This window comes from Leucoraja erinacea, unplaced genomic scaffold (genome assembly GCF_028641065.1).
Source record: "Leucoraja erinacea ecotype New England unplaced genomic scaffold, Leri_hhj_1 Leri_484S, whole genome shotgun sequence".
Taxonomy (NCBI): Eukaryota; Metazoa; Chordata; class Chondrichthyes; order Rajiformes; family Rajidae; genus Leucoraja; species Leucoraja erinaceus.
Window position 1 is genome coordinate 19,774 of NW_026576385.1, and position 72,089 is coordinate 91,862.

At 42.7% G+C, this 72,089-nt stretch overlaps 1 protein-coding gene across 1 annotated transcript; it reads right to left on the bottom strand.

Annotated features, from left to right (window-relative positions):
- Positions 1 to 21,757: 21,757 nt before the first annotated feature.
- Positions 21,758 to 55,506, bottom strand: LOC129693928 (bactericidal permeability-increasing protein-like). The gene is made up of 15 exons (XM_055630662.1): positions 55,170 to 55,506; positions 51,115 to 51,229; positions 49,145 to 49,273; positions 44,791 to 44,946; positions 40,278 to 40,341; positions 40,079 to 40,139; positions 36,740 to 36,831; positions 35,952 to 36,128; positions 33,915 to 33,974; positions 33,491 to 33,658; positions 33,324 to 33,391; positions 31,349 to 31,391; positions 26,732 to 26,795; positions 24,220 to 24,296; positions 21,758 to 22,264 (listed from the first exon to the last, which is right to left on the bottom strand). Exons 1-15 carry the CDS (start codon positions 55,279 to 55,281, stop codon positions 22,223 to 22,225), a joined length of 1,428 nt encoding a protein of 475 aa, XP_055486637.1. The 5' UTR covers positions 55,282 to 55,506; the 3' UTR covers positions 21,758 to 22,222.
- Positions 55,507 to 72,089: the final 16,583 nt, after the last annotated feature.

The window sequence follows — 72,089 nt, forward strand, 5'->3', positions numbered from 1 at the left end:
AATGGGGGGTTAGGTTAAATTAGTTAACCAAAATTGGAGAATTCAATGTTCATACTGTTAGGTTGGAAGCTTCCCTAGTAGAATATGAGATGCTGTTTCTCCAGTTTGTGTGTGAATACAGAAAGGTCATTATGGGAATGAGAGGTATGATGGTGAGCAGCAGGGAGATCAGCAGGCCTTTGGTTCTGAGGTGACGGGTGTGAAATGGTTTTTGCTCTTCTCCAGATTTGCCCAGAGCCTCACTATGCTCACAAAAGCATGGGGTTGAGACTCTCAGTATCTCAAGCACCTCATGCATTTGAAAATTCCCACATTTATTTTGACTAAAATTATTCTGTGTGTCTCTGTTGCTGGAGCTTCTGGTCTTCGCAGTTTGTTCAGGGTCACAGATACTTATTGTTTCGTAATGGAATTTTCAGATTCTCCATTTAGTTTCTTGCACAAGTGTTGGTTCTGTTGAGACTAACGTTCTCCCGGAGAGAACTGGGTCACGCAACTGCGACTAAAGGTGAGGTGAAGCAACACAAAGGGGAAATACACATGCCATGTGCAGGCTCCGAAATGATAGGTGAGTTCCTCTTTTCTGTGGGGCAACAATGGTATGTTCCTCATTTCTAATCCCAGTTACAGAGATCCAACTACTACTTCAGACCAGATGCTGTATCTTACACAATGTTGAACAGAATCCATGGTTGAGAATTGAGAACTGCTTTGGGTCAACTGAACTGTTCACAAAATGGAACCTGTTAAAACAGGCAGGATTATCTGTTTCAATGATAGTACAGAGTCCGTTAGATCTATTGGAAAACAAATTGATTCCATTGACTTAATAAAATCCTTCTGCTGTTTTATTTTGTTCTGTCTGACAACCCCGCCAAATTGATTCCAAAAATATAATGGGGAAGACCATTTGGCCTCAAATGTGTTCTGTCCTTCTGATCGTGACTGTTCTACATATATATCTACCCACCCCGGACCAGTGACGATTCCAGGCCTTAGGCCCAACCTTGTGAAGCCCCCAACACCCCTGCCGAGCCCAGATACTCACCTCCAGGACCGTTCAGTGCCACCACCGGCCTCTGGAGGCCAGCCAGACCTAGGGGCCGACTTTCACCAATGCCCGACGTTGACTCCCGCCATTAGGTGCCGGCTTGGATGGAGCCCTGACCCACCGTAGCACCCGACGCCCCCATTGAATGGAGAGACTCACCTCCTTGGACTGGATGCCCCACCTAGCGCTGACACCCCCCCTCCCAGGGCCCCACCCACCCAGCAAAGCACCATACACCCAGGCACCCCCCTCCCACGGCCCCACCCACCCACCGCAGGCACCCACCACCTCGGTGCTCCACCGCTGACACCATCCCAGGTTGAAGTGCTGCCACTTCAAGATTCAAGATTCAATTTTATTGTCACATGCACCAATTAAAGTACAGTGAAATTTGAGTTACCATATAGCCATACACACAGCACATGAAATAAAGTTTACCATAAACATTCACCACGGTGGAATCAACATTCCCCACTGTGATGGAAGGCAATGAAGTTCAGTCATTTTCCTCCTTTGTTCACCCGTGGTCGGGGCCGTTGAACGGGGCCGTTGCCGACGGTCCGCTGTTCAAGCCCGCTGGTCTGGATGATCGAAACTCTGGCGTCGGGACGGATTGGAACACTCCGCGAGCTCCCGAGTTGGCCGCTTCTTACCGGAGACCGCTGCTTCATGGAGTTAAAATCCACAGGACCACAGGAGCTCCAACACTGGCGATCCTCGGCAAAAGAACGATGGTAAGTTCGCACCGCATCTGCGGATTGAAGCTCCGGGCCGGTCTCCAGGAAAGGCCGCACCACTCCACGTTATAGGCCCCAGAAGGGGACGGAGATGCCACATGGAGAAAATCACATCTCCGTCGAGGTAAGTGACTAGAAAAAGGTTTCCCCCAATCCCCCCCAAATAAAACATACCAAGAGATATTAAAACAAACATTCAAGACACACTTAAAATAATAAAAATAGAGAAGGGACAAGACAGACTGCTGGCGAGGCGGCCATTACGGGCGCCACCTGGTTATTCCCCACATATTGAGGAAACCGGGTAATCGCAGGGTAAACGATTACTATCACAGTACTACCAGCATGCCTCTTGTCCCAGCAGGGGCCAGGGTACCCTCGACCACTGCTACACATCAATAAGAAACGCCTACCGCTCTGTCCCTCGGCCCCATTTGGGGAAATTTGATTATCTAGCTGTGCTTCTACTCCCTGCCTTCAAACAAAAACTGAAGCAGGAGGATCCAATACAGAGTGCTGTTAAATGTTTGTCAGAGGACATGGATGACACTCTGCGTGACTGCTTTGAGTCAGTGGACTGGTCTATATAGTTCAAAACGACTATCCTTGATCGGAGGTACACAAAATTGCTGGAGAAACTCAGCGGGTGCAGCAGCATCTATGGAGCGAAGGAAATAGGCGACATTTCTGGCCGAAACCCTATCCTTGATCGGACTTTACTGGACTTCATCTTGCACTAAACGTTATTCACATTATTCCCTTTATCATGTATCTGTACACCATGGATGGCTCGATTGTAATCATGTTTTGTCTTTCCACTGACTAGTTAACACGCAACAAAAGCTTTTCACTGTACCTTGGTACACCTGACAATAAACTAAACTCAAACTGGTACTGAATGTCCTGGTGCAATGTACACTTTTGCACACAGACTCCATCAGACTAGTGGTCATGAATTGGCTGCTTCCACTCCAGTTTAGTGGGGTCTGAGATGGTTAAAGTGATAACAACAGACACTCCTACAAATGGGAGGAAGTGGTGGTTGGCTACTTTTCTCCCTCCATCACTTGCTCCCAAAGTGAACCTTGGTGCTCAGTATCGCCCTGAATGCTCCTCCGTCACTTTGAGCGGCCGTGGGCGAGAGGCTGCCAGGAGTTTGTGAGAATGTTCCGTTTCTTCAGGAACTATAATGTTGTGGAAGGGAGGTGATGAGATTGGTAACAGTCTGGAAATAGTGACCCGCTGTTCATCTGCAGGGTAATGGGCAGGGAGTAGGCATGAGAGGGTGTTGATGCCTGGACTCAGCAAGCCAGAGGTCAGCCTACTGGACCACAAAAGCACCTCTTTTGTCAGCAGCTTCTGTGCACCCAATTCTCCCACTCTTTGGACCCTCTTTCTCGCCTACCCCACCACAGTCCCCTTCCACCTATCTCCTTCCCTATGACTTTACATCTCACTCCATTCCACATTTGACACTCTATTGTCTCCATTTCATCTCTCGCCTTTGTCACTTGCTCCACCCATCTCCTAATCAAACCTCCTCACCTGTATCCTCCTATCAATTGGGTAGAGTGTTGGAGTAGTTCAACAGGGTAGTCAACATCGCTGGAGGACATGGATAGATGATGTTTCTGATCAGGTCTCTTCTTTATCTGATCTGATCATGTCCCCAGACTATTATCTGATCAGGCCCCTAGACTATTATCTGAATGGTGGCCGATTAGGAAAAGGGGAGATGCAACGAGACCTGGGTGTCATGGTACACCAGTCATTGAAAGTAGGCATGCAGCTGCAGCAGGCAGTGAAAAACGCGAATGGTATGTTAGCATTCATAGCAAAAGGATTTGAGTATAAGAGCAAGGAGGTTCTACTGCAGTTGTACAAGGCCTTGGTGAGACCACACCTGGAGCATTGCATACAGTTTAGTCTCCTAATCTGAGGAAAGACATTCTTGCCATAGAGGGAGTACAGAGAAGGTTCACCGGACTGATTCCTGGGATGGCAGGACTTTCATATGATGAAAGACTGGATAGACTCGGCTTGTACTCGCTAGAATTTAGAAGATTGAGGAAGGATCTTATAGAAACTTACAAAATTCTAAAGGGGTTGGACAGGCTGGATGCAGGAAGATTGTTCCCGATGTTGGGGAAGTCCAGAACAAGGGGTCACAGTTTAAGGATAAGGGGGAAGTCTTTTAGGACTGAGATGAGAAAAACATTTTTCACACAGAGAGTGGTGAATCTGTGGAATTCTCTGCCATCTACCTCCAGACTCAGAAACAGCTTCATTCCCAGAGCTATAGTGGCTCTGAACCGGCCCTGCTGAGTGCCCCCCCCCCCCCCCCCCCCCCCCCCCCCCCCCCCCCCCCCCCACCCCCCTGTCTCTCCCTCAGATGGTCACGTCGCACAGTTTATTTATTTATTTTATTTTTTACATCGGTTGGAAGCTGCATACTAAATCTCGTTGCACTGATGTGCAATGACAATAAAATATATTATTATTATTATTATCATAGAAGGTAGTTGAGGCCAGTTCATTGGCTATATTTAAGAGGGAGTTAGATGTGGCCCTTGTGGCTAAAGTTATCAGGGGGTATGGAGAGAGGCAGGTACAGGATACTGATCAGCCATGAACATATTGAATGGCGGTGCAAGCGCGAAGGGCCGAATGGCATACTCCTGCATCTATTTTCTATGTTTTTATGTTTCTTTAGATTCTACACAGTTCCCCCTATTACTTGCCAAGCTTTGTCCCAACCCCAGCTCTCTTCTCCCCTGTCTACAATCAGCCTGAAGAAGGGTTCAATTCAAAACATTGCCTATCCATGTCCTCAGATGCTGCATGATCTGCTGAGTTACTCGAGCACATCCAGTTTTGTTCATGAACCATGTTCCTTGCATCTCCTTTGAACCTTTTCCTCTGCTTTGTAAGCACCCCTCACCAAAACTCCAAACAGAATGTCTATGGATGGTACAGTGGTGCAGAGGTAGAGTTGCTGCCTGACAGTGCCAGAGACCTGGGTTCAATCCTGACATGGGTGCTGTCTGTATGTAGTGTGTACATTCTCCCTGTGGCCACATGGGTTTTCTCAGTTTCCTCCCACACTCCAAAAATGTGCAGGTTTGTAGGTTAATTGTAAATTGTCCATAATGTGTAAGATGTCACAAACCAAATTCAGAACATCCTCGAGAGGGAAGGTGAACAGCCGGCAGTAGTTGTGCACGTGGGCACAAACGACATCGGGAAGAAGAGGTTCTGCAACGTGAGTTCAGACAGTTAGGAAGACGACTGAAAAGCAGGACTTCTAGAGTGGTTATCTCTGGATTGCTTCCAGTACCTCATGCTAGTGAGGCCAGGAGCAGGGAGATAGTGGATCTGAATGTGTGGCTGGGGGGCTGGTGCAGGCAGCAAGGATTTAGATTTATAGCCCATTGGGATCTCTTCTGGGGAAGGGGCTACCTGTACAAAAGGGGTACCGATGTTCTGGCAAGCAGGTTTGCTAGGTCTACACGTGCGGGTTTAGACTATATAGTGGGGGGGAGGGATTGACAAATTGGGAGTATAAAGATGTAGTTGAAGGGGAAGTGACTACAGGAAAATTTACAAAAGCCTCCCGAATTAATGGGAAGGAAAGTTCGAGAAAGGATAAGAGAGTAAGGTCAGGGCCAATTGCGAGCGGTGCGAGAGGGGAGGTGAATACTGAGGTCAAAGTGTTGTATATGAATACGCGAAGTATAAGAAATAAAATGGACAAGCTTGAGGTCAGTTAGAAATTGGCACATATGATGTTGTGGGAATTACAAAGACATGGCTGCAAGAGGGCCAGGGCTGGGGACTGAATATTCAAGGGTATACGTCCTATCGAAAAAACAGATGAGTGGGCAGAGGAGGTGAGGTAGCTCTGTTGGTGAGGAATTAAATTCAGTCCCTTGCAATGGGTAACATTGAAATATGAGATGTGGAGTCAGTATGGATAGAACTAAGAAATTGTAAGGGTAAGAGGACTCTAATGGGACTAATCTACAGGCCCCCAAACAATAGCCTGGATATAGGGTGCAAGTTGAATCAAGAATTAAAATTGTCATGTAGTAAAGGCAATGCCACGGTTATTGTGGGAGATTTCAGCATGCAGGTGGACTGGGAAAACCAGGTTGGTACTGGACCCCAAGAAAGGGAGTTTGTGGAGTGCCTTCATGATGGATTCTTCAGCTTGTATTGGAGCCAACCAGGGAGAAGGCAATTCTGGATTTAGTGTTGTGTAATGAACCGGATTTGATAAAGGAACTTGAGGTTAAGGTGTCATTAGGAGGTAGTGACCATAATATGGTCAAGTTTAATCTACAATTGGAGAGGGAGAAGGGTGAATTGGAAGTGTCAGTGATTACAGTTGAATAAAGGGGACTATGGAGCCATGAGGGAGAAGCTGGCCAAAGTTGGCTGGAAAGATACCCTAGCAGGGATGACAGTGGAACAAAAATGGCAGGTATTTCTGGGAACAATACAGAAGGTGCAGGATTGGTTCATTCCAAAGGGGAAGAAAGATTCCAAGGGGAGTAAGGGGTGACCGTGGCTGACAAGGGAAGTCAGGGACAGTATAAAATAAAAGAGAAGAAGTACAACACAGCAAAGATGAGCGGGAGCAAGAGGATTGGGTAATGTTTAAAGAGTAACAGAAGATAACTAAAAAGGCAATACGGGGAGAAAAGATAAAGTACGAAGGTAAGTTAGCCAAGAATATAAAGGAGGATAGTAAAAATGTCTTTAGGTATGTGAAGTGGAAAAAAATAGTTAAGACCAAAGTTGGACCCTTGAAGACTGAAAAAGATGAATTTATTATGGGGAACAAGGAAATGGCAGATAAGTTGAACAGATACTTTGGATCCCTTCACTAAGGAGGACACAAACAATCTTCCTGATATACTAGTGGCCAGAGGATCTGGGGTGACGGAGGAACTGAAGAAAATCCACATTAGGCAGGAAATGGTGTTGGGTAAACTGATGGAACTGAAGGCTGATAAGTCCCCAGGACCTGATGATCTGCGTCCCAGATTACTTAAGCAAGTGGCTCTAGAAGTTGTGGACACATTGATGATAATTTTCCAATATTCTATAGATTCAGGATCAGTTCCTGTGGATTGGAGGGCAGCTAATGTTATCCCACTTTGTAGGAAAGGCGAAAGAGAGCAAACAGGGAATTATAGACCAGTGAGCATGACATCGGTGGTGGGGAAGATTATAAAAGATGAAATAGCGGCACATTTGGATAGCAGTAACAGGATCGGCCCGAGTCAGCATGGATTTACGAAGGGGAAATCGTGCTTGACTAATCTTCTGGAATTTCAGAAAGCATTTGATAAGGTCCCACATAGGAGATTAGTGGGCAAAACTAGGGCACATGGTATTCGGGGTAGAGTGCTGACATGGATAAAAAATTGGTTGGCAGACAGGAAACAAACAGTAGGGATTAACAGGTCCCTTTCAGAATGGCAGGCAGTGACTAGTGGTGTACCGCCAGGCTCGGTGCTGGGACCGCAGCTATTTACAATATACATCAATAATTTAGATGATGGGATTCAAAGTAATATAAGCAAATTTGCAGATGACACAAAGCTGGGTGGCAGTGTGAACTGTGAGGAGGATTCTATGAGAATGCAGGGTGACTTGGACAGGTTGGGTGAGTGGGCAGATGCATGGCAGATGCAGTTTAATGTGGATAAATGTGAGGTTATCCAGTTTGATAGCAAAAACAGGAAGGCAGATTATTATCTAAATGGTGTCAAGTTTGGAAAAGGGGACGTACAACGTGATCTGGGGATCCTTGATCATCAATCAATTTGATCATGCAGCTACAGCAAGCAGTGAAGAAAGCGAATGGCATGTTGGCCTTCATAACAAGAGGAGTTGAGTATAGGACCAAATAGGTCCTTCTGCAGTTGTACAGGGCCCTAGTGAGCCCAAACCTGGAGTATTGTGTGCAGTTTTGGTCCCCTAATTTGAGTAAGTACATTATTGCTATTGAGGGAGTGCAGCGTAGGTTTACAAGGTTAATTCCAGGGATGGCAGGACTGTCATATGCTGAGAGAATGGAGCGGCTGGGCTTGATTACTCTGGAATTTAGAAGGATGAGAGGTTACCTTATTGAAACATATAAGATTATTCAGGGTTTGGACACACTAGAGGCAGGAAACATGTTCCCAATGTTGGGGGAGACCAGAACCAGAGTCCACAGTTTAAGAATAAGGGGTAAGTGATTTAGAACGGAGACGAGGAAACACTTTTTCACACAGAGAGTTGTGAGTCCGTGGAATTCTCTAACTCAGAGGGTGGTGGAGGCCAGTTCTCTGGATACTTTCAAGGGAGAGCTAGTTAGGGCTCTTAAAGATAGCGGAGTCAGTGGATATGGGGAGAAAGCAGGAATGGGGTACTGATTGGGGATGATCAGCCATGATCACATTGAATGATGGTGCTGGCTCGAAGGGCCAAGTGGTCTACTCTTGCACCTATTGTCTATTGTCTATTGCTAGTGCTAGTGTCCTAGTGTGAGAAGGATAGTGCCCTTTGGAGTCGACCAGTGGGCCGACGTGCCTGTTTCTGAGCTGAATATCTTTAAAAAAAATCAGGGTGTTTGTCTCGAGCATGAGAATGCTGTGACCTGACTATGGCATTGGGACCAGGGCCTAGTGCTGCCAATGTTGGCCTGGCGGTGGACATTGACACAACTTCATTCAGTCTTCCAAGTGGTTTGGGGGACTTTGTGTAGACACAGCTGACAATATTTTCCAAGACCTTGGACGACGCTGGTCTGGGTGCGCGAGTAATCAGATGTGCACATTTTTTTAGTTTTGAGATACCGCGCGGAAACAGGCCCTTTGGCCCATCGATTCCACACCGACCAGCGATCCCCGCACACTAACACAATCCTACACACACTAGGGACAAGTTACACATACACCAAGCCAATTAACCGACATACCTCTACATCTTTGAAAAGTGGGAGGAAACCCAAGATCTCAGAGAAACCCCACGCGGTCACGGGGAGAACATACAAACTCTGTACAGACGGCATCCGTAGTCAGGATGGAACCGGGGTCTCCGGCACTGCAAGCGCTGTCAGGCAGCAACTATACCACTTCACCACCGTGCTGCCCTATATCGGGCTGAACCTGTATGCGAGGTCAATGATGTGTTAGCATTAACACCCATGGACAGGTAACACCCACTCTGTAATGTGAAGTTCAGGACCTGGGATGTTGGGATCCTGGTTATTCCCAACACCATTTAACCTGAATGTTGCTCCAATATTCCATCTAGGTAATTCAAGCATTCTGTCAGTGAAAGTAAGGCACAACAGGAAGGTAACGTAAGCCAGTGGGTGCCGGCTGAAGATCAATCTAGAGGTGGAACGTAGTCCTCACGGACCCAAACTACCCACCAGGAATGAGCTGATGTGACAAACCGGTGGCTGCCCCGGTGAAACTAGTCAGAAGATCATCCAACTAACTCTAACATAGAACCAGCACCCTTGTCATCAGTGTACACATTCCACTCTTGAAGTTTCAGATGAGCTCAAACAGGAATACCATTCTAAGCTTGAAAATAAAACAAATCCATATTCCAAACTCTGCTCAGAATAGTTTGACACACTGAGAACACCATGCACATAATAATCCCAGTATTTATTTTGACTGAAAGCATTCTTAATTTCTCTGAACCTGGAGCTTATTATCTTTGTAGTTTGCTCAGCTGCACTCATATTTGTTGATTCCTAATCCAGAAGTATTGCTTCAGATGTCGGGAGTCCAAAACTCCCCTGAGGACGATTGGGTCACTTGTAGCAGAGGAACATGTTGTGTGATATGATAGCTGGGTTCCTATTTTCTGTGGGGCAACAATTATATGTTTCCCTTTTCTAACCTAATTATTGTTACAAACTTCCCACTATTATTTCAAGTGTGATTCAGTGTTTTGCACAATCTAGAACACAAACCATTGTGGAGAATTGGGCAACCTCAGTACAATTTAACTGTTCACAAAATGGACCCCGACAATAGAGCAACTGTTATCTGTTTCAGTGAAATATTGCGGTATGTGTTAGGTTTCTTGGAGACTGGTTGGATTCTACTTGAGTGCAGTTCAAGTGGCTAGGTGAGGAGTCTATCTACTGATGTAGTTACTTGTTTTGTCTAACTATCCCACTGAGTTGTGCCCTAAAACAACTCCTAATCTGAGGAAAGATGAGGTCTCCTAATCTGTGGAAAGACATTCTTGCCATAGAGGGAGTACAGAGAAGGTTCACCAGATTGATTCTTGGGATGTCATGACTTTCAAATGAAGAAAGGCTGGATAGACTCGGCTTGTACTCGCTAGAATTTAGAAGATTGAGGGGGAATCTTATAGAAACTTACAAAGTTCTTAAGGGGTTGGACAGGCTAGATGCAGGAAGATTGTTCCCGATGTTGGGGAAGTCCAGAACAAGGGGTCACAGTTTAAGGATAAGGGGGAAATCTTTTAGGACCGAGATGAGAAGAACATTTTTCACACAGAGAGTGGTGAATCTGTGGAATTCTCTGCCACAGAGGTAGTTGAGGCCAGTTCATTGGCTATATTTAAGAGGGAGTTAGATGTGGCCCTTGTGGCTAGAGGTATCAGGGGGTATGGGGAGAAGGCAGGTACAGGATACTGAGTTGGATGATCAGCCATGATCATATTGAATGGTGGTGCAGGCTCGAAGGGCCGAATGGCCTACTCCTGCACCTAATTTCTATGTTTCTATGTTTCTAACAAAGGAGTAGCGAAGACCGTTCTGTCCTTCAACTCGATCCTGATTGCTCTGTAGATTTTATCTACCCATCTTGGTTCTGAATGTCCTGGAACAATGTACACACACATATTGTGGGGCAGGTTGGTTGAAGACCTTTGTCCTTTGGACGAAAGGCCCATCCCCTCCATGCTTCAGTGAAAAGCATTACTGATGGCTTGGAGCTTGGTGTCAGAATGTATGCTAATGTCAACCACAGAGGATGGGATAATCCTAGTTGCGGAACACCATTGGCATAGATTAAATAGCAGATCCTTATTTCTGGAAATTAGCTCCAACCCATTGGAAATTTGTTGGAAATGATTTAAAGTGCAGTGGTGAGGAAGGTTGAGCAAAAGTATTGGGGTATTGATGCAGATCCCTTTGACAGCAATCTTCACTGAGACCGATTCTGCCTCAGGAACGTGACATTCATTATCAAGAATTCCTACTTTCTGAGTCATGGCCTCTTTTCCCATCCACCATCGGGCAGGAAATATATGTAGGAAGGAACTGCAGATGCTGGTTTACACTGAAGATAGACACAAAATGCTGGAGTAACTCAGCAGGACAGGCAGCATCTCTGGATAGAAGGAATGGGTGGCGTTTCGGGTCGAGACCCTTCTTCAGACTGCAGACTTCTTCACAAATATAGAAGCCTAAGTTCCCACACCACCAGGTTCACGAACAGCTTTTTTCCTGCAACAGCAGATTCTTGAACTAACTTACACGTCTCTTAATACTACATCAGCAACGAGCACTATAGTCCCCCTCTTACTCTACCACAGACATGTTTTCTAATTATATTTTGCATGAATGTTTTGTGTATTTGCATTCTTTTTTCTTTTTGCAATTTTGTACAATTTATATGTTATTTATTTATATGTATTGTCTGTGCCTATCTGCCTGTGATGCTGCCACAATCAAGATTTTCATTGTAGTTCTACCTCATACCGGCGAGCCGCAGCCCATCCCAACGGCAGGCTTCTCTCGGCTGCCAGGGAGCCCAGGATGATCCGTGCAGCCAAACGTGCAAGTGGGCAGACAGCCGAGAGTGAGGATGGACCCGCGAGCAACCGTCGAGAAAGAGGAAGGACCCTCAAGCAACCATCACGGAGTGGAAATAGTAAAGATTTAAGTTGGGCGATGCATATTAGTCAAGTTTCCAACAAAGCAAAATAGAACTCTCGGTCTTCTTAAAATACATTTTCACACATGTAGTACATCTGTCAATGAGAATGCCAACAAGTCCTTGGTCAGGCCCAAATTGGAGCATTGTGGAGCCGTATGGGATCCTTTGAACAACAACCACAAGATCACCCTGGAGAAAGTACAACGCCGAGCAGCCCGCTTTGTATGTAATGACTAATCAAGCATGAATCAAGCATGAATAATATGCTGACTTCTCTCGGATGGGATACCTAGATTGCCGCAGAATCTGGCTAAGACTTATTGCAATTTACAAGGAGATTCACAAAATCACGCCATCAAATCTCCCGTCATCCCAGAGCACCAACTGCCATGAAACAAGACAAAATAATGGTCCCTACATCTTCAACTGGCTAAATTTTAATAAACCTTGCTACCAATATTCCCTTTACCCATGGACGATAAGGGAATGGAATGTTACCACCCAACACACGTGCTGCTCCCGATGTTAAGTCATTTAAAAAGGGGATTGAGCAACTAGATCTCCTCAACTTGGTCAAAAAGGCCCACTTCAAAATGTAATCACTACTCTATGCATGATAACCACTTATGAGGTGTTTGCGCAGTAATCAATCAGAACCAGAAACAGAATGAGAGAGGAGGGGCCTGCACCGTCACGAGCGAGGAGGGACCCACAAGCAACTGCCAAGAGCGCAAACTTTTTTCTTCTTACAATTTAGGGGGACCTGATCTGCCGAGAGTCGGGAGGGGGGCTAAGGAAAGCAAAGTGGACTGCTGTGAGAGTCAGGTGACACACGCAGCCGAGAACGAGGAGGGCTGCCAAGAGCAACCAGGTGCGGGGCCGCCGAGAACAACGGGGGGCCCAGCATGAGGCAGCCTGCGGCCACATGCAGCCGCAGGCCTGCTTCACCGCTGCGATCAGAAGATAAGACTGTTCGATTAACTTTCTGTAACTTTGTTGGTGCCAGAATCGTGGTGACAAAGAATTTACCGCCTCGGTGAGGTCTGCTGTATGATTTTACCAGGTTGTACGCAAAAACAAAGCATTTCTCTGTGTCTAGGTACATGTGACAATCTATATCTATCTATATTACTAAAAGTAAGATCTTGACTACTTCCTGTTTTTCTGTTTCAGGATTTTTGAAAAATACTGCCGCTTACAGCTGTGATTTTTGGCCATCTTACTCAGAGTCCCTTCCGCTGCGCGGGGCAAGATAATTTTTCCCATCGATGAAAAATAAAAGAGTTATTAATGTTTTAAAAATGTTGATATTCTCTCTGCTGGTGGGGGGCGGGGGGGGGGGGGGGGGGGGGGGGGGGGGGGGAGGGACTATAAAACCGGAAGAGTTGTGCCTCACTTAGTCGCTGCAAGATGGAGGAAGCAAGAGGGGCACGTCTCTCTGAGCTGTGAATAACACTGAACACATGTCTACTCAATTGTGAGTGCACTTAATGTGGTTTGAAAATGAAAATGTGGTTGCTTTGAAATGCTGCACTGCAAATGGTTGTTGGTGGTGGTAACTGCTTTGAAATGCTGCACTGCACATGGCTGTTGTTGGTGGTGGTAACTGCTTTGAAATGCTGCATTGGACATGGCTGTTGTTGGCGGTGGTAACTGCTTTGAAATGCTGCACTGCACACGGCTGCTGTTGGCGGTGGTCAAGAGCGGAACTCACTATCAAAACATGGAGGGGACGGGGGGCACAATTATATGGCGGCCGCGCATGCATGCACACACCCATGCACGCGCGCGAGGCTTCAGAGGCTCAATCCAGTGCTAAATGCAGCTCAACTGCCTGTCTCACTGGGTTAACTACAGCCCTGTCTGGACTGACGGGATACCAGCGCTGCTTCTCCACGCTGGCCATATTTCCCGCAAGCCCAGGCAGGTTAACCTGGCGGGGATGTCGCCCACCTCACAAAACATGGGGGGGACGTGCCCCCTCTGGCCCCCCCGGGTTTTCCGCCCCTGGCGATGGTAACTGCTTTGAAATGCTGCACTGCAAACAGCTCCTGGTGGGGATGGTAACTGCTTTGAGATGCTGCACTGCACGTGGCCACTAGTTGCGGTGGTAACTGCTTTGAGATGCTGCACTGCACATGGCCGCTGGTGGCGGTAGTGGTGGTAAATGCTTTGAAATACTGCACTCCAGATGGCCGTTGGTGGTGGTGGTAACTGCTTTGAAATCCTGCACTGCAAATGGTTGTTGGTGGTGGTAACTTGACAACTTCTTGTTTGCACTCTATATTGAGTTTAGATAAAATGCTACAACTTACGGCTGTGATTTTTGGCCATCTTACTCAGTCCCCCTCCGCTCATCAAGTGCAGAGGATTCTTCCCATCAATGAATAATAAAAGTGTTATTAGTGTATAAAAATTGTTGAGAATCTCTCTCCTGTCAACAACGCCCTTTCTGGTGGGAGGGGGGATTATAAAACCCAGGAGTGTGGGTGTGGCTCAGTCTCTGCAAGGTGGTAGAGGGAGAGGTCCCGACTCTGTCTGAGCTGTGAATCAACTGAACACACTGAATATCTACGGAACTGTGAGTGTGGTGGTTATGTGTTTATGTGGTGTTTTGTGTTGTTTTATGGTGGTTCTATGGTTGTTTCACCCTGCATGAAATGGTATGAAACTGCACTTGAAATTGGTGGCCTTGCACCCTGCTTGAAATGGTATGAAACTGCACATCAATTAGGTTGTCTTGCACCCTGCTTGAAGTGGTATGAAAATGCACTTGAATTTGGTGGCCTTGCACGCTGCTTGAAATGGCATTAAACTAGCATTTGGTGACCTTGCGCCCTGCTTGAAGTGGCACAAAACTGCACTTGTGTTTGGTAGCCCTTCACCCTGCTTGAAATGGCATTAAACAGCACTAACATTTGCTGGCCTTGCACCCTGCTTGAAGTGATATGAAACTGCACTTGAATTTGGTGGCCTTGCACCCTGCTTGAACTGGTTGGATACTGCACTTGAATTTTGTGGCCTTGCACCCTTCCTGAAGTGTTAGGAAACTGCACTTGAATTTGGTGGCCTTGCATCCTTCTTGAAGTAGTTGATTCTGGACTGTGGATGGTATGGACAGAGAGAAACTGCTCCCGTTAGTTAAGATTTTTAAGAAGTAAATGTAAAATTCTTGAGATTTTTTTTTCTGTTGCTACTAGTTCTGATCTGGAATTCATAGTAACTGTGTTAGTGGAATTGGATATGTACTCAAAGTTGACTGCCAGTCAATGGACAATGAGCTGGAGACTGAAATTTATTGATGACTATTGAGAACAGACACAAAAAGCTGGAGTAACACAGCAGGTCAGGCAGCGTCTCTGGAGAAAAGGAATAGGTGACGTTTCTGGTAGAGACCCTTCTTCAGACTGAGAGTCAGGGGATAGAGAAACGAGAGATATAGACGGTGATATAGAACAAATTAAAGATATGCAAAAAGCTACAATGATCAAGGAAAGGTGGAGTACACAATGGTCCATTGTTGGCTGTGGACTAGGTGATAATGAGTTATACAGACAGTGAATCTCGACAGGACAACAGTGAAACTAGTAAGATTACTTGGGGGGGGGGGGATTAGAGAGAGAGGGGATGCAAGGGTTAGATAAATCAATATTAATACTGCTGGGTGTTACCTGAGGCCTTCTTGTCTCCTCCTAATGTGTCTGATTTGCACAATTTAGCTAATCTTGTTGGGTTGCTGTCATTTGGTTTATTGAACCAAAAACTTGCCTCAAACCAGATCTGGGACAGAGGAGAAACAAATTTAAAAGCAGCTTTAGGAATTAACCAGGCTTTCATTAGGTGTGATAAGACTGAGGACCGCTTAACAATAGATCACGTCTGGGATGATAGATGCAACTACTACATTTAACCATATAACAATTACAGCACGGAAACAGGCCATCTCGGCCCTACAAGTCCGTGCCGACACAACTTTTTTTCCCTTAGTCCCACCTGCCTGCACTCATGCCATAACCCTCCATTCCCTTCTCATCCATATGCCTATCCAATTTATTTTTAAATGATACCAACGAACATTGTGTACATGAATGGGAGCTTTACCTGTGTTTCCACCTTCAGAAAGCTATGAACTTTCACCATAAGATCTCGCTGTACAAAAAAGCCAGAGTCTTACCATTTGCTATATACTTTCCTCTTCGATCTCCCAAAATGCATAGCTCAAATTTCACTGTACCTTAATTGGTTAAGTGACAATAAAGGCTAACTTGAACTTTATATCAACATAGGATACAGTGATATAGGATTAAGTAAAGTTTATCAAGCAAAGTTTGTTGACAAATAAGATGCCAGGGTTCATAACAACTATTGTTATGATTATTGAATACAAATTGGAGAAATGGAGTCTTGAAAGGATGGGGGAAATTGTTAATTGCAGAATAGCGTTCAGTCATGTTATGCGTAATTCTTGCCATTTAGTGATCTCTGGAGTGTTGCAATTTCCCCATGGAAGATCTACATTTGTGCCATGAGTTGGGAGTACAAAAGAAAGTCACAGTGCATTCATGGAGTACTCTGGTGGTTTCATTGAAGGCCATATTCATAAGTTATGTCGTGAAGAATCACTAGGCTAATTCCTGGAATGAGGATGATCTTTGTGACATCAGGATCAATTTCTCAATATCGTTTGATTTTAAAGAATTCTATTTTCAGTGTTTTTGATGGTTTGACAAGATTGACAATGTTATCCCGCGCTGGCAGCTCACCAATATATTCACAGTCTAACTGTGAAACAACTTAGGACCAAGATGAAAACATTTTCTTTCCACTTCGAGCACTGTGAACGTTTGGAATGAATCGTAAAAAGATGGAGAGATTCAGTCATTGAATATTAAAAATTGAAATAACCTCTTGAGGCAGCCAGGATGAATATGTTGATCTCGAATGGCCAAATCAATCCATGGATTGTGGAATTGATGACCTTCTTTCAGATTCACAGAAGATTTACCATTACAAGGCTGGATTTTGAACAAGATAATGAGTAGGTCTTTTTTTTTTCTCCAGAAATACAATGTGAATAAAGGATGTGTGACAGGAATCATGCCGATATCTCTCATTTCTTACAATGCCTAAAGCAGTCACAAGATGGCACAATAAATAGATCCAACAAAGTACTCACCTAAACTCTAAAGGTTATTTTTGTTTCTTGTGCAAGTTCTCAGTTGTCAAACTATTTTGTCCAACAATGCTGGAGTTGCAAATGTTTTGGGGCACCACCCTAGTTTAAGCATTTGGATTAAGTGGATAGCTGATTATAGTTTGAGTATTAACAACTAGTTACAACAACTAAGTTACAGAGATAGGTTGAATAAGTTAGGTCTTTATTCTCTGGAGCGCAGAAGGTTAAGGGGGGACTTGATAGAGGTCTTTAAAATGATGAGAGGGATAGACAGAGTTGATGTGGACAAGCTTTTCCCTTTGAGAATAGGGAAGATTCAAACGAGAGGACATGACTTCAGAATTAAGGGACAGAAGTTTAGGGGTAATATGAGGGGGAACTTCTTTACTCAGAGAGTGGTAGCGGTGTGGAATGAGCTTCCAGTGGAAGTGGTGGAGGCAGGTTCATTGGTATCATTTAAAAATAAATTGGATAGGCATATGGATGAGAAGGGAATGGAGGGTTATGGTATGAGTGCAGGCAGGTGGGACTAAGGGGAAAAAAATTTGTTCGGCACGGACTTGTAGGGCCGAGATGGCCTGTTTCCGTGCTGTAATTGTTATATGGTTATATGGTTATTTAAGGCAAAAGAATGTCAGTTGGAGTTTTGTAAGTAAAGAATGTGTAGAACTCTTGGATTCAGCTTTGAGTGTAGCAACAGCAAACAGTAATGCACTTGCTGGGGCTGTGGATAAAGTCCTGCAGAGGGTGAGATCGGTCCACCAGGAGCGATACAGAATAATGAAAGACATAGATAGAGTGGAGGTTACACAAAAAAGCTGGAGAAACTCAGCGGGTGCAGCAGCATCTATGGAGCGAAGGAAATAGGCAACGTTTCGGGCCGAAACCCTTCTTCAGACTGATCGGGGGCGGGGGTGGGTGGGGACAAGAAAGGGAAAAGGAGGAGTAGCCCGAAGGCTGGGGGATGGGAGGAGACAGCAGGGGGGCTGAGGGAGGGTAGGAGACAGCAAGGACTAACAATATTGGGAGAATTCGATGTTCATGCCCCCGGGGTGTAGACTCCCCAAACGGAATATGAGGTGCTGTTCCTCCAATTTCCGGTGCTGCTCGCTGTGGCCATGGAGGAGACCCAGGACAGAGAGGTCGGAGACGGAGTGGGAGGGGGAGTTGAAGTGCTGAGCCACCGGGAGGTCAGCTTGGTTATTGCGGACCGAGCGGAGGTGTTCGGCGAAACGATCGCCCAACCTCCGCTTGGTCTCACCGATATAGATCTGCTGACATCTAGAGCAGCGGACGCAATAGATGAGGTTGGAAGAGATGCAGGTAAACCTCTGTCGCACCTGGAACGATTGCTTGGGTCCTTGAACGGAGTCGAGGGGGGAGGTAAAGGGACAAGTGTTGCATCTCTTGCGGTTGCAAGGGAAAGTGCCCAGGGAGGGGGTGGACCGAGAGGGAAGGGAAGAATTGACAAGGGAGTTATGGAGGGAGCGGTCTTTGCGGAAGCCAGATATGGGGGGAGATGGGAAGATGTGGCGAGTGGTGGGGTCACGTTGGAGGTGGCGAAACTGACGGAGGATTACTTTTTGTATGTGACGGCTGGTGGGGATAGAGTGGATATGGAAAGGATGTTTCCACTGGTGGGAGAGTCTAGGACCAGAGGTCATAGCCCCAGAATTAAAGGGCGCTCTTTTAGAAAGGAGGTGAGGAGGTACTTCTTTCGTCAGAGAGTAGTTAACCTGTGGAACTCATTGCCACAGAGGGCTGTGGAGGCCAAGTCAGTGGATATTTTTAAGGCAGAGATAGACAAATTCTTGATTAGAACGAGTGTCAAGGGTTATGGCAACAAGGCAGGAAAATTTGATTAGGAGGCAGAGATCAGCCATGACAAAGTAGACTTGATGGGCCGAATGGCCTAATTCTACTCCTATAATGTGAACGTGGGTCTAATGGGTCAGATTCCAGGATTATGCTGGATTAATTGACCTTACCAAGGTGCAGAAAGGGAATGGTGATATAACTGGACTAGATCAACCGCCCTCACTTCCTGATCGGTACAAAAGAGAGTGGTGAATCTGTGTAATATGTGGAATTCTCTGCCACAGAAGGTAGTTGAGGCCAGTTCATTGGCTATATTTAAGAGGGAGTTAGATGTGGCCTTTGTGGCTAAAGGAATCAGGGGGTATGGAGAGAAGGCAGGGATGGGATACTGAGTTGGATGATCAGCCATGATCATATCGAATGGCGGTGCAGGCTCGAAGGGCTGAATGGCCTACTCCTGCACCTATTTTCTATGTTTATATGTTTCTAAAACAAAAGGCTTTTACCTGATGCCCAAAGACAAGATACGCTCTTTTCAGACGACCTAAACAATTTGGGTGATGATTCATTAAAGCGGGTACTGTATGTTGTACCTTTGGAATGGTGCCGATGGGAAGCTGAGTGGTGCGTTTTGTAAAGAAGTTTTGTTGGTTGAAGGATATTGTGGGCTCCATTATTAGGGATAATCACTTCATTATTAGTGGGCCATTATTCCCTGTGAGTGAACATATAGGGCTTCAATTGGCCACATCTGAAACACACATGAATTCAGCTCCCAATGCTTCGCTAGTGCGGCAGTGTAAGTTGTGCAAGAAGTTTCACATATGGGAATTGAACACATTCCCTCAAATGGGGGCTAAGATAGTATTCATCCATCTTTATGGCAATGATACTCAGCAGATACTCAACGGGGCTGTCACAGAGGAAAGGAGAATATAATCAAGTGTTTAAGAAAGTGATTTAATGGGTTCATGGTTCTTCCCTGCCATCTAGTGGCTTCACTGCTCATTACAGTAACATTGCTTTGACACCCCGGATCAGAGGTTTAAAACCACAGAATTCACGCTCACTACATTTTCCAAATCTACTCACACGGAAAGAAAAATCAAGGAAGGGAATGTAGGATAATCCTCACAGTTAGATTATAAAATGTGGTAGGAAAGATACTGATGCAACATACCCAGATCATACCTGTGCCACCCAAAGGACATTTAAATTAAAACTCCAGTGCAATTCTAATGAACTCCGTCTCTCACTCCACAGATGCTGACTGAACTGCTGAGTGTTTCTAACAATTTCTGTATTGAGTTTTTCTTCAATTCGGCCAAGACCACGGTTTGACTGGTCATTCATAGCACAACTTTGAAGATGAGTTGGGAAGTACTGTTCAACATTTATCATTCAACCCATCATACAATTACACTTTACCAAAAAGTTTAAAAAAAATGCCAACATTAGAAATGTGAAATCAAAGCCAATACTCACTGGGTCATTCTCCATTGTTGATGGGCAATTTTTTAATGGATATGTTGCACGTGCAGTAGTGCTTGCACAAGTTAGAGTATGGACAGGAGAAGTTTGAATAGGGGCAGAACCAGTGATGCAGGTCATGAAGATATGTGAATAGTCATGTAGAGGAATGAATGAGTCTTCAGAAATCCAATCCAAACATGGAAGATGACCATGCTTCAGGTTGATGACCTTTCATTGGAATCTTGCTAATCCAGGATAGACACAAAAATCTGGAGTAACTCAGCAGGTCAGACAAGATATTTCGAGAAAAGGAATAGGTGACATTTTGTGTCAAGACCCTTCTTCAGACTCATCAGAAGGGTTTCGGCCCGAAATGTTGCCCATTTCCTTCGCTCCATAGATACTGCTGCAGCCGCTGAGTTTCTCCAGCATTTTGTCCACCTTTCTAATCAAGGCTTGCTTATGAGACCTTGGAGTGTGCAATAGATAGCTGTATTTTATGGTAAGTGATTAAAACACAAATTGGCTTAAAGCATTATAGATATTCAGAGGTTGTAGATAAATTTACATTCAAGTGTTTTTTGCAGGCAAATCTATCTCAATTTACCGTTGCTAAATTCTGAGTGTGGTCAACACCATCATACTGTTTCTGTGCAAGCACAATGCGATTTTCATAAACCCAAAACCAATCTATTAGCACATTAATGAATTGGTTCTGTCCATTGTTCTGGATTGTCTCTGACTTTGTCTGACCTGAAACATTAGCAGGTTCTCTTTCCACAGTCGCTGTCCTAACCTGTTGAACATTTCTGTTTGAACCTTACATTTACCTTTTGAATAAACAAAGTGTTTCCATGTCGTGTGCACCTGCTGCATCAGGGTAAATTATTTTTGAATCGTTCTCATGATGTGGTCCATGTTGAAATGCTGGGACTTGTTTACCAAACCCAGTTTCCTCAAAGAGTTCTGATGATGGGTTCTCGTGATCAGTGTGTTGACAGTAGGTCCACAACATTATTTCACAAAGCAATGCATGAATGGTCCTACATGTTCAGTAAACACCATCACCAGAGCCTACTGGATGGCACAATGGTGAACAGAAATTTCTTGTGAAAAAAGATATACCAGCCAGTGTGTGGGAAGGATCAGAAGATTCAGTCCTCGAGGAATATTCATTTATATTCATTTCTGAAGTACACCCAGAATTGGTCTATTTCAGATATATCTTAGAAAGATGGGTCATATAAGCCCCCATATGTAATTGTTAGTGCTTGTATATACTGTATATCAATTAAAGGAAACATTACAAGGAACCACAGAAAGAAGGGTGGGAAATCTACAGATTTAAATTGAATGATAATCAGACTTCTCTGTGGAGGAATAAATCATGACTGGAACAACTCACACCCGAAAATATGTAGATTTTTCTTCACATTTCTAAAAAAAAGTCTGCGTTTTCTTTCATTTCTTTATTTTTGTGCAGCTCAGCAAGAAAAGTGAAGGCACCTCCACAGAGAGTTTGTGGAATTTGTTTCACGACCAATTAGGTATAACAAATATCCATGCACAGATATAGTGAAGAATTTGCGCTTTATTAGCAATTTGGCAAGCTTAAATGAAAACTGTTACAAATCACCAAAAAGTTTCTCACAAATCCCTTTTCAAAAAAAGGTACTGATGAAAAGCAGTGAAGTTTAACGTTTGCTATCACTTGTTCGAAGAAAGGCTTGGTTCCTCTTAGTTTGCTTATCATTGCTTTATGTTTGCAGGAAGATTTCAGACATTTAATCTCTTTTTGCATTTGGAAATAAGCAAAAAAGCTTCAGCATATAGAATTTACCAATAGTTATTTTTTGCAATATACCAGATTAGAAGCCATCAAGCTAGAAATTTATATTTGAAAAAATGCTGTAAATTGAAACAGCGGCCTTATACACAATCTCATCTTAATAAATGGCCAGATCATTTTACGTAATCAAAGCCGTCTGTATGCCCAGTTTTCTTTCCCATCAAAGTCTCGGCTGAGAGTGTCCGCTGGTTATGGACGATATCGAACATCAGTTGCAATCACAAGAATATTCTGAAAAGAAGATATTAACATTAAAATAATGCTCTCCCATCTTCCTTCACATGGCACCAGTGCTTGCTTCAAAGTACAGTTTAAATCTATAGACTCAATTATTTGATATGCCACAGGTTACTGTTTATAGATCATGATACAAAACCAAACACCAAAGGAGGCCATTCAGCCCTCATTGACTGGAACATCCTTTGAAAGGGTTTTCAATCAAAACATCTGTGGTCATTCCCCATAATCATCAATTTCCTTCATAACATATCCAATTCCTCCCATAGAAGTTACAATTAGATCATCTTTGACAACCTTATCGCAAGTGCATTTCTGATCTCAACACATCATCTCCCTAGACCCTTTGATTTGCCTCCAGCCCATCCAGCAGTTTTTATCCCATCTAATCAGACTACTTCACTCAAGGCTCTGAACACTCCCTACATCTCCCATATTCCTCCTCTACCCCAAGGAGAATATAGAAAAGTACAACTCAGGAATAGGCCCTTCGACCAAATGTCTGTGGTGAACATAATGCCACAACAAACTAATCCCGTCTACTTGTACATGATCCACACCATGCCCAGCACATCCTTTTCTAAATGCTCGTAAACTCCACTAATGTATCTGTCTCCACTCCTGGCGGTGTGTTCCAGGCACCATCCACTATGTGTAAAATAACATGCCATCTCCCTTAAACTCTGCCCCTTTTAACTGAAAGCGATGCCATCTAGTATTTGACATTTCCACTCTGGGAAAATGATTCTGACTATCTCCACCTCACATTATTGTGTATACTTTTATCAGGCCTCCCTCCACCCTCTGGTGTTGTCCTGCTGCTAATAGCATTCTGGTAAACTTCTACACCCTCTCCAAAGCCTCCACATCCTTCCCATAATGGGGTGCCCAGACTGCATGCAGTATTTCCAATGTTGCCTAACCAAAGTTGAATGGAGCTGCATCATGACTTCTTGATTCTTATACTCAATGCTCCAACCAGAGAAGGAGAGCAGACCATATCCCTTCTTTACCACTCTTTTAGTTGTGTTGCCACTTTCAGGAAGCTTTGAACCAGGACCCCAAGATACCATCTTCCCCAGCCTCGTCGTGTACTTGGAGCATCTCAAGCCTGGAACCATTGTCACAAATCTAGGCACCCTCTCCTTCACCAAGATGGTCACCAGAAAGTCTAAGCACCAGAACTGATTACAGTACTCAAACACAAATCTTGTAATCAGTTTAAATGGTAATAAAGGATTATTCGCATTTGCTAGACTTCATTATTTAAAATGGTCAGATTGGTTTTGGCATTTTTAATCATTTTAGGATTTAAAAAGATTATATATTTTTAAGCTGCTTCAGTGTTTACTTCTTCTACCAGGATCAACTTGATACCCACGGCGTGAAAATAAAAGTTAATTTGATCAATAGAGGGCAACTCTCTCAAACTCCAGCATAAAAATAGTCGGCTCAAAACATTAAATTCTAAAGTTATTATAAAGACATTGGGAATGGCTCAGAATCACACTAATAAAGGATGTCCTAAAATAATAAATGATGGCCAAAAATGGTGTTGAAACTCTGCACTGTAATACGGGTTTCCAAAGAAACAAAATAGACAAGGCGGACATAATCTCCTCTCATGGGTATCCTCAAGGGCAAGGGTTCCCAACCTGGGGGTAAATTTCACCTACCCAGGGGTTATATTTGTTGATTCTGGATTTGTACATATTTTTTCTCATTGATTGACCGTGTTTGGTTCTGGTATCTGTTCATCATTAGTTGTTCATAAATAAATTAAATAACATTGTTATGTGCTATTAAAGTTGCCAGGGGTAAACAGGACGAAAAAGGTTGGGAACCCCTGCTCAAGGGAAACTGACCCCCTCATGTCTATCATTTTGATTCAACTTCATTCACACGTATTTCACATAATTAACACCATCTTATGTAATGCAATTACTCACCTTGTTCACATCAAGACGGGGGTTTATAAAAACTAATTTTTTCACATTTGGAAGTGGAACACCTTTGGCCAGTTTCACTGTAAGGAAAAGTATTACAATTTTCTGTAAGTTACTCAGCGCCTCACAACTGCACAGCCAATCACCGCGATGAAGACTTTACCTCATGTTACCACAGTACGACTTTCCTGTGCACATCCCTTCCCTAACATCCAATATGATCTCCGTTTTGGATATCTGTGATGACCCAGCATCCAAACACTCTTGGGTAGAGGAATCTTGTCATTATAGCTAGTTTGAGGCAGCAAGCTCTGATCTCTCCGCCCCAGCGAGGGAACATCATCCTAGCTTCTACTCTATCAAGCCGTGTAAGCATTTGAGGCATTTCATTGAGATCACCTCACATGCTTTTAAATTCTGGACCCAGCTTGTTAGAAGAGCCTCAGCCATGAGCTTGACACGCAGGGCCGAGATTCTTGCTCCCTGTGCAGATGAGTGTGGGGGCTGTAGGAAGGATGAGAAACCTGACCATGACACCGTGGACCAGGAAGCCATTGAAGAGCGCAGAGAGAAGAAACACGTGGTCATCATTGGGTATTTGTCATGAGGATACAGAGTCCCGAAGGTTGTGTAGCCGTCCAGGTGCCTGGGTTACGTCATGTGGATACCATGACAAAGATAGAACAAGGAAACAGGATCTGACAAGGGAATTTAAGCAACTGGGTACTAAATCGAAAAGCAGAACCAAAGAGGTAATAACCTCTGGATTGCTACCTGAGCCACAAATAATTTGGCATAGGGTTGTGAAGATTAAAGAGCTGCACTCATGGCCCAAAGATTGTTGTGGATTTGAATTTGTGGGACATTGGCATCAGTATTGGGGAAGGAGGGAGGTGTCTTGATTGACAGACTTCACTTGAACCCGGCTGGGAAACTAGGTAAATGACATAACTAGGGCCATAGATAGGGCTTTAAAACGAAAGAGTGTGTATAGTGTGTGGGGCGGGGTCGTCAATAAAATGAAAATATATGGATGAAATTAAAAGGAAGGAGAGAGCAGGAGAGGTTACTGAAGTCTCCAGAAGTAATAGAACAGGAAGTTTAAGGAGAGATAAGGTAGGCCAAATTAGGGCCAATATAAGAAGAGGTGTGAAGAATTGGTGTTATATTTGAATGCACGCAGTGTACGGATGACCTAATAGCACAGTTAGAATTTGGTAGGTACAATGTTGTGGGCATCACAGAGACATGGCTGAGAGAGGATCAGAGCTGGGAGCTGAATATCCAAGTTACATGTCCTATTAAAAAGACAGATGGGTGGGGTAGCTATGCTGTTCAGAAATGAAATTCTGTCCTCAGCAAGGCGTGACATAGGATTAGACGTAGAATCCTTGTGGATAGAACTAAAAAGACCGTCAGGATAAAAATACCCTGATGGAAGATATTTACAGGCATCTGAACTGTAGCCAGGACGTCGGGTACAAATCACATGAAGAGATACAATTGTCATGTAAGAAAGGCAATGTTACAGTGGTCATCGGGGATTTCAATATGTAGATAGACTGGGAAAATCAGGTTGGCATTGGATCTCAAGAGAATGAATTTGTAGAATGCCTACGAGATGGCTTCTTAGAGCAGCTTGTGGTCAAGCCTACCGGGGAAAAGGCAATTCTAGATTTGGTATTGAGCAAAGAACCATGTGTGATTAGGAAGCTTAAAGTAAAGGAACTCCTAGGGGGGCAGGGACCATAATATAAAATCCAACTTGCAATTTGAGAAGGAGAAGATGAATTTCGATGCGTCTGTATTACTATCTCGTAAAGGTGATTACAGAGGTATGAGGGAGTAGCTGTCTAAAGTTGATTGGTTCTTGGTTTCTTGGTCCTCCAAAATATTCCAAATGGAATTTAAACTGGAAAGGGACCCTAGCAGGAATGACAGTGTAGCAGCAACGGCAGGAGTTTCTGGGAATAATTTGGAAGACATAGGATCTTTTCATCCCAATGAGACGACCGTGGCTGACAGGGAAGTCAAAGACAGCATAAAACTAAAAGAGAGGAACATAATGTTGCAAAAATCAGTGGGAAGCCGGAGGTTTGGGAAGCTTTTAAAAACCAACAGAAGGGAACAAAAAGACAACACTGAGAGAAAAGATGAACTATGAAGGTAAGCTAGCCAATAATATTGTATCGGATAGAAAAAGTTTCTTCTGATATATAAAGTAAAGAATAAAGAGGGATGATAATGTGGAATATAGAAATGGCAGATTAATTTAGCAAGTGGAACATTTCCCAATTGACAATTTACATCAAAATCGTCGCAATAATCAAGTCAGTAAAATCTTTAATTTGCTAACTAAGAGCAAGAATATAATTAACCAACAGATAAACTGAGCAAAACTAATTTTCGTGATGGAAGTTCAGCACAAGGTAGAAAAATCCCCAACATCTAAATACGTTGCGCCATTATCCATTTTTACCGTGGAAATCCCAAACAGTCTCCATCACGTACTTACCATTGACGCCTGGTAACACCGCAAACTTTACTGCAAGGTTCATTATCAGTTGCAGACTAGCCACCTTCAACAAGACATGATGAGAAAGAAAATGTCAAATAAGATCCTCTCAGTTTAATATCCTAGGATAATGTAATGTTTACGGTGGGGAATGACGGTGTACAACATCATTGTGGGGGGGCTGGAATTGACAACCCAAAGACCACTAATATGAACAAGGAAGTCTCAGGCTTCCCAGGATGTCATCACTGTGGTCCTTTTGACCGCACTCTTGAGCAGAACTTCTCATGGGGTTGATGGTTGGAATGTTAGCTTCCTGTTAGCTCATTGAGGAATCTGGAGAGGGAGCTGACCCAGGTTAGAACTGAGATAGATTCAGTGACTACATTTATTTCAGTGGAGAAGAATGGCTCTATCAGAGACAGGTGCATTATTCAACATATGATTATGGGGAAACCAAGCATGGAAGCAGGCCCTTCAATCCATCCAAGTCGCTACTGGCCACGAAGTACCCATTTTTCCACAAGACCCTAATGCATTTTATTTTTCACACATTCTCATCAACTCACACTCCCCAGATGCTAGTACTCACCCACAGAAGGGGCAATTTACCGTGGTCAATTAACCTACGAACCTGCGTATTGGTGGAGTGTGGCAGGAAACCAACACAGTGAGAATGTGCAGAATCGCCACAGACGGCACCAGAGGTCAATTGCATGCTGGTCGCTGCTATATCACCGCTGCCGTAACCTTGGTTTTTTTTTTTTACGTTGAATGATTGTATTCAATTGTTTACAAAGTGGTTTTCTCTCCCTCATAGGTTTTTAATACAGTCTATCCTCGTTATTATGGACCTCTTTAAAACAGATTTCAGTTATAACGGACAGAGTGTCACCACAGTAGTCAGACACCACTGTCTCTTTAAGAACACAGATTGCTAGTTACACTGTGGGAGCCCATTGAAATTGGCATGCAATTGCATCGATCAACACTGATGCAAGGATGGGGTAACTCAGTGGATAAGGCAGCATCTATGTCCAGAACACCTTGCACGCTCTTCAACAATAACAACTTTCGGTTTCCAGGCCCCCATTCATTCCTCTTTACCATGGACATCATCCCCTCTACACCTCCATCCCTCATCAGGAGACCTTCAGACCTTTTCGCTTCTTCCTCGAACAAAGACCCAACCAATTTCACTGCTAACACCCTCCTCTACTTAGTCGAACTTGTTCACAACCTCACCAACTTCTCCCTTGACTCCGCCCACTTTCTCCAAATTAAAGGCTTAGCCATGGCCACTCGTATGGACCCATCTATGGCTGCCCTTTTGTCAGGTATGTTGAACAGTCCTTAGTCCAGGTGCACAGGGGCCCTATCCCCCAACCCTTTCTCTGCTATCCCAACGGCTGCTTTGGGGATTAGCTCCTGCACCCATGCAGAACTCATGGACTTTATTAACTTCACCACTAACTTTCAACCTGCTTTCAAATTCACCTGGACTATCTCGGACACTTCTCTCTCCCCTCTCTCGATCCCTCTGCCTCCGTCACAGGAGACAGACTATCAACGGACATCTATTACAAACCTACTGACTCGCACAGCTATTTGGACCACACTCCTTTCCATTGCAAAGGTGCTCTTCCCTATTCTCAATTCTTCTGTTTTCACTGCATCTGCACCCAGTGTGAGGTGTTCCATACTAGTACAACTTTGATGTCCGCATTCTTCAGGGATAGTGGGTTCCTCCCTGCGGTCATAGATGGGACCCTCACAAGTGTCTCCTCTGTGTCCTGTAGTTCTGCTCTTCTCCTACCCCCAGATGCAACATGGACAGAGGTCCCTGGTTCTCACCATTCACCCTACCAGCCTCCGCATTCAACACACTATCCTCCGACACTTGTGTAATCTCCTAAGGGATTATTACATCACTAATCACATCTTCCCATCTCTATCCCTTTCCGCATTCTGTAGGAACCACTCCCTCCACAGCCCCTTGGCTCACTCATCCCTTCCCAACTAAACCACCCCCTTCCCCAGGTACCTTCCCCTGTAGCTACCTGTCCTAATACTGTCTCTCGAATCCATCCAGGGATCCAGGCAGGTTAAACAGAGTTTCACATGTACGTCCTCTAACCTCATCTACTGCAACTGGTGCTCCGGATATGGTCTCCTGTATATTCACGAAACCAAACATAGACTCGTGACTATTTCGCTGAACACTTACGCTTGGTCCTGGTTGCCAACCTTTTAAACTCCCCTTCCTGTTCCACACTGATCTTTCTGTCCTCGACCTCCTTCATTGCCAGAGTGAAGCCACGCACACATTTGAAGAACACAACCTCATATTTTGCTTCAGTACCTCACAACCCAGCGATATGAATACTAAATTATTTCATTTTAAGTAACGTTCACATTCCCCTCCATCTAGGCTCCTCTCTGGTCATTTTTAGCACTCCACTGAGCCGCAACAATCAAAGGCCAGCTCTGAAGATAAGATGCTGCTACTAGATATGTACTGTTGAGGTAGTGTGAATACGGCAGCTCATCCCACACATATAAACTGTCCCATAGAACTTTGTGCATTCCAGCACAGACAAGAGAGGGTCCAACAGGATTTGGATGAAGGAAGAGCTACCATCAACACTGGCCACTTCATCTCAACTAGGTAGATAGAAGACAGCAAAATTTACATTCCAGATTGGACATTTCCAAAGACATTGTTTCTCGTGATTTTGGATTGAAAGAGCTGAAGAACTGTTCAAGTAGTATCACAATATTAACACACCAGATTTAGACAATATTTATAACATGATGAAACACCGAGAATATCAGCAAGAAAAGGTTGACACCAAGCCTGTTGAGCACTAGGGTAATGACTAAAAGTTTGGTCAAAGAATTAGACTTGAAGTAGGGTCGATAAGGAAGAGATGGTGAGAGAGGCAAGAGATGGAACATTTCAGGGGGTTAAATCCAAATTCAGATATCCTAGAGTGGAAAGCCAACAAATGCTGCAGAGACAGAGAAACTGCAAGAAAGGGATGAGACCGTAGAAGAAAGAGGGCAGGAGGATATGTAGTGAAGTTGGCTGTGGGTATCAGTGAGTTTGTAGCAGATGTCTGTGGACAGTCTATCTCCTGAAATGGAGACAGAGAGATCAAGAAAGGAAAAAGAGATGTGACAAGAGTCCAAGTAAATTTGAGGGCAGCATGGAAATTGATTGAAGTTCATGAAATCAACAAATACTGCACATAGACACAAAAAGCTGGAGTAACTCAGCAGGTCAGACATTATCTCTGGAGAAAACGAATAGATTATGTTTTGGATCGAGACCCTTCTTCAGACAGTCTGGGGAAAGATGAATGATAGATATAGATGGTGATATAGCAAATGCAGGTGGCAGCACCAATGCAGTGGAAAACAAGTTGAGGTGGTTCTAGGGGTATATTTCGAACAAAGAGTATTCAATGTTGTGAAGGGAAAGGCAGGCCTAGCTAGATCCCATGTGAGTGCCCATGGCTGAGAGGAATCAAAAAAGGTTCCAACGGGTAAGGATATGTTCCAACAGGTGGATGTGAGAGCAAGTTGAGGAGAGGGTTGTTCGTTCTTTGTTCTAGGAAGAAATGGAGAGCACTAAGGCCTACCTGGTGGGGGATGGGGTGCAAAGATACTGGACGTCCATGGTATAGATTAGGAAGTGTGGGACAAGGCATTCGAATTTGTAGTATGAGGAAATGACTTCAGTAGGGCAAAATCAATGTAAATAAAGGTCTGGCCAGCTAGGGTACTCATGTCCATGGAATTGGGCTGGAGATTGAAACGGGCAGTGCAGGGTTTGGGAACAACTAGGGTGGTAGTTGGGGAGGGAACATTGTCAAAAGGCATGAGATCTGTGATGGATTGGGAGATAGTGGTCTGATGTTTGTCGGTGATGTCATGGTCAAGGGGTGGGTATGAGGAGTTGTACGAGAGGCCTTCAGCATGGTAGGGTTCTGTCAGCCAGATTGCATCAGCACCACCCTTGTCTGTTCCCTCCATAAACGCTGCCTGACGCTGATTTCCTCCAGAACTTTGTTTTTAACCCAATTCCACCATTTGCAGTTGCAGTCACATTCAGAACTTAGGTTGTTTATTATCTGGGACTACATGATCATCATCACTGCACAAGGTGTTGATCATGGACCTGAGAACTTGTTTCCATCATCCACTGATGATTCCCAGCACTTTCTGTTTGTATTTAAAATCTTCAACATCCTTTGAACCTTTGGCCCACAGTGTCCGTGCCAAAAATGTTGCCAAGTTAAACTATTGTCGCCTTTGCATGCACATGATCCACATCCCTCCCTATTCAGTGATGTGGAAGTATCTTCCTAAATGTTGTGATGAGACACTTTCAAGTTAAGTTCAGAAAGGATCTTGCCTATAAATCCATCATATGGCATCTGCCAAGTTCAGATTACTAGAATCGGCGTATTAAGATGCTGTCACACTGCGCCACCATAACGCTTACCTTCTGATATGATGACTGTTACTTTGATCACAGACTAATTTGAACCCAAGACTCAAGTGTCATCACAAACAAACAAGACTTAAAATCATGCAAGAAGATTTACTTACCGGAACAGGGCCAACATTAGTACGACCCAGAGTCAATTTCAGGCTGTACAAAAAGACAAAGTAAAAAAGCAGAACACCATTACATCACAAAGGGAATTGTCTGGATTTTTAACAATGTTTGTGCAATCTGACTTTAAACTCCTGGTGCAGTGATGTGAGGCAACATGCAACAAATATAATGGCAGCCTGGGTTTGTACTGAATACTTGAGATGGATACCATTGGATCACAGGCATGTTTAAACTATCGCACATTTTTCGATGCGCTGTTCTCTTTGCATCCTGAGATCCAGCCGTATCGCCACACCTCAGTGCACGCATGCCCTTGACCTCTCCCTGCAACAGCACCAACCCTTTCTATCTCAGTTCTGTCCTAGAACACAGTTCCACTTTATCCGTTGCCACATGCAGTGCCTCTACTTTCCTCTGGTCTCCCTCTCCCCCGTCCAGTTTCAGCCCTTGCTGTGTTTTCACCTCAATCCGTCTGATCTTCCCCTCTCTGATCCTAAACAGTGGCCACACTAACAAGCATTTTTTCTTGTTTTTGTCTATATTCACAGGGTCTGAGATCTGCTCAACATTGTCATAGATTCATAAATTCACAACTGGAATGCATGCAGGCTTGACATTGACATTATATTCACAGATATTTCTTCCAATATGCAGCCAAACACAATAAAGGTGGCTGTGGCACAAATGATAGCTTCTCATCGGAATAAGGAATGAGGAGCGGCATAGTGGTGCAATGGTAGAGTAGCTGTCTCACAGCTCCAGAGATCCGAGTTAATCCTGACCTTGAGTGCTGTCTGTGTGGAGTTTGCACCTTCTCCCTGTGACCATGTGGGGTTCCTCCAGGTGCTCTGGTTTCCTCCCATATCCTAATGATGTGTGGATTTATAGGCCAATTGGTGATATAAATAACTCCTAATGTGTACATGTGGGATAACAGAAGTCGTGTGAACCAGTGAGCGGTGGTCATTGTGGGTTTGACATGCCAACGGGCCTGTTTCCAGGCTGTATCTAAATTAACATAACATGCATAAAATAAAATAACATGCAAAATGTCACGTTTATCAGAGGAATGATGATATGATTATGATGATTAACTGATGCTACCTGATAACTTTGGAAAGAGATCATAATCAATTTAAATGGCATCGCGTCTCATGGCATATAATGCCTTGTTGCATGAAAAATGGTGATATTTCTTTATCTTTTCAATGTTTCAACTTTGGAAAGAGATCATAATCAATTTAAATGGCATCGCGTCTAATCATGGCATATAATGATCCTGATGAAACTGGCATTGACTGGGTGAGTTATATGTGAGCTCAATGGTGAAAATCAGTTGCGTGAACTTTATCTTATGCAATGCACCGACTGACAAATTCCACTCAATGTCACTAGACAGGAGTCTCAGACAATTTCTGGTGGATTAATCCTAATACAGATGTTGCATCCTCTCTGAAATTTGCGGACTAATAACGTACATCGACGGTCAAATTTAGATTTAGATCTATTGTACTCTACAGGACTTCGGTACTATATTAAGGACGTTGGGAAAGTTGCCGGGGAGGGGGTGGGGAGGGGGTGGACCGAGAGGAAATACAGCAAAAAAGTAATCAATAATGAAAGATGAGTTTGGCTATCAGTGAATGGTAATTGTTAGTTGTCAGTATAAAAGTTATGGATTGAAGCCCCAATCTAAACATTTGAACACATAATCTACACTAATTTTAACAATGACTGATTTTTAGCAGGGACAGCTCCATCCACAACTTCAGATGGTTAAAGATGTTTGAACATTTTGCCAATGCAGAGCAGGTCGTTTTTCCAGTGCCCCTCTGATGTGTATTTATTCTCCAATGCCAAGGATCTTCGATGTATGTTGTAATAACTTGTGTGGTAATTATCTTACCCCGCACAGACTGGGTCCATGCGAGGGCATGAATTGTCTTTCAGTTGTCTTTCCCTTACCTATTCAGTTGTACGGATCCAATCAGTTTCATCTGAGCGATACGCACACGAGCAGAGACACTCGCTTGCTGCAACAAGACAAAATAATCAAGGAGATTTCTCATGGCAATAGTTTTGCCAACCATAAAAATTTATGTACTACAGAAAAAGACGATTTTTGTACTTACAATATTCAGGACAAAAAGTGATGCGAGGGTTGAATTTGGCAGGACTGCGCACACGTCAAATGCTCCAAATGCTTGAACGTTGATGTGTTTTTTTGCAGCCTTCAGAACTGGCGATCGAGTGGCTCGCAGGCGCAATTCTATTGGCATGTTAGGATAGAGCTTTGCCAGCTGTTGAGATGTATATTCTATTAATATGTAGGTCATTAACATCATTTTCTCCACAGATTGTGCCTGATCTCTAAGCATCAGTATTTTATGTTATTTTTATTTCATGTTTCCGGAACCTGAAGAATTTTTCTCTGGTAATGTTTGTCTTTCCCATCATAGAGTAACGTGCAAAGAATAGTGATGTGATAACAATGGTGCTATGGGATAAGGAGCGTTTAATATCAAACAAGAGTTTGCAAACCCATGGAACACTTACCCGAGGTACGATTACACTGAAGGACTTTGTGTTTAATCTGACAGGCGATATATTCGGAATCTGGGGAAAACAGAAAGGAATTAGCCAATTTTCTGGGGGGTATTTTGTGTGACTGTATCAAACATCATACATACATAAATTCTTCAAAGGCAAGTGTGGTGAAATAGTCAGTGTGGATTTCAAATCTCATCTGCAATTCTGAGATTGGATTTATAAATCACTGCAGATTTCATTGACAAAAATCTGGAGCATTATTAAAGTTATTGCAAAAATATATAGTATTTCTAAAGAACTCATTCTCCATTAATAAATCTAGATTTACTGAAAGTAAATAATCAATATACCAGTTCTGCCTCCTAACCTATACTTCATCTTCATTTCATATTTTCCACTTAAAGTAAAGTAGAGGTATGTCACGGTGTTGCAGTGGTAGAGTTCCTGCCTTACAGCGCTTGCAGGTTCGATCCCGACTACGGGTGCTGTCTGTATGGAGTTTGTATGTTCTCCCCATGACCGTCGTGGGTTTTCTTCGAGATCTTCGGTTTCCTCCCATATACCAAAGACGTACAGGTATGTAGGTAAATTGGCATGGTAAATGTAAAATGTGTCCCTAATGTGCGTAGGATGGTGTTAATATGTGGGGATCGCTGGTTGTCGTGGACCAGGTGGGCCGAAGGGCCTGTTTCCGCGCAGTATGTCTAAACTAAACTAAAGGAAATGTACTACAGCGAATCAGCCTACCCGAGAGTCTTTGGGATGCGGGAGGATGTTTGAGCCTCCAGGCCAAACCCATGTGGCTGCAGGGAGAACATGCAAACTCCTGTCAGACAGCACCGAAGGTCAGGACTGAACCCTGGTCACTGGAATAGTGAGATGGCAACACGACCTGCAGAACCATTGTGCCTCTCTGCCAATTGATGAACCATGGAAACAGGCCCCATAAATCACCAGACATTGCTACCCCTTGTTGCTCTGTGACAAAACAAAGCTCATATTCATATAATAATTTATTATTTTAAAACAATGCCATTGTTCAAATAAGAGACAATTGAAAATGGAGTAAGTTTCTGACAAGAAGGTGCATTATTTGTTACTCCTTCCTCGCACAGTGACATGAAACCAGCAGCCTGGAATTTGGAGTAAGAACAACAGTGAAACCATCGACTCCTCAATGATGCCATGAAGTAAATCAGGCAGCAATGATCAGTGTTCCTTATAGACGTAATCAAAGATGGAATCAGACTGTCCAATGCTCCCCCACTCGCGTCACTGCACAGGTGATAACGAGTGCTTGGAATGGGGTGTCCAGTGCATCTTTAGAGTAATTGTGATCGGCAGGTGAATGGAGCCTCAGTGTTGCACCTCCGCATAGTTTCACAGCAATCTACTGCAGAAACCCACATCCAGTTGTGAATGTAAATCTTGAATAAACGCTGTAAGAATGTTCTGTGAAGGTAAAATGGGTGGCCAGATGGACTGGATTAAAACATAAAATCGCTGCTGACCAAAGTTGCTGAAAATGTAGCTGCAGGTTTCAGGAAGTTGTGGTCAGGAGAAATACACATTGTCTTGCAGTTACTGAATATTCGCGACTAGGGTAATACCTGCACCCGTCTGACTGAGATGGCTGGCTCTCAGAAGTCTGAGGAGTATATAAACCGCCGCGCCTGGAAGGCTGAGGAATGTACCTGTCTGAGGTCTAGTATTGTTCCACTAAATAACATCTCCTTATATGTACGTACCTGTTATCCTGACCACTGCGTACGTGTCTGTTGCTTGATTGGGGAATGTGGGAGGTGATAAACCATAGCATTAAAGTATATAAAGATTTACGAATAAGGGCAGAGAGCTCGACTTTTTGCTAGGTTGTTAACCTGTGTGAAGACTCCTGCTGATTAAACGTACATTTAACGTAACCCCGGTGTCCAGTCGATTATTGTCGAAACAACCGATGTAAGAGAAAAACGGGACTCACACAGTGAAAATAATAACCTCGTTCGTATACACTGGGGCAGTGAAAGGATGGCTTTTACCCACCATTTTATCAGTGATTTTCATTTGTAAGATCCCAGCTTCATAATACACAAATCCTGCTGAGTTAGCAAGGAAATCAGATATTCCCAAGTACAACATGCGACTGGACTGACTGGGAAGGCTGATTGGAGGTGGCTTGAAGGGAGGATTTTTATTTTTTCCCACTCTGTAGAATTGACCCTATAAAAAGAATTAGATGTCAAAGCTCAGATACTGCAAGAAGTCTCAAAAGGCACAGATAATGGAAAGAGCTGATCAATAACATTGTTTTTAACAACCGCCTGTCCATTTTCAAACTTCTGAATATAAACTTCTGTTGCCGGTTGAACCTTAGTTTGAACGAGACAACAAGGTCACAGACCATCCCTGCCTTGGACCTAATGTGAACCAAAGAACAAGATTCTAGAGATGAGTGGGTTACTGTTCCCACAGTTCTTGGAACAGTAGGGTCAAAATCTTACGGATGTCATGGTCAGAATTGTTTCTCTAAATAATGTCAAGGTGATGGACAAAGTGCAGTTTAGAAGCTTTTCTTAATTAACATTAAGCTTTTTAAATTTAGGTCAGCTTCTGTTGTGCTAGAAAACTGAGGTTACCAATAAGCCTGGATAGTGAATATCTATCACGAGATCACTGGTAACTTACAGTATAAATAGAGAACTCAAAAGCAGTCTTGGATAAGTCTAAAGGCAACAGAACTATGAAACAGCACAAATATCAACCCATCCAACTGCCCATGTACACTCGCATCACCCTCCCCTTCCCTCCCCTCCCCAGGAGTCAGGGCCTACCTTAAAATCCAGGTCCATGGCGTTATTTGAAATTTTAATTTGATTAACCAGTGAATAGTCAACCTCAGCAAATGGGTTAATTTTGAACCTTACTAAGAACAGAGGGAAAAGAACATGAAATATAATGAGGTTACCAATAAGCCTGGATAGTGAATATCTATCACGAGATCACTGGTAACTTAAGTATAAATAGAGTGTAAATGCATTTCGTTCTCTCTGTACTGTACACTGACAATGACAATTAAAATTGAATCTGAATCTGAATCTGAATAATGTGTAAGGAGGAACTGCAGAAGCTAGTTTACACCAAAGTCTTACACTGGACCCGAAACGCCACCCATTCCTTCTCTCCAGAGATGACGCCTGACCCGCTGAGTTACTCCAACATTTTGTGTCTATCTTCAACATTAAATATAAAATATCAATACAAAAGATTTGAAATTCGCAAACCAGATTGTTTTTTTGGCTGCCACCAGGGTGAAAGTTGAGGACTGCATATGGCTTCTGTTCCAGGTCTACGTGTGGACTTTTAGTGGCACAGTTAGTCTGACTCATGACCTTCCCCAGCTCTTAATGAGTTGAGATGATAACAACCAAGTTTGGCAGTGGCTCACACGATGAGCTTTTGCTTTAGTCCATATCAAGTCTGTTGCCAGGACGTTCTCTTTCAGTTTCTAGTACACATCGCTAACTTCAGCAACAGTCTGGCTGTTGTTGAGGTCCTGATCCTTAACGATGAGTATTGGTTCTTTCACCACCAGAACCTGTCTTCCACTCCATGTTGAGATTTATATCCCAAGGTTTAAGGGCCTGTCCCACTTGGGTGTCATTGTAATTTTGTGAATCTGTAATTTCAGTACATGCACCATCTCCAATCTTGTCTAATCCCTCCTCGTTTAACCAGGTGGCCCCAGATACTCCCCCAGCTGTGCACTTGTCCTCATGCCCCCCTTCTCTCTGAACAACTACTATCGCCCCCCCCCACCAAACCTCTCCTTGGCCTCCGTCTACTCACCTGCCCTCCTCCGACCCCAACCCCCACCCTTGTCGTGTCTTCACTTTCATCATCCCCCCCCCCGTATGCTTTTGGAATGTGGGAGGACACCAGAGCACCCAGAAAAAAACCCATGTGGACATAGGGAGAACATACAAACTCTGTACAGACAGCACCCATAGTCAGGATCGAAACTGGGTCTCTGGCAATGTAAGGTAGCAAATCTACCACTGTGCCACTCACTCTGCTGCCCTAATGCTACATAAGAAAAGACATATATATTCTTCTACCCATTCCAATCCGTCTGTCCTTGGCCATCTCCATTACCAGAGGGAGGCCTCGTAAACTGGAAGAACAACCCCTCGTATTCCCCTTGGGAAGCTTCAATCCAATCGCATGAATGCTGAATTCTCCAATTTCAGGAATTCAATCTTCCAACACCTTTGTTTCTGCATCCTCCCCTCCCCCCTAAGCCAGATTCTTTACACTCCTCCATCCATTCATCGTCCACCTCTCCCAACTCAAGATCTCTCATTGGTCTTGCCTTCCCCCTCCTATTCATTTCTACCCACCATTCTTCCCTTTGGTAATACATTTCACCCCCCCCCCACCTTTTGTTAATCAGATCTTTTCTTCTCTACTTCCCACCTGTAGCCTTGGCTACTATCTTCACCCTTTTCTACCCCATCCAACTTATCTGCCAATCAACCCCTCCTTTCAATTGCCAACTCTTGCCCCACCACTTCTCCTCACTTCTTTCTACCTGCGTACTCTCCGTTCTACCCCATCAGTCTAAAGGAGTCCCAACCCAACATGACTTTGGTCCATTTTCCGCCATGGATGCTGTTGCCCAAGTGGAAGATGGGCCCAGTGGGTTGGATGGTCTCCGTTTGCAATGTAACAACTTTGCATCGGTACTTTTCCCTTCAGCAACAAACTCTGAAGATCAATAGCACTTGCATGAGGTTGCCTTTGAACAGCACCTGGACTTCACCTGCACCCGGCACCACATTGTGACAACACTTCATCAATGCTCTGTGTCAACGCTATCCCAAACACCTCAATGAGTCTCCCACCGGTAGACTTGGACTCAGGATTCCTCCCCATTTGCTCTTCACATTTACATAACTTCAGCAACAGTCTGGCTGTTGTTGAGGTCCTGATCCTTAACGATGAGCATTGGTTCTTTCACCGCCAGAACCTGTCTTCCACTCCATGTTGAGATTTATATCCCAAGGTTTAAGGGCCTGTCCCACTTGGGTGTCATTGTGATTTTGTGAATCCCCAAATCCTGGGACGCTGCACGCGTAATGCACGCCATGCGCGCATCACATGCGTGTCATGACGCGCGCGTTGTGCTTCGTAACGCGTAAATGATGTCGCGCAAATGACGCCCAACTTCTTTATGTTGTCACCTATGTATCCAGACCTTCCATCCTTTTCAAATTACCATACAAATGTTGTAATCTCATCTTCACTCCCCATATAGCATTGACAAAGCTAGGCTCAGTCATCTTTCTCTTTCAATACACCCCTGTTGACATTTTCCAGTTCTCCGGTCTGCATTCCTCCTCAGAAACCAACCCCGCCCCTCGATCTAGCCCCATGGCCAACACCTTAATTGCCTTCAAAATGTTTCTAAGTCAATGGCCATTAATTGTTGGGTATAGGCTTTGGTTCCTGTCACTATCTCCGGAGAGAGCTCGGAATTCACAGTCATCCCATCTTTTGAGTGAAATGTTAAATTCAGGCCCACAATTAAAATAAGCTGCCACTGTTTCAATTGCCCTTTCCCTTGGATTCTATCAATTCTTATTTCTCAAACAATACCGCTAAAGGCCATCTTGCCATTGGTAGCTGCACCAACGATATGCCACAAATGGACTGGTCTCAAATTTATATTTAATTGGTTGCAGAGCACTTTGAGATATCATTCAAGGGCGACACAAGAAAGGTGCTGGAAACTGGAATAAAAAAAAACAAACTGCTGGTGAAACAACAGGTCAAACATGGGCAGAGAGGAGAAATGATTGACATTTCAGGTGAAAATCCTGCATCGATCGAGAGGAGAGACGGCCAGTATAGAGGGCCGAGGGGGAGAGGTGACACAGGAACTGAGGAGGTGGGGGGGGGAGGGGGGGGGGGGGGGGGGGGGGGGGGAGTGGATGGTTTTGGGACAGAGTTAGATGGGTGATATGTGGAGGTAATCAAGAAAAGGCCGATGAAGCCAGGTGGGGGGAGGGGAGAGCGGGGGTGGAGACAGCTTCTGGAGAAAAGGAAGCAACCATCTTGAGAGAGGTTTTGGAAGGCGATGGAAGAATGAGGGAGAATGTAAAACAACATACTTTTCATGTTCTTTAGATTCTTTTCCAACCCACGGAGTGCACTGGAGATTTTAGGACAAATCTGTATCAAAGAAATAGTAAATGACAATGAGGAGATGACCATGTTTGATACAGGCTCCACCATGAGTTATACAGCTCGAATGCTGTGTAAGTTAACAGCACAAATATTCAATATGAATGGTGAGGGAAGCTGACCTACCTGTTTGGTAAGAGCTTTCCGAATGGGTTTCTCGAGGAATTTGCGGAACAGATTATACAACCATCTGCAAAGCACAATTTTACTTGGTGAAAACAAAATAAATCTTACCATTGTGCAGACACACTCTCAAATACAAAAAAAGCATAGGTTAAGTGTGAAGGTAATATGTTACCTGTAGACTACGTTTGTGTGAATAAATTATTCCACTTCATCATTAAACCTAACGTGATACCAGCCAGTCTGAGTTACTCCAGAAATACCAGGAACTCAACAACCCAGCCAGGTCTGACAGAGGTTTACAGTACATGCACCATCTCCAATCTTGTCTAATCCCTCCTCGTTTAACCAGGTGTCCCCAGATACTCCCCCAGCTGTGCACTTGTCCTCATGCCCCCCTCCTCTCTGAACAACTACTATCGCCCCCCCACCAAACCTCTCCTTGGCCTCCGTCTACTCACCTGCCCTCCTCCGACCCCAACCCCCACCCTTGTCGTGTCTTCACTTTCATCATCCCCCACCCCCCGTATGCTTTTGGAATGTGGGAGGACACCGGAGCACCCAGAAAAAAACCCATGTGGACATAGGGAGAACATACAAACTCTGTACAGACAGCACCCATAGTCAGGATCGAAACTGGGTCTCTGGCAATGTAAGGCAGCAAATCTACCACTGTGCCACTCACTCTGCTGCCCTAATGCTACATAAGAAAAGACATATATATACTTCTACCCATTCCAATCCGTTTGTCCTTGGCCATCTCCATTACCAGAGGGAGGCCTCGTAAACTGGAAGAACAACCCCTCGTATTCCCCTGGGGAAGCTTCAATCCAATCGCATGAATGCTGAATTCTCCAATTTCAGGAATTCAATCTTCCAACACCTTTGTTTCCGCATCCTCCCCTCCCCCCTAAGCCAGATTCTTTACACTCCTCCATCCATTCATCGTCCACCTCTCCCAACTCAAGATCTCTCATTGGTCTTGCCTTCCCCCTCCTATTCATTTCTACCCACCATTCTTCCCTTTGGTAATACATTTCACCCCCCCCCACCTTTTGTTAATCAGATCTTTTCTTCTCTACTTCCCACCTGTAGCCTTGGCTACTATCTTCACTCTTTTCTACCCCATCCAACTTATCTGCCAATCAACCCCTCCTTTCAATTGCCAACTCTTGCCCCACCACTTCTCCTCACTTCTTTCTACCTGCGTACTCTCCGTTCTACCCCATCAGTCTAAAGGAGTCCCAACCCAACATGACTTTGGTCCATTTTCCGCCATGGATGCTGTTGCCCAAGTGGAAGATGGGCCCAGTGGGTTGGATGGTCTCCGTTTGCAATGTAACAACTTTGCATCGGTACTTTTCCCTTCAGCAACAAACTCTGAAGATCAATAGCACTTTCATGAGGTTGCCTTTGAACAGCACCTGGACTTCACCTGCACCCGGCACCACATTGTGACAACACTTCATCAATGCTCTGTGTCAACGCTATCCCAAACACCTCAATGAGTCTCCCACCGGTAGACTTGGACTCAGGATTCCTCCCCATTTGCTCTTCACATTTACCACCAGATGTATTTATTAAGACACCATTAAATATTTCATGTGTCCATTTGCCATGGTCTTTGAAATCCTCAGCAGGTCAGCCAGCTTCCATGAGGGGCAGACTGAGCTATAATTCCAGGTTGATGGTATTGCATGTTTGATCTTCTACTTCTGTGTCGTTGTGATTGTGACAACTAAGCACTAAGCAAAGGACTCATTCGAGTCATAACCTCTGTGGGTCAGAAGAGTTAAGTGGGAAATAATGTATGAGGTGGATGATTTTCCCATCTCAATATATGGTGACCTCAAGAATACAAGACTACTGGCATCCCCAACTCAGCTCTTCCCTCAGTCCTTCTCTCTCCCTCTTTCTTCTCCTTTATCAGCCTCCATAGTCTTACAACACAGCATATTGACCCACTGCCCACCGCTTACTGTAATCCCACTTAATTCATGTATTCACCATTCAACCAATACTAGACTAAGTGGCACCCGTTAGATCCCAGCAACACAGCTGGTCCCCCAATGCAATATTCCACCTCTCCACCAATTCCAATATTGGTGGCCAGTGGGGGGAAGACTTTCTGGAGTGCTATTATGGGTGTTGTGGGCTGAAGGGACTGGTTTCCAGAGGGCTAGTATGGACATTGTGGGCCGAATGTATTCTTGGGCTGGCGGCTCAGTCACTCAAGCCTGTTGAGCTGGCAGCTCATTCACTCATGGCTGGTGGGCTGGCAGTTGACTCACGGCTAGTCCTTGAAATTCCAATTCAAGCAGGGTGCAAGGCCACCAAATTCAAGAGCAGTTTCATACCATTTCAAGCCAGGTGCAAGCCACTAAAGACAGCGAGTCGTGACCTCTCCCTTCCCATCTTGCTGAGAATGAGCCACGCCCACACTTCCGGGTTTAATAGTCCCTCCCCCTCCCACCAGAAGGGGCGTGGCCTTCACACCATGATTGACAGGAAAGACAATCTCAACATAGTTTGAACAGTAATAAGTCTTTTATTTTTCATCCATGGGAAAACTCCTCAGCACCTGATGAGCAGAGGGGGACTGAGTAAGATGGCCAAAAATCACAACCGCACGTTGTAGCGTTTTTTTTTCTAAAATCAATATAAAGCGTAAACAGGAAGTGGTCAAGATTAGACTTTTAATTATATAAAAACAAGGCAACTTTAATTAGGCAAGGCAACTTTAATTAGGCAAGGCAACTTTAATTAGGCAGCACAGCTTTAGCATTTCCAAACCAAAGGTAACACAGCTTTAGCATTTCCAAACCAAAGGCAACACAGCTTTAGCATTTCTAAACTATATTTTCAAACCACATTAAGGGCACTGACAGGTCAGTAAAACCACTCACAGTTTAGTAGACATGTGTTCAGTGTTATTCTTAGCTCAGATTGAGAGACATGACCCTCTCGCTCCCCTTGCAGAGACTGACTAAGGCACTCAACACTTCTGGGTTTTATAGTCCCTCTGGAAAGGGCGTGGCCTTCAGGAGAGAGAATCTCAACATTTTTTAAACACTAATAACTCTTTTATTTTCCATTGATGGGAAAAATCCTCTTGTCCTGCACAGCGGAGGGGGACTGAGTAAGATGTCCAAAAATCACAGCCGTAAGTGGCAGCGTTTTTTCTAACATCAATATACAGAACAGGAAGTGGTCAAGATCAAACGTTTAGTAATACCCTGTATAGGTACCATGACTGATTATCCTATTGACCAACACATCTTTGGGATGCGAGGGGATCCAGAGCATCAGCGGGAATCCCACATGGGAGAATGGTTAAACTACACACAGACAGCGACTGGGGTCAGGATCGAACCTGGATCACAGCCGCGGCTCTACAAGTTGCGCCAAAAAGGCTGCCGTTTCTGGAGATCTCAAAAGACAGGAAAAGAGCCAGTGTTATCCAGCCCAAACCATTGATTCTGCTTCCTTTTCCATGGATGAGACCTGATCCCCTGAGTAGGAACAGCATTTTGGGCAGTTTCCATTAAATATCTGACAGTCAGCAAGGTGCAGGGTATTGCATAGTTTGCTGGCAATTTATTATGGAATTGGCTTTTCTATTATACCAGATGGATTCCTCTCCCTGATACCCAGAATCAACGTCATGGAGCTATATGGCACAAAACAAACGTTTTGAAGCAAAGATGAAGAAAACAAGCATGTCCAATTTCTCCTTGTAGCTAACACCCTCTAGTCCAGGCTCCATCCTGGTAAATCTCCTCTGCACCCTTTCCCAAATCTCCGTGATGAAGCTGAATTTTAGTAAAGAATATAAGAAGATATTAAATTGGTTTCTGGGCTAGTTTACAGCTTATATTTAGTCTCAAATTAGGCTTGCCTCGGGTTGCGGGGTGTGTGAGATAACATTGTCTCCCAAGTGAAGGAGCTAGAGAGATATCTTCACAGTGAGATGCCATAAACCAAATAACCAATGTTTATGGGGGAGGAGGCAATAAAGGAAGAGAGGAATAGACAGTCACATCTTTGTAAACAAATAACCTATGTTTATGAGGGACCAAATGACAGAGGAAGCAGCGGAACAGAGCTAGGGTGGTCTATTTGGAGATAAAACAAATGGACAATGTTTTTAGTATATCTTGTACCATGTAAAAAAAAGGGTTTGATGTGATGCACCCTTTTCCAGTACTCCCAGACTAATGTCTGTGGAATGTGATAAGGGGACCCTATTTAAAGCCTGTTGGTAACATCAAGTGTCCACTCTGGAGTTCTCCCTCCCTTTCCCGATGTTAAGTAAAGTTTTGAACTGGTCCGCCAAACCGTTCCTGTATTGGAGCAACCCATCCGGACCTTACAACACATTATATCCAAATACATCCAAACCAAAGTCCTGTGAAGCTGCATCATGATACGAAACACCATGGGGGTGAGAAAACAAGAGCGCAAGAGAAACCTTAAATATTCAGAGGTTTCTATTCTAAATGACTGTGTACATTACCGTTTTCTTTTGGTGAACCTGACCCGTACTTTCCCAATATTGGCTGAGCAGGCACGGCTTTGGAGAGCTGGGCGGCCAGTGCTGTCACGGGTCATTCCTATCGTCTGTGATATTGACAGACGACTCACAGACACGTCAAATGATCCACTCGTCCGACTGTGAGGAGATATGAGGAAATGCCATAAGTCATCAGATAATTAACCATTGGAAGACAAACTTACTAATGAACGGAGATGCAATGCTCTGCCAGTATTTATTGTCCCTGGCATTAAACCCCACTTTATGTTGATCCAGAGAGATATAGTTTTGAGAAGTTGGTATTCTTGTGGGAATTGCATAATATTTGCTTCAGAGAAACTGTTTTTTCAGCCCATCGGTTTTATGCCAGTGATTATGCTGTCCCATGAATCTCATTTCCCCTCATCCAACCACCATAAGATCCAACTATGATGGAGCTGTTGATCAGTCATTCCAGTCTATGTCCTGCAGCAGTCACAGAGCTAAGGTCCGGGGAACCCACTGCCAGAGTTCTTTGGGAACTCCTGGCCTGATATCACCGGTCTTTTCAAGCACGCGCCAAGTTTGATGTGGCTTGTTAATTACATTACAATGATTTATTGTGTAACTCGATAAGTCTACACACTTTGCTCCCACCACCTTCCGGGTGAGTTGGTCAGTCTGTAGACAGCTCCATAACTGCCTGGGATTGTCTGCCCCAACTGCAAGTGGAGTTTCAGATGTAAAACACGGCTTAAAACACAGGACAGGCAACATTCACCAAACACCAAGGGAATTCTCTTGAATGATTGCCTGCCTGACAATCAGCTTGGTCATGCGGAGAGCAGAGTATGGAGCCCTGGGTGGAACATGATGCGAGTAAGCTTCCAACTCGAGGCCTCCAGGAGAGAGGGAGTGAAGCAGTCTGATAACTTGGGCATGGAGGGAAGTGCCTGGGGGAGTTGGAGCCTTGCAACTAATCTGCCTTTTTTAAAAGATGGAATTTCATGGTTAGATTAAAATCCCCAATACTCTTTCCACAAAATTGTTTATAATTTACAAGCTCATTGGATTAAAGAAATATATTGCAGTAGGCACTGAATTGGATGTTTTGCAATAGCTCTAGCAATCAAATGTTGTATCTTCTCCAATTATCGATGATAGAACTTGCATCACAAAATTAGATCAGACAAGGGAGACACATTAACGCTGCCTAAAGATATTAATGACAGATTTTTACAATGCTATCAAAAACTGTACTCATCTAAAACGACAGAACAATCAGCAGGAATGGAAACATTTTTACAGAAATGTAATCTTACGGGTTTAAATCTGAAAGAGAGAGAATTACTAGGTGCTGAAATTACGGTAAAATAAATCGAAGTCAATTAGATCTTTAAAAAATGGATAGGCTGCAGGTCCTGATGGCCTAAGCTTTGAATTTTATTAAAAAAATTATGATCTGATATCTCCACGTCTACAGACACTATACACATACGCTTACACTCAACAGAAACTACCAGAAACTCTAAATGAATCTACAATCACACTTACAGTATACCAAAAACTGATAAGGATCTTGAAGACCCAGGTTCATATAGAGCAATAGCCATCTTAAATACTGATCAGAAAATATTAACCAAAATCCTATCTCATAGATTGAGCTTAGTGGTTAACAAATTAATACACCGCAACCAAACAGGTTTTATTCCAAACCGTTATTTATTTTAAAAACTGAGAGGACTATTCAATATTATATACTCAAATAGAATTCCTAATGCAGATCTAGCAATTATTTCGTTAGATGGTGAAAAAGCATTTGACCAGGTAGAATGGTCATATTTATTTTCGGTGATGGAAACATTTCAATTGGGAGAGAAGTACTGTACATGGGTTAAACTGTTATATTCTAACCCAACAGCTAGAATATTAACAAACCAAATGTTATCAACTAAATTTAATCTTTCTAGAGATTGTAGACAAGGATGTTCACTATCCCCACTATTAATTGGTCTTGCAATTGAACCATTAGCAGAAAGCTTTAGAGCCCATCCAGAAATACACGGGTATAACACTAAAGACACAAGGAATAAAATCTCTTTATATGCAGATGATGTATTAATATATATTACAAAGTTAGAAACTAGTATTCCAAATCTATTAAATCAAATAACTCAATTTGGTCAGTTTTCAGGATATAGAATTAATTGGAATAAAAGCGAAATCATGCCAATAACAAAACTCAATTTACATGCATTACAACAATCCCCTTTTAAAATAGTTAAAGATAAACTTAAATATTTAGAAATATATGTAACTAAGACATATACTTCTTTATTTAAATTAAACTTTCCACCCTTACTGAATAAACTACATAAGCATATTCAGTATTGGAAAACACTTCCCATTTCAATGCTTGGTAAAATTAATACTATAAAAATGGTCTTCTTACCGCAACTACTATACCTATTTCAATTAATTCCGATATATATCCCCAATTTTTTTTTAAAAGCCGATTCCATTGTTACAAGCTTTATTTGGGATTATAAGAATCATAGAATAAGCAAAAAACATTTATGTAAATCAAAGATAAATGGAGGTTTAGCCTTGCCAATTTTTTTGTTTTATTTTTGGGCAGTCCATATTAAAAATATGAATTTCTGGCTGGAAAAAATGGATCAGCAACCAGATTGGTTAAGGATGGAAAAGGAAGACTGTTTACCTTTTGAAATCGGTTCGATTATGTTTGCTCCCACAAAACTGCACAAAAAAACCTAAAGGGAAAATCCTATAATACATAGTGGAATACGAATTTGGAAACAACTAAAAACAGCTTTAAGATTGGATAATATACCACTATGTCTTCCCATTGTAAACAATCCTTTATTCAAACCATCCATGTTGGATAAAGGTTTCACCCAATGGAAAAATTACGGAATTAAAAAGATTGATTATAGGAAAGGCATTGTTCTTTCCTTTCAAGAGTTACAACAGATCTATGGACTACACTCAAATAATTTATTCAGATATCTACAAATTAAAGATTATGTTAAATCTAATACACAAGTGTATAGGACTAGGGAACCAGAAATTATTGATGAATGTTTGAATAAGCATCCTAAAACTGAAAAATGAATAACGTATATTTATAACACCCTTTTAGACAGTGAGGTACCATCGATGGAATTATATAGATACACATGGGAAAATGAATTAGGTCAACCTATAACAAAATATATTTGGGTCGAAAGTCTACAATATATACATCAATGCTCGTTTAATGCCACACATGCTTTAATACAATTTAAATTCTTACACAGATGATTTTACTCCAAAATAAAACTAAATAGAATCTTCCCACATATTTCTCTTATTTGTGATAAATGTCTGAACCTAGAGGCCAATTTAACACATACTTTTGCAAATTGTACAAAAATTAAAAATGTCTGGATTGATATTTTTGGAATAATTTCTGAAGTTGTTAATACTAAATTGGATCCAGACTCAAAACTAATAATACTTGGAATATCAGAACAAAGTTTAACACTCACAACAAGCCAAAGAAACATCCTCGACTACAGTATAATAACTGGGAAAAAATTAATATTAAAATTTTAGAAAGGCCCTATAACCCCCACAATTAAAATGTGGATTGTGGAAATGTCAGAGACCCTAGATCAGGAAAGAATTAGACTTGCCTTAATGGACAAACAAGAATTTTTTGTTAAAATATGGTCTCCATTCAATAATTATTTGAAGGGATAGATTGGCCCAGCACGGAAACCCAACTGAAGCTTGAACTCAGGATTAGATGAAAAGTTATACTTTATAATCTATGAACCGATCTCTAATGACGTATTATTAATAATTCATTCCACTTTTTTTTCTTTTTTGACATTTGTAATTCTTTTTTTTTCTTTCTCTCTCTTTCTATCTATATAAAAAAAAAACTAGAAGCAGAATCAATCCACAATTGAAAACTTTAATAATGTATGATTGATGTACATGAAAAGTGTTTTACTATAATATGTAACTATACTCTACCATAATATGTTTGCTTCTAATAAAAATATAACAAATGAAATTAAACAAACAATAAAACAAACTTGCATCACATCCTTCAAATTCATTTTATAAAGTGCTGCAGCGACCAATAGCAGGTAGAATGATAAGAGTTGAGCAACAGCCTCTGTTCCCTTGGGCAAGGGAAGGTAACAGGAGACAGATTACAGCAGCTCTTCAAAATTCCCTAGTCCAACACGAAACAGAGAGTGGACAGCACCCTGGAATTGATCAAGTTACTCCATAAAGATCAGAAGAAAAATAACCAAAGTTAAAACAAAGACGGAATACTTACAAAAAGAACTTTTTAACTCTAAAGTCACCCTTCACGCCAATGAAACCATTTGTGATGGAGAGCTGAATGCCCCGGCCAGCAGAGAATTTCAGAGTAGACTGCGGTAAACCCAACTTGTAAATGCGTATCCTGCAGACAAGATTGGTGCAATGGGTTAACTTTATATTCTCATCATAGTTAGAGACGGACAGGTTCAAGGGAGAAGTAGTTTTAAAGAGAATGCTGTTTTTTTTTAATTGATTATTTTTATTTTTATTTACAGGAATTTAGATAAAAATCAAACTCACAGTACATTTAAAATGCAGATACTAGGAACACAAGATGAGCATTAGAATTCTCTGGTAAACAACATTAAGCTGCATTTGTCACAACTCCGCCTTTTTGAAATATAGATGTCTTCCAACATGGAAAGTTTCATATATGATTGATCCATTTCAGGTTTTGGTCATCCTAGAACACTCTACAGTTAATGGAACATAGTCAATATTTTTTGTTTTTGCTGATGTGTTACCTAAATATTATATTTTATCTAAAAACCGTCAGTGTTACTTTCCTTCAATATCTGTCAGGAATTTGTGCTCCATTCCTGAATTCTAGCTGATCCTTAAATAGTGCTTGAGGTTTGTTCACTGTGACCACGCACGCACCCCTCATTCCCCTCACTTCCACCTATGTTCCTCGGGCTTCACAATTTGCACTTCTATCTTTATGCACTGAGTCTGTCTTTTCGTCTCTTTTGTTACTTTTAGTGTGTTTTAAAAAGTATGTGTTAATGTTCTCTGGTTTGTTTTATGTGGGGGCTGGGTGTGGGGGGGTCAGGAAAAACCTTTTTTCAGTCTCTTACCTTGCCGGAGATGTGATATTTTCTCCGGTGGCTTTGCGGCCTAACATCATGGAGATGGCGGCCTTGCTCGAGAGTGACTTTGAGCCCCACCGCAGGGCCGTGGACTTACCATCGGAGCCTGCGATCCTTTGCCTGGGATCGATGCTCCAACCACGGCCTGCAGATTTCACCATCGAGGAGCTCACAGTCTCGGGTAGAGACTGATGTCAGGAAGCTCCAAAGTCGCAAGAGGTTCGACTAGCCCCGAAAAAGAGAGATTTCAGATTGATGTCATTGGGTTTAACTTCAGGAGAGTTTTGCAGAGAGGGGAACTAATTGAAACCTATAAAACCTGACTACACAAACATTGGTCGGTGTTGCAGACATTGAAGAAGGCTGTCAAAGGATACAGCTGGATATGGATGATCAGTTACAAATATGGATGGTGAAATGGCAGATAGATTATAATTCAAGCAAATGTGAGGTGAGATGTTGCACCTTGGGAGGTAGAATGTAAGAATGTAATGTTCAAGGCAAGACCATTTTGGATCATTGCTGTATCATGTCAATATCTGCTTGAAAGTGGCAACACAACTATATAGAGGGTAAAGAAGGCAGAAGCAATGTTTATCTTCAGTGGTTGGGGCATAAGAATCAGGAACTAATATTGCAGCTTCCTCAAACTTTTATTCTGCTGCATTTGGGTATTGTGTGCAGTTCTGGTTGCTCCATTACAGGACAAATGTTGACGACTTGGAGAGAGTGCAGAAGCGGTTCACCAGGAAGCTGCCCTGGATAAGAAAGTATTAGCTATGATGATAGGTTGGTCAAATTTGGAGGCTGAGGGGAGACCTGATGAAAGTTTATGAAATTACAAAAGGCACAGTCAGAACTTTCTTTACCCCCAGGCGGAAATGTCAAATGCTAGAAGGCGTAGCTTTAAGGTAAGATGAGGAATGTTTAAAGGAGATGTGCGGGTGATGGATACCTGGAACATACTGTTTATTGTTGCTGCCAAATATCAGCTGAACACATGACATGGTGTTTACAAAGTAGCATAATCAATCTCAGTTGAAGGTAGTTAATCCACCAGCTCTAACAATTGGATTTAACAGCTGATATACATGAACTGAAATATGCTACTCACGATTTGACAGAGAATTTTATTTTGCCGATATACTTTACTCTCTTTTTACCACTCATATTTGGAATGCGCATCTCTCGCAACTTCGTTTGCAACACACCGATCCCAACCCTTCGTCCTGTATGACAAAAAAGATGCAAGAATTCAGTGCACAGCGGGGTTTGGATCAATACAGCCATGCTCTTGGTTACACTCAACCCTCTCTCACACGGTACCACTGCACAAGGTTGGCTGGATACTCACATCAGTCCAGTTACTGATGCCAAGGGCTACATAGCCCAGTGGCAGGAGTGTCTGAAGTTACACAGAGGGAACCCTCCTCCAACCCCATCTAACTGTATCCATTGTTCAAAGTGTGGACTCTTATATTCTATCGGCGAGACCAAATTTAGGCTGGGTGATCATTTCGCTGAACACCTTCATTCAGTGCGCCTGGACCTACTCGATCTCCCGGTTGTCACAAACTTTAATTCCCCATCCAATTTCCACACTGACCTCTCTCTGTCCTAAGGCCTCCTCCATTGTCAGAGTGAGGCCAAACACAAATTGAATGAACAGCACTGCATATATCGCTTGGGCAGTTTACAACCCAGTGGTATGAATATTTACTTTTCTAACTTCACTCTCTCCATCCCTCCCCCACCTCAGTCATACCAGCTTCAAAGTCTCACCTCAAAGCTAGCAATCCCTGTTTCCTTTAATCATCGTTACTTTTTTACATATCTTTCATTTATTTGTCATATACGGCAATGGGATTTTACTGTATTTTAATTGGTGCACGTGACAATGACCTTTGACCTTTATATCTCTCTACATCACCATCTATATCTCTCGTTTTCCTTTCCCTGACTCGCAGTCTGAAGAAGGATCTCGACTCAAAGTATCACCTGTTCTTTTTCTCTGGAGATGCTCACTGACCCGCTGAGTTACAGCAGCTTTTTGTGTCTATCATTCCATGCTACACACTCAAGCTTTTGGTTAATAACATATGATTAATAGTATTGCCGTCAAGACTGAAAATGCTGGAAATATTCAGCACCAGTGGAGGGAAAATGGAAATGACCCGTGAGTCTTCCCTCATCCCGTTTACAAACCGGTGGAATGAAACTGATTTCTCTAACTTCTTGTTTTCCCTGTATCTCCTCTCTCTGTGTGTGTGTGTGTGTGTGTGTGTGTGTGTTGTGTGTGTGTGTGTGTGTGTGTGTGTGTGTGTGTGTGTGTGTGTGTGTGTGTGTGTGTGTGTGTGTGTGTGGGGTGTGGGGTGTGTGTGGGGCCGGGGGTTGTGTGTGTGTGTGGTGTGTGGGAGGGGTGTGTGTGTGTGTGTGGGGGGGGGGGGGTGTGTGTGTGTGGGGGGAGGTGGGGTGTTATGGGGTATGTTGCGGGTGGAGGCATGTGGGCGGGGGGGGGGGGGGGGGGGGGGGGTTGCGCGGGAGGTTGCGGTGGCGGGGGGGGGGGGGGGGGTGGTGCCAACAATAGACCATTTTCTTGATCTTCGTTACATTTTTTGCATATCTTTCATTCATTTGTTCCATATCTCTCTCTATTGCCGTTCATATCCCATGTATCACTTTCCTCTGACTCTCAGCCTGGAGAAGGGTCTCGACCCAAAACGTTACCTATTACTTTTCTCCAGAGATGCTGACTGACCCGCAGAGTTACTCCAGCTTTTCATGTCTATCTTCATGTGATTACAATACTCATTTCTGCAAGGCTTGGGGTGTGAACTTTAAATGTTCAATGTACTGTTGGTGAAACTTTACAATAGAACGGAGGCAGTACATGTGGATTTTACATCCTCATTTACTGGATGGTGCTACATGCTTTTATAGGTAAGTTTGCAAGTATAAAGTATAATCGTGGGTTAATACTTGAGAATATAGATGTGCCCATATGCATTTGTTCCATTGGCCACTCGTATTAGTACCAAAGTATGCATTAGTGCAGAATTGGGAGATTAGTGCATATCGGTAACATTACTAGACACGGCATGCCATTGGACCTGGTTCTGCCCCCGATTACACTATTATTCTACCATTGTATGTACTATTATGCCAGGTATTAGTACTGTTTCAGGATTGCACATCTTGCAATGGTACAGCATTACTCTGCCCCAAATATTTCACGCCATGGCTAGCTGTAGAGGAGGTGTTTAAAAGCAATAAGATCAGAGCAAATTGGGGTTACTTAGTTTAGTTTAATGAGTATGGGAGCAAGGAGCTCCTACTGCAGTTGTACAGGCCTCTGGTGAGACCACACCTGAAGTATTGTGTGCAGTTTTGGTCTCCTAATTTGATGACGGCCATTCTTGCTATTGAGGGAGTGCTGCATAGGTTCACCAAGTTAATTACCGGGATGGCGGGACTGACATATGATGAAAAATAGATTATATTTACTGGAATTTAGATGGATGAGAGGGGATCATGTAGAAACATATATACAGTAAAATTCTTGGCATTGGATGCAGGATAGATGCAGGAAAAATGTTCCCGATGTTGGGGGAGTCTAGAACCAAGGGTCACTGTTTAAGAATAAGGGGTAGGCCATTTAGGACTGAGATGAGGAAAAACTTTTTCTATCCAGAGAGTTGTGCATCTGTGGAGTTCTCTGTCACAGAAGGCAGTGGAAGCCAATTCACAGGATGTATTCAAGAGTTAGATATAGCTCTTAGGGTTAATGGAATCAAGGGATATGTGGAGAAATCAGGAACGGGGTACTGATTTTGGATGATCAGGCATGATCATATTGAATGAGGGTGCTGTCTTGAAGAGCCAAATGGCCTACTCCTGCACCTATCTTCTATGTTTTCTAAGATACAGCACGGAAACAGGCACTTTGGCCCAATAAGTCAGTGTGTTGACCATCAATCACCCATTCTGTCTAGAAACGAGGGCGCCCAGAGAAAACCCATAAGGGGAACATGCAAACTCCACACTGACAGCACCCACTGGGTCTCTGGTGCTTTGTTGGGCAGCAGCTTGACCAGCTGTGCCACTAAGGTGGTTCTGAGGGCCCAGCCTGGGTCATGCAGGTCAAAGGAATTCAGCAAGGCTTGGTTTCACAGACATTCAAAAATAATAGAAACAGATGTAGAATAATTCATGGAGCCAGTGATATAGAGGACCCTGGTGGCCAACAATCAGGAAGGGGCCAGTGCAGAGGATTGGGCTCAGTAATCAGAAAGGGTGCCAGTGATGGGGAGATGGTCAGGAAACCAGGGGTGCGGTGAAACACAGGGAGACAGCAGATAGGTACAAGGAGCTACTGAATATGCCAGGTGCAAGTGCTAAAAGGCTAATTGGAAACCAATCTTTAGGGAGTACAAAGATCTAGTGCTTGGAGCTCAGAGAGTCAATGGAAGAATAAAGAGTCATGGATGTGGACAAGGAGCAAGTGGGTAGAAGGGGAGTTGAGGGCTCCAGCAGCGAGGCAGGGGAGACAGTGGAGATGTACAGCGAGCCAATGGATACCTGCATGGTGCAAATGCTATAGAGCACAGGGAACCAGTGCAGAGGCACGGGAGTTAGTAGTGGTGAAGAGGGACTAAGAAAACCACACAGAATGAATAAACCCCTGTTATCTGCAGCTAAGTATGAGTGAATAATGCATGTGTGCAGTGTATTTCTGTGCTAGGTGATGGAGGATTTGTTAGTGATAGGTGTGGAAATTGAGAAAGAATCTGGGGCTCACAATGGCAGAAGGGGGCATTCCACCAGTCTCAAAGGGCAGAGGTGGGCACTGTTTTAAAGATGAAAAAAGGAAAAAAGCAACGTTCAGGATAATGCCCTGGACATTGAGCACAGGTGCACAGGTGGATGCAGGTGTACGCCACTCACCCCATCAAGCCTGCCCTGCCATTTAAGGTGAGTATGTCTGATTTACCCCAACCCTCAACACCCCCGCTCTACCTGTAGCGCGAACCTCTCAAGTTTTCAATCTTACATAAATATTTCTACTTTCACTCTGGCAGTACGAGTCACAACATGTGGCAATTGTTTCGAGTGCTTCAACTTTTACAGAATAAAACCCCCACATCTTGGCAGAGGGATGTCCACACTCACCATAGTCCAACGCTTTCTGCGTTACTCTCACTTTCAAGCCTGGGTTTGTACACAAGATGCACGAGGCAAGAAACAGGAGAGCGGTCGTCCCAATCCAAAGTCTGGGCAACATCTCCACTTGATGTCTCCGCTGAGATAGAGCAAGACAGCAGGTCGCTGATGGACCGAGTCTGTTTAAACAGGTACAAAGCAGAAGCTGCTGAAATACTTTGAATTTAGCGTTCGTTACTTGATGCTTGCTTAATTTCCTGAGCTTCAACTGAATTTTCTGCCTCCAACTTTCTCAATCACACCTTAACATTGCTCAGTATCTGCAACTGTCACTTGGAACCCCTCCCTGTGTCTCTGATATCCCCCGACTCGATTATGCACAGTCTCCCTGTCTGCATTCTCTACGGAATTTTTACCTTGTTTCCTTCACATATTATTTCTTCGCTTGACTTCTGATCCCCAAATTGAAGTTCCTAATCCTGTATTTCTCTCTCTCTCTCTCTATGGTTCTGAACTTGCTAATGACCGGCAATCTACCCTGTCAGCCGAAACTCAACCGCTCTTCCAGCACCTTCTCTGACCTCTTATCCCCATCCTTTCAAACTAAATCTTAAACTGCCTTTCCCATAGTTAGCAACTACCCATGTAGGAAGGAACTGCAGATGCTGGTTTAAACCAAAGTTAGACACAAAATCCTGGAGTAATTCAGCAGGATGGGCAGCATCTTTGGAGAGAAGGACTCCCCTCAGGCTCTTGTATAATAAGGCAATCCTTCTTTCTTCCTAAACTCCAAAGATTACAGATCTAAATTCTTTAGGCTTTTGTGATAGGAAACTCTCATCCCAAGAATTAGCCTGTAAATCTCTTACTGAAGACCTCGGGGAAAGATATTAAGACAGTACTCTTTAACCACCTCTTCTTAGGATTGCAAGAGGCATTCCTGAATTATTGTGTGTTTTTTATCTAACCAGTGGCACAATGGACAAAATACTTACAGTGTGATAACTAGTATGGGTGTAGTCGGCTGAAGGGACTGGTTTCCAGTGGGCTAGTATGGACATTGTGGGCCAAATGTTTTATTGGGCTGGCAGCTCAGTCACTCAAGCCTGTTGTGCTGGCAGCTCACTCACTCACGGCTGGTGGGCTGGCAGTTCGCTCACGGCTATTCCTTATAATTCCATTTCAAGCAGGGTGCAAGGCCACCAAATTCAAGTACAGTTGCTTACCACTTCAAGCAGGGTGCAAGGCCACCAAATTCAAGTGCAGTTTCATACCATTTCACGCACAGTGTAAGGCCACTAAAGACAGCGAGTCGTAACCTCCTCCTCCTCCATCTTGCAGAGACTAAGCCACACCCACACTTCTGGGTATTATAGTCCCTGCCCCTCCCACCTGAAGTGGTGTGGCCTTCATGGTGTGATTGACAGGAGAGGGAATCTCAACATTTTTTAAACACTAATAACTCTTTTATTTTTTATCGTTGGGAAAAATCCTCGACACCTAATGAGCGGAGGGGTCTCTGAGTCTGATGGCCAATAATCACAGCCGTACGTGGTACAATTTCTCTTAAAATCAATATACAGTGCAAACAGGAAGTGGTCAAGATGAGACTTTTAATTATGTAGACGGCAAGGCAACTTTAGCATTCTCAAACCAACTTTTCAATTAGGCAAGGCAACTTTTGCATTCTCAAACCATCGATTCCACACCGACCAGCGATAGACTCGGCTTGTACTCGCTAGAATTTAGAAGATTGAGGGGGAATCTTATAGAAACTTACAAAATTCTTAAGGGGTTGGACAGGCTAGATGCAGGAAGATTGTTCCCGATGTTAGGGAAGTCCAGAACAAGGGGTCACAGTTTAAGGATAAGGGGGAAATCTTTTAGGACCGAGATGAGAAGAACATTTTTCACACAGAGAGTGGTGAATCTGTGGAATTCTCTGCCACAGAGGGTAGTTGAGGCCAGTTCATTGGCTATATTTAAGAGGGAGTTAGATGTGGCCCTTGTGGCTAGAGGTATCAGGGGGTATGGAGAGAAGGCAGGTACAGGATACTGAGTTGGATGATCAGCCATGATCATATTGAATGGTGGTGCAGGCTCGAAGGGCCGAATGGCCTACTCCTGCACCTATTTTCTATGTTTCTATGTTTCTAACAAAGGAGTAGCGAAGACCTTTCTGTCCTTCAACTCGATCCTGATTGCTCTGTAGATTTTATCTACCCATCTTGGTTCTGAATGTCCTGGAACAATGTACACACACATATTGTGGGGCAGGTTGGTTGAAGATCTTTGTCCTCTGGACGAAAGGCTCATCCCCTCCATGCTTCAGTGAAAAGCATTACTGATGGCTTGGAGCTTGGTGTCAGAATGTATGTTAATATCAACCACAGAGGATGGGATAATCTTAGTTGCGTAACACCATTGGCATAGATTAAATAGCAGATCCTTATTTCTGGAAATTAGCTCCAACCCATTGGAAATTTGTTGGAAATGATTTAAAGTGCAGTGGTGAGGAAGGTTGAGCAAAAGTATTGGGGTATTGATGCAGATCCCTTTGACAGTAATCTTCACTGAGACCGATTCTGCCTCAGGAACGTGACATTCATTATCAAGAATTCCTACTTTCTGAGTCATGGCCTCTTTTCCCATCCACCATCGGGCAGGAAATATATGTAGGAAGGAACTGCAGATGCTGGTTTACACTGAAGATAGACACAAAATGCTGGAGTAACTCAGCAGGACAGGCAGCATCTCTGGATAGAAAGAATGGGTGGCGTTTCGGGTCGAGACCCTTCTTCAGACTGCAGACTTCTTCACAAATATAGAAGCCTAAGTTCCCACACCACCAGGTTCACGAACAGCTTTTTTCCTGCAACAGCAGATTCTTGAACTAACTTACACGTCTCTTAATACTACATCAGCAACGAGCACTATAGTCCCCCTGTTGCTCTACCACAGACATGTTTTCTAATTATATTTTGCATGAATGTTTTGTGTATTTGCATTCTTTTTTCTTTTTGCAATTTTGTACAATTTATATGTTATTTATTTATATGTATTGTCTGTGCCTATCTGCCTGTGATGCTGCCACAATCAAGATTTTCATTGTAGTTCTACCTCATACCGGCGAGCCGCAGCCCATCCCAACGGCAGGCTTCTCTCGGCTGCCAGGAAGCCCAGGATGCTCCGTGGAGCCAAACGTGCAAGTGGGCAGACGACCGAGAGTGAGGATGAACCGTCGAGAGAGAGGAAGGACCCTCAAGCAACCATCACGGAGTGGAATTAGTAAAGATTTAAGTTGGGCGATGCATATTAGTCAAGTTTCCAACAAAGCAAAATAGAACTCTCGGTCTTCTTAAAATAAATTTTCACACATGTAGTACATCTGTCAATGAGAATGCCAACAAGTCCTTGGTCAGGCCCAAATTGGAGCATTGTGGAGCCGTATGGGATCCTTTGAACAACAACCACAAGATCACCCTGGAGAAAGTACAACGCCGAGCAGCCCGCTTTGTATGTAATGACTACAAGCGCAAATCAAGCATGAATAATATGCTGACTTCTCTCGGATGGGATACCTAGAGAGCCGCAGAATCTGACTAAGACTTATTGCAATTTACAAGGAGATTCACAAAATCACGCCATCAAATCTCCCGTCATCCCAGAGCACCAACTGCCATGAAACAAGACAAAATAATGGTCCCTACATCTTCAACTGGCTAAATTTTAATAAACCTTGCTACCAATATTCCCTTTACCCAAGGATGATAAGGGAGTGGAATATGTTACTACCCAACACACGTGCAGCTCCTGAAGTTAAGTCATTTAAAAAGGGGATTGAGCAACTAGATCTCCTCAACTTGGTCAAAAAGGCCCACTTCAAAACGTAATCACTACTCTATGCATGATAACCACTTATGAGGTGTTTGCGCAGTAATCAATCAGAACCAGAAACAGAATGAGAGAGGAGGGGCCTGCACCGTCACGAGCGAGGAGGGACCCACAAGCAACTGCCAAGAGCGCAAACTTTTTTCTTCTTACAATTTAGGGGGACCTGATCTGCCGAGAGTCGGGAGGGGGGCTAAGGAAAGCAAAGTGGACTGCTGTGAGAGTCAGGTGACACACGCAGCCGAGAACGAGGAGGGCTGCCAAGCGCAACCAGGTGCGGGGCCGCCGTGAACAACGGGGGGCCCAGCATGAGGCAGCCTGTGGCCACATGCAGCCGCAGGCCTGCTTCACCGCTGCGATCAGAAGATAAGACTGTTCAATTAACTTTCTGTAACTTTGTTGGTGCCAGAATCGTGGTGACAAAGAATTTACCGCCTCGGTGAGGTCTGCTGTATGATTTTACCAGGTTGTACGCAAAACAAAGCATTTGTCTGTGTCTAGGTACATGTGACAATCTATATCTATCTATATTACTAAAAGTAAGATCTTGACTACTTCCTGTTTTTCTGTTTCAGGATTTTTGAAAAATACTGCCGCTTACAGCTGTGATTTTTGGCCATCTTACTCAGAGTCCCTTCCGCTGCGCGGGGCAAGATAATTTTTTCCCATCGATGAAAAATAAAAGAGTTATTAATGTTTTTTAAAATGTTGAGACACTCTCTCCCCTGTCAATCACGCCACGAAGGCCGCGCCCCTTCTGGTGGGAAAGGGTGTGGATCAGTAAAACCCGGAGGTGTGGAGGCGCCTCAGTTCCCTGCACGATGGAGGAGGGAGAGGTCACGGCTCTTGGTCTGAGCTGTGAATAACACTGAACACATGTCTACTCAATTGTGAGTTAATGTGGTTTGAAAATTAAAATGTGGTTGCTTTGAAATGCTGCACTGCAAATGGTTGTTGGTGGTGGTAACTGCTTTGAAATGCTGCACTGCACATGGCTGTTGTTGGTGGTGGTAACTGCTTTGAAATGCTGCATTGGACATGGCTGTTGTTGGCGGTGGTAACTGCTTTGAAATGCTGCACTGCTTTGCACACGGCTGTTGTTGGCGGTGGTAACTGCTTTGAAATGCTGCACTGCACACGGCTGCTGTTGGCGGTGGTCAAGAGCGGAACTCACTATCAAAACATGGAGGGGACGGGGGGCACAATTATATGGCGGCCGCGCATGCATGCGCACACCCATGCACGCGCGCGAGGCTTCGGCGGCTCAATCCAGTGCTAAATGCAGCTCAGCTGTCTGTCTCACTGGGTTAACTACAGCCCTGTCTGGATTGACGGGATACCAGCGCTGCTTCTCTGCGCTGGCCATATTTCCCGCAAGCCCAGGCAGGTTAACCTGGCGGGGATGTCGCCCACCTCACAAAACATGGGGGGGACGTGCCCCCTCTGGCCCCCCCGGGTTTTCCGCCCCAGGCGATGGTAACTGCTTTGAAATGCTGCACTGCAAACAGCTCCTGGTGGGGATGGTAACTGCTTTGAGATGCTGCACTGCACGTGGCCACTAGTTGCGGTGGTAACTGCTTCGAGATGCTGCACTGCACATGGCCGCTGGTGGCGGTAGTGGTGGTAACTGCTTTGAAATACTGCACTCCAGATGGCCGTTGGTGGTGGTGGTAACTGCTTTGAAATCCTGCACTGCAAATGGTTGTTGGTGGTGGTAACTTGACAACTTCTTGTTTGCACTCTATATTGAGTTTAGATAAAATGCTACAACTTACGGCTGTGATTTTTGGCCATCTTACTCAGTCCCCCTCCGCTCATCAAGTGCAGAGGATTCTTCCCATCAATGAATAATAAAAGTGTTATTAGTGTATAAAAATTGTTGAGAATCTCTCTCCTGTCAACAACGCCCTTTCTGGTGGGAGGGGGGATTATAAAACCCAGGAGTGTGGGTGTGGCTCAGTCTCTGCAAGATGGTAGAGGGAGAGGTCCCGACTCTGTCTGAGCTGTGAATCAAACTGAACACACTGAATGTCTACTCAACTGTGAGTGTAGTTTTTATGTGGTTTTATTCTGCCTCAAATGGTATGAAACTGCACTTGAATTTGGTGGCCTTGCACCCTGCTTGAAATGGTATGAAACTGGACATCAATTAGGTTGTCTTGCTCCCTGCTTGAAGTGGTATGAAACTGCACTTGAATTTGGTGGCCTTGCACGCTGCTTGAAATGGCATTAAACTAGCATTTGGTGACCTTGCACCCTGCTTGAAGTGGCACAAAACTGCACTTGAGTTTGGTGGCCCTTCACCCTGCTTGAAATGGCATTACACAGCACTAGCATTTGCTGGCCTTGCACCCTGCTTGAAGTGGAACAAAACTGCACTTGAATTTGGTGGCCTTTCACCCTTCCTGAAGTGTTAGGAAACTGCACTTGAATTTGGTGGCCTTGCATCCTTCTTGAAGTAGTTGATTCTGGACTGTGGATGGTATGGACAGAGAGAAACTGCTCCCGTTAGTTAAGATTTTTAAGAAGTAAATGTAAAATTCTTGAGATTTTTTTTCTGTTGCTACTAGTTCTGATCTGGAATTCATAGTAACTGTGTTAGTGGAATTGGATATGTACTCAAAGTTGACTGCCAGTCAATGGACAATGAGCTGGAGACTGAAATTTATTGATGACTATTGAGAACAGACACAAAAAGCTGGAGTAACCCAGCAGGTCAGGCAGCGTCTCTGGAGAAAAGGAATAGGTGACATTTCTGGTAGAGACCCTTCTTCAGACTGAGAGTCAGGGGATAGAGAAACGAGAGATATAGACGGTGATATAGAACAAATTAAAGATATGCAAAAAGCTACAATGATCAAGGAAAGGTGGAGTACACAATGGTCCATTGTTGGCTGTGGACTAGGTGATAATGAGTTATACAGACAGTGAATCTCAACAGGACAACAGTGAAACTAGTATGATTACTAGGGTGGGGGGGTGATTAGAGAGAGAGGTGATGCAAGGGTTAGATAAATCAATATTAATACTGCTGGGTTGTTACCTGAGGCCTTCTTGTCTCCTCCTAATGTGTCTGATTTGCACAATTTAGCTAATCTTGTTGGGTTGCTGTCATTTGGTTTATTGAACCAAAAACTTGCCTCAAACCAGATCTGGGACAGAGGAGAAACAAATTTAAAAGCAGCTTTAGGAATTAACCAGGCTTTCATTAGGTGTGATAAGACTGAGGACCGCTTAACAATAGATCACTTCTGGGATGATAGATGCAACTACTACATATAACCATATAACAATTACAGCACGGAAACAATCCATCTCGGCCCTACAAGTCCGTGCCGACACAACTTTTTTTCCCTTAGTCCCACCTGCCTGCACTCATACCATAACCCTCCATTCCATTCTCATCCATATGCCTATCCAATTTATTTTTAAATGATACCAACAAACATTGTGTACATGAATGGGAGCTTTACCTGTGTTTCTACCTTCAGAAAGCTATGAACTTTCACCATAAGATCTCGCTGTACAAAAAAGCCAGAATCTTACCATTTGCTATATACTTTCCTCTTCGATCTCCCAAAATGCATAGCTCAAATTTCACTGTACCTTAATTGGTTAAGTGACAATAAAGGCTAACTTGAACTTTATATCAACGTAGGATACAGTGATATAGGATTAAGTAAAGTTTATCAAGCAAAGTTTGTTGACAAATAAGATGTCAGGGTTCATAACAACTATTGTTATGATTATTGAATACAAATTGGAGAAATGGAGTCTTGAAAGGATGTGGGAAATTGTTAATTGCAGAATAGCGTTCAGTCATGTTATGCGTAATTCTTGCCATTTAGTGATCTCTGGAGTGTTGCAATTTCCCCATGGAAGATCTACATTTGTGCCATGAGTTGGGAGTACAAAAGAAAGTCACAGTGCATTCATGGAGTACTCTGGTGGTTTCATTGAAGGCCATATTCATAAGTTATGTCGTGAAGAATCACTAGGCTAATTCCTGGAATGAGGATGATCTTTGTGACATCAGGATCAATTTCTCAATATCGTTTGATTTTAAAGAATTCTATTTTCAGTGTTTTTGATGGTTTGACAAGATTGACAATGTTATCCCGCGCTGGCAGCTCACCAATATATTCACAGCGTAACTGTGAAACAACTTAGGACCAAGATGAAAACATTTTCTTTCCACTTAGAGCACTGTGAACGTTTGGAATGAATCGTAAAAAGATGGAGAGATTCAGTCATTGAATATTAAAAATTGAAATAACCTCTTGAGGCAGCCAGGATGAATATGTTGATCTCGAATGGCCAAATCAATCCATGGATTGTGGAATTGATGACCTTCTTTCAGATTCACAGAAGACTTACCATTACAAGGCTGGATTTTGAACAAGATAATGAGTACGTCATTTTTTTTTCTCCAGAAATACAATGTGAATAAAGGATGTGTGACAGGAATCATGCTGATATCTCTCATTTCTTACAATGCCTAAAGCAGTCACAAGATGGCACAATAAATAGATCCAACAAAGTACTCACCTAAACTCTAAAGGTTATTTTTGTTTCTTGTGCAAGTTCTCAGTTGTCAAACTATTTTGTCCAACAATGCTGGAGTTGCAAATGTTTTGGGGCACCACCCTGGTTTAAGCATTTGGATTAAGTGGATAGCTGATTATAGTTTGAGTATTAACAACTAGTTACAACAACTAAGTTACAGAGATAGGTTGAATAAGTTAGGTCTTTATTCTCTGGAGCGCAGAAGGTTAAGGGGGGACTTGATAGAGGTCTTTAAAATGATGAGAGGGATAGACAGAGTTGATGTGGACAAGCTTTTCCCTTTGAGAATAGAGAAGATTCAAACGAGAGGACATGACTTCAGAATTAAGGGACAGAAGTTTAGGGGTAATATGAGGGGGAACTTCTTTACTCAGAGAGTGGTAGCGGTGTGGAATGAGCTTCCAGTGGAAGTGGTGGAGGCAGGTTCATTGGTATCATTTAAAAATAAATTGGATAGGCATATGGATGAGAAGGGAATGGAGGGTTATGGTATGAGTGCAGGCAGGTGGGACTAAGGGGAAAAAAATTTGTTCGGCACGGACTTGTAGGGCCGAGATGGCCTGTTTCCGTGCTGTAATTGTTATATGGTTATATGGTTATTTAAGGCAAAAGAATGTCAGTTGGAGTTTTGTAAGTAAAGAATGTGTAGAACTCTTGGATTCAGCTTTGAGTGTAGCAACAGCAAACAGTAATGCACTTGCTGGGGCTGTGGATAAAGTCCTGCAGAGGGTGAGATCGGTCCACCAGGAGCGATACAGAATAATGAAAGACATAGATAGAGTGGATGTGGAAAGGATGTTTCCACTGGTGGGAGAGTCTAGGACCAGAGGTCATAGCCCCAGAATTAAAGGGCGCTCTTTTAGAAAGGAGGTGAGGAGGTACTTCTTTCATCAGAGAGTAGTTAACCTGTGGAACTCATTGCCACAGAGGGCTGTGGAGGCCAAGTCAGTGGATATTTTTAAGGCAGAGATAGACAAATTCTTGATTAGAACGAGTGTCAAGGGTTATGGCAACAAGGCAGGAAATTTTGATTAGGAGGCAGAGATCAGCCATGACAAAGTAGACTTGATGGGCCGAATGGCCTAATTCTACTCCTATAATGTGAACGTGGGTCTAATGGTTCAGATTCCAGGATTACGCTGGATTAATTGACCTTACCAAGGTGCAGAAAGGGAATGGTGATATAACTGGACTAGATCAACCGCCCTCACTTCCTGATCGGTACAAAAGAGAGTGGTGAATCTGTGGAATCTGTGGAATTCTCTGCCACAGAAGGTAGTTGAGGCCAGTTCATTGGCTATATTTAAGAGGGAGTTAGATGTGGCCTTTGTGGCTAAAGGAATCAGGGGGTATGGAGAGAAGGCAGGGATGGGATACTGAGTTGGATGATCAGCCATGATCATATCGAATGGCGGTGCAGGCTCGAAGGCTGAATGGCCTACTCCTGCACCTATTTTCTATGTTTATATGTTTCTAAAACAAAAGGCTTTTACCTGATGCCCAAAGACAAGATACACTCTTTTCAGACGACCTAAACAATTTGGGTGATGATTCATTAAAGCGGGTACTGTATGTTGTACCTTTGGAATGGTGCCGATGGGAGTGGTGCGTTTTGTAAAGAAGTTTTGTTGGTTGAAGGATATTGTGGGCTCCATTATTAGGGATAATCACTTCATTATTAGTGGGCCATTATTCCCTGTGAGTGAACATATAGGGCTTCAATTGGCCACATCTGAAACACACATGAATTCAGCTCCCAATGCTTCGCTAGTGCGGCAGTGTAAGTTGTGCAAGAAGTTTCACATATGGAAATTGAACACACTCTCTCAAATGGGGGCTAAGATAGTATTCATCCATCTTTATGGCAATGATACTCAGCAGATACTCAACGGGGCTGTCACAGAGGAAAGGAGAATATAATCAAGTGTTTAAGAAAGTGATTTAATGGGGTTTCATGTGGCTTCTTCCCATGCCATAACATTGCTTTGACACCCCGGATCAGAGGTTTCACCACAGAATTCACGCTCACTACAGTTTCCAACACTCACACGGAAAGAAAAATCAAGGAAGGGAATGTAGGATAATCCTCACAGTTAGATTATAAAATGTGGTAGGAAAGATACGGCAACATACCCAGATCATACCTGTGCCACCCAAAGGACATTTAAATTAAAACTCTAGTGCAATTCTCATGAACTCCGTCTCTCACTCCACAGATGCTGACTGAACTGCTGAGTGTTTCTAACATCTTCTGTATTGAGTTTTTCTTCAATTCGGCCAAGACCGCGGTTTGACTGGTCAAAGCACAACAGCACAACAGAATTCACGCTCACTACATGTTCAAATTTATCACTCAACCGGAAAGAAAAATCAAGGAAGGGAATGTAGGATAATCATACAGTTACATTATAAAAAAGGTAGGAAAATACCAACATACCCAGATCATACTTCGGTGGCTGCTTTAAATTAAAAGGCAGCTGCACTGAGCTCTCCTCCAGACAAATCGTGTTTAAAGTCGACTCCCATGCCAGGAACGAGTTAAAAATTCTTATCAGGTTTGCTGAACGTCAAGGGTACTGACTCCATCAAACGATACTGGTGGTTTTGGGATTTAAAACGATCTTATCGAAAAAACTGGATGAGAAAGAGAAGAGGTCAGAGAGGACCCAAGAAAACTACAATCAGTCTCCAGCTCCAAAAAGCTCTGGATGAGCTTGAAACTACCCCTGAACTCTCGTTTGAAAGTTTGGAAGAGGAGCTGGAACCTCAACAACCTACAAGCGATATGGCTGCGAGAAGTGATACAAAGGAGAAAGAAATGAAAAGCTGGGAAGAAACGGTAAGAGCTAATATTCTTAAAGAAATTAGTAAAGATCTTCAGCAGCAATTTGCCAAAATGAATTCTACAATTCAGAATAACTTCTCCACTATGGAGGGCAATCTTTCTATGAAAATTGATAAGAGCTGTGGCGAAGTAAAAGAGCTTTATGTAGCCCTGAAACAGCAGTTTAAAGATTTGGAGTCCAACACAGCGAAAGAGATGGAAAGTATGCGGAGAGAGTATAACAACAAACATGACATTCTGCTGAAGCAATTAACAGACACGGAAAAATTGATGGAAGAAATGGAGGGTGAGATGGAACAGATGAGCCAAGAGATAACAGGTCTGAAAAAACAACACGATACGAATTGGCAATTAACGAATAAATTGAATGAGAAATGTCAAGATTTAGAGGCCAGGTCTAGGAGACAAAATCTGAGACTTGTAGGAATTAAAGAGGGTGCGGAACACAGCCTTCAAATGCGTGATTTCATTACTAATCTACTTAAAGATGTTTTCAAACTTCCTGAAAAACCAAAGATAGATCTGGCTCATCGAGTGGGTCGCCTCCAAAAACACGATAATGCTAAACCAAGGCAAATTATTGTAAAGTTTCTAGATATTTCAACTGTGGAAACTCTATTAAAGAAGATAAAATATGGAGAAAATCTTACATTCGCTGATAATATCGTAAGATTCTACAGGGATTACCCTCGGGAAATTCTGGAAAAAAGACGCGAGTTTAAAACTGCAAGCAGTGTTTTATATGGACATTCTGAAGTTCGTTATGGCGTGATCTATCCAGCAAAAATGCTAATTACTTTTAAGGGCAAGCAACGCTCATTCACCGACCCGGACGCTGCCTGCAAATACGCCAAGGAGATATTAAACAAAATTCAATCAGGATCAGATTAATTGACAATTTGTCAAGAAACCGTTTTTTCTGTTCAAATTAAACCACTCGAAACCTTCAGACAACTACCAGACAGTCTTATCTGCAAAGAATGTGCTATTTAATAACACGGCCGAACTAATCTTCTGAACTGAAAGCACATAGGAACTTTCAAGGCTGCAAGCACATCATCTCTGAAGCACGGAAAACTATGAGACTGTTGCTTTTTGAAATGGCCATGATAAGAGGCTTCTGTTTCACACTATATGACCTATTACTTACATATATAACTAACTAACTAATTAACCAATTACGCACAATATACTCAACCAACGTTAAAGGCGTAATGTCCTATACTAACACAATTAACTATATAGCAAGAAGGGTGGGGGAGGTTAGACATATATTTTAATTACTAAATACTAATAATGAATTAACTAACATACAGGTAAATGAAAAGTGTAATTTTTGATGAGGTATTTTAACCCATCATTATTTTTATTTTAAGCCAAATCTTCTAACTTACCTTTTATTTTATTCTATTTTAAACTGCTCAGCGATGACCTGATATGATAAGTTTGGTAACAATTAGAGGGAACCGACTAACGTTGGGTCAAATTCTAACAGGGGGATAGGGCCCAGTGCATAATTTCATCGACGGAGGTCAATTTTAAAACAAACCTAGCTACCTTAGGTGGCTTTTTTGTGATTTATCGCTTTTTTGATAAATTACATTCACTTTTTTTGTTTATTCACAATTATGTGTTGCAGGATTTAAGCATTTTTATGTACACTTTATTTTATGTTTTTCTCTTCCCCTCAATTATGTTTAATAATGTCAGGAGATGTAGAACTACTGTAGAAATTATGAAGGACAACTCTGGATTCGGGACTCTGAGGTACTTGGCTGCATCACATGAAGCATACAGTCTGGTAATAATAGCCAATGCAAGATAATAGTCGAACAAATACCGGAGGTCTCACCTTCTGTAGTTGGAACATCAGAGGTGCGAATGAGCCAATTAAAAGAGGTAAAATTCTGGCACAATTAAAATCATTAAATATGGATATTGCGTTCCTACAAGAGACACATTTGAAACAACAAACTCAGATCAGATTAAGGGCAAATTGGATAGGTCAAACCTATTACTCCTCATTCACCTCTAAAGCAAGAGGCACGGCCATTATAATTCGGAAGGGCATACCTTTTAAATTAAAGAATTTCCATATCTGATAAAGAGGGAAGATATGTTATAGTCACAGGAGAAATTTACAATACACCATTAACTATGATAAATATTTACGCGCCTAATTTTGATAACCCACAATTTTTTAGGAAAATAATAGATTTAATCGCAGAGCATAATTTTCAAAATATAATAATGGGGGGAGATTTCAATTGTGTTATAGATCCATATTTAGATAAATCAATAAAGCTAGGGAAGCGTCTTGTTAAAACCAAGACCTGTGAATTTTTAAATACTTATATAAAAAATAATAACATAGCTGATGTTTGGAGAATAGCAAATCCAAGTGGTAGGGAATACTCATTTTATTCATCAGTTCACAAAACTTATTCGCGAATTGACTATTTCTTACTGGACACAAAATTGATCCCGTATACGAATGAACCATCATATCATAATAGTATTATTTCTGATCACTCACCATTGACTTTTATACTTAAAATTGAGGGAATGCCGAGTATAAAGCCTTTTTGGAGGTTCAATGCACACATATTAAATAACCCGCAGGGTTATGAGTATATAAAAGAACAAACAAAACTTTTTTTCGAAACAAATGACACACCGGGTATTTCTGCACCGCTATTATGGGAGACCTTTAAGGCATATATTCGCGGTGTCATAATCTCTTACCAAAGTTTTCAAAATAAGGAAAATAAAAGAGAACTTCAGCGGATAGAACAGAAGATAAAATTACTAGAACTGGACAATGCAACTGACCCAACCATAAATAAACATAATAAGATAACTTTACTGAAATATAAAGTCAATAGAATATTATCGGCTAGAGTAATAAGAGTATTCCAAATTACAAAACAAGCACACTTCGAATTTGGGGATAAGCCACATAAACTGCTTGCGAGGCAACTGAAGCAACGAGAAAAGGAAAAAACTATTACAAAAATTAAATCGGACAATGGTGAGTTGCTAACATTGCCTAAGGATATTAATAAGAGGTTTGCCCAATTTTATCATAAGTTATACACATCCAAAATAAAGACAGATGTAAGTAAAATTACAAATTTTTTAGATAATTGCAAGCTCCCAAAATTGGGTAGTTTAGAACAAGAGCAATTAGGAGCACGGATTACTAGTGAAGAAATAAAACAAATAATAAACTCATTGAAAAATGGGAAGACCCCAGGACCAGATGGCTTTAGTAATGAATTTTATAAAAGATTTCAGGAGTCTATTGTACCAAGATTATTTAATTTATACACGCAGGCTTATACTGAAAATAAACTACCAGAAACCCTAGCAGAAGCAACAATAACGCTTATACCAAAAAAAGATAAAGATTTAGAAGAGCCTGGTTCTTATAGAGCTATATCACTTCTAAATACGGATCAGAAAATTTTAGCAAAGATTCTAGCTAGAAGGCTAAATAATTATATTAACAATTTAATAAATACGGATCAAACGGGATTTATACCCAAAAGACAATCATTTAATAATTTGAGAAGGCTTTTTAATATAATGTACTCTCATAAGAAGGACAATGAAGATATCTCAGTGGTCACGTTGGATGCAGAGAAGGCATTTGATCAAGTAGAATGGCAGTATTTATACAAGGTACTCCAAAAATTTAATATGGGAGAGAATTTTATCAGATGGATTAAACTACTTTATGACAGACCTACGGCAAGAATATTAACTAACAATACACTATCTCCAAAATTTTACTTATCAAGGGGTAATAGGCAAGGGTGTGCCTTATCACCATTGCTATTTGCCCTTATGATAGAACCGTTGGCCGAAAGGATTAGAAATCACCCGAATATTCACGGATATAACAGCAAGGACTCAAAGAATAAAATTTCATTATACGCGGATGATATCCTTTTATATATTACTAATACACAAACGAGTATACCCACCTTATTAACACTAATTGAGGAATTCGGCTCTTTTTCAGGATACAGAATAAATTGGAATAAAAGCGAAATTATGTCTTTAAAACCACAGGATTCGAGACACTTACTAAAATTCCCCTTCAAAATTGCAACAGAAAAATTTAAGTACCTGGGTATTCAAATTACGAGAAGACACAAATCATTATTTAGTGCCAATTTTATACCACTATTAAATAAACTGAATGATACGATTAAATTTTGGAAAACGCTTCCACTCTCATTGATAGGCAGAATTAACGCTATAAAAATGACTTTCCTACCACAATTAATATATTTGTTTCAAGCAATTCCAATATATATTCCAAAATATTTTTTCAAAAAATTAGATTCCACTATCACTAATTTTATATGGGACTACAGAACACATAGAATTCAACGAAAGCATTTGTGCAAATCTAAAGAAGCGGGGGGTTTATCATTACCTAACTTTATATATTACTACTGGGCAGTGCATATTAAGAACATAATATACTGGCTAGATAGTTCCACTCAGCAGTTGGAGTGGATAAGAATGGAGAAAGAGGAGTGCTATCCGCACGATATAGGAACGATCCTGCTCTCACCGATAAAATTGAATAGTATAATATATAAGAAGAACCCAATTATTCACAATATAATAAGAATTTGGAAACAAATAAAAGCATCCTTGAAATTAAATAATTTATCAGTACTAACCCCACTACTGAACAACCCCGCATTCAAACCTTCTCTCATCGACAACACATATCAGCAATGGGATAGACTGGGGATTAGGAAAGTAGGGGACATGTATGAAGTGGGCAAACTGTTATCATTTCAACAATTAAAATTAAAATTTAAATTGAAGGATAATCAATATTTTAAATATATACAGGTATGTGACTTTATGAAGAAACATACACATAGATTTCAAACTATATTTTTAGATCCTTTAGAAGAAGCAATGAATATTAAGGCTGATTCACAAAAATTAATATCATACTTTTATAATAATATATTAAATAGAGAATCACCCTCAACAGAAGCATTAAGGGAAGATTGGGAACAAGAGCTAATGACAAAGATCTCGAAGGATAGATGGGAAAAATATTTGATGAACACACATAACTGTTCTATTAATGCAAGACACAATTTAATTCAATTCAAATTATTACATAGACTATATTATTCAAAAACGAGGTTGAACAAATTTTATCCAAACGTCTCTCCCAGATGCGATAAATGTTTGTTTCAAAACGCTAATATAACACACTCATTTGTTGGATGTACAAAGTTGAATAAATTTTGGAGTGATATATTTGATATATTTACAAAGATTTTCAAGTCAAGAATAGAACCCAAAACGGAATGGATTATATTTGGAATAATAGGAGAAGATACCAATTTAAATAAAGATCAAAATGTTTTTTTTAATTATGGGTTAATAATTGGAAAGAAATTGATACTTAAATTTTGGAAAAGTACAACCACACCAACTGTTAAAATGTGGATTAGGAATATGATGGACATAGCACGCCTTGAAGAAATGAGACTCCGACTAATAGATAAATATGACCAATTCTTAAAGAGTTGGTCTCCTTTCATCGACTTTTTGGAATCATGTGATGCAGCGGTGCCGTAAGG

Coding starts and splice junctions, on each gene's coding strand:
- LOC129693928 (XM_055630662.1), bottom strand. CDS start 55,281: ATGTTGCCCAGACTTTGGATTGGGACGACCGCTCTCCTGTTTCTTGCC. Junction 51,230..55,169: donor GCAGAAAGCGTTGGACTATG/GTGAGTGTGGAC, acceptor TTTGTCATACAG/GACGAAGGGTTGGGATCGGT. Junction 49,274..51,114: donor ATAAAATTCTCTGTCAAATC/GTGAGTAGCATA, acceptor TCTTGTCTGCAG/GATACGCATTTACAAGTTGG.